Source organism: Apium graveolens, chromosome 3, assembly GCF_009905375.1.
Source record: "Apium graveolens cultivar Ventura chromosome 3, ASM990537v1, whole genome shotgun sequence".
NCBI classification, from domain to species: Eukaryota; Viridiplantae; Streptophyta; class Magnoliopsida; order Apiales; family Apiaceae; genus Apium; species Apium graveolens.
Window position 1 is genome coordinate 291,679,415 of NC_133649.1, and position 70,988 is coordinate 291,750,402.

The window sequence follows — 70,988 nt, forward strand, 5'->3', positions numbered from 1 at the left end:
TAATATATGACGTTTGACTTTCTCGCACGCATATTTAGGAAGTTTGATTATATAGTTAAAATAAATTTTTTCAAAAAATTCTTTTTGTGAATAAAAGTTTTGATCTCATATTTTTATTCAAAAAAAGAATTTCTTAAAAATAATAATTCTAACTATGCGGTCAACCCTCCTAAATATATGTACCAAAAAATCAAACGTCGTATATAAAAAAACAGAGGGAGTATACAAGTACCGTCTTAATTAAAGCAACTTAAGAATAAAGATAGTGTAATTTCATGCACGTTCCATGTTTTGTAAACCATGCTTCGTTTACATTAACATCCTTGCTAATTACACAGGCATAGGGAGCTGTGTACTTTTTAGACAACACGTTTTTTTATACTCCACATTTATTTAGATTATTACAATTCGACTATAAATTTTTCAAAAGTAATCAATTAAATATCTCAGCCTCATCTTTTTTAAAAAAAAATAATTATTTCCAAAAAAGGTAGGAAAATGAATAATTTTTTCCTAAAAACAGATCAGTTAGAAGTAAATTTACAGGAAAAGTTCTGATACTCTCCTTACGAGATCTTGAGATTTCGAAACTTATTAAAAATAAGACGGTGTCTGACTGTGTTAAATACGGAAAAAAATTGTAAATTTATAGGAAAAAATCCGGTAACAATCTTTACTTACGAAATGTTGAAGTTTTGAAACTTATTAAAAATAAGATGGTGTTTGAATGGGTTAAATACGGAAAAAATTGTAGGGAAAGGCAAATAAATTTAATATCATAACAAATAATGCATTCTCTTTATTTACCCTATACTCTCTCGGTCCATTCCATTTTGTACAATTTATTTTGGTATTCTATTCATTTTATACATTACCAAAAATAATAAAATTTTATAATATTAAATTAGTTACTATCCATTTATATTTAATATTTTATTTTACTATAATTTTTTTATATTAAATATTAATTAATCCTGCCACATTAACCACTTTTACTATTTTTTCCCAACAAATTATATTTTTTGCTTAAAGTCCAAATCACATCCCAAGTATATATAAATGGGTTGGGACGAAAGGAGTAAGGATGTGTTTGGTATTATCATCGTAGACCGTTACAGCTTTTCGTGAAAGACAGTTAAAAAACTGTTTTATAAAATTTAAAAGTTACTTTTCGGAAAAGTGCTTTTGGACCTAAAATATGTTACTCCCATGCTTTCAGAAAAAGTTGTTTTTCAGTTTTTGCAGGAAGCAGATGCTAATTTCACCATCAAATCTTACTATAAGCATTATTACTTTTAATTTTTTGTATCAAAATATAAACATATCAAAAAAATTACTAAACAAAAATTTGATTTTTACAACAGCATTTTTTTCAACGTCATAACAATTTTTAACAGTAATGTCAAACGTTGGCTAAATAACTTTATGTCCAAGTTTGGGCAGTTTTCTCTGTACAAAATGACGGCATCCTTTTTTATTGGGCCCAGGCTTTAGGGCCGATGTCCGGACGAGTACAATTTCTCAGTTTCCCTGAAATTTAAATTCATTAATTATTAAATTTAAATCCATTTAACAGAGTTATGACAGTGATAAACAGTAAAGACATGACGGGGATATCACTGTTTCAGTAGCTACATTCTCTCTGGTCAAAACTTTTTCAGGTGGGGGTAATATAGTACACCTTCCGTTCCATTATATTTCCGTCCCATATGATAATATCTTTTTTTAAAAAAAAGAATATTTTCCATCCTTCCTAAAAATATTGTCACACTGATTTTGGAATGTAAATTTTATTATTTACTCCTCAAATGCGTGTTAAGAATGAAATGATCAATATTAGCTAGACGGAGTGAGTATCTCTTTCGTCTTTCGACGTAAATATAATAAGAATTAAAATTATTCAGTTTAAGAAGTGTGACAATTTATGATGACATAAGAATTAAAATTATTCATTTTAAGAAGTGTGAAAATTTATGATGGGCAGTTGGGCCCACCGTATAAGTACACGTGAAAATATATTATTAAAATAATAATTTTTTAATGTAAAAATTTGAAAGAGTTAAATTCGCATGTAAAAGAGTAGTCCAATTGCTCGGTAGTCGGTACGGTTACACTTGGGTTGAGCAGAAAATCGAAAAAATTCGAATCTGAAATCGAAACCGTTAAAAACCGCAAAAATCCGATCCGATCGGAAACCGCAAAATTTAAAATCGAAACCGAAACTGATTTTCCGGGTTCGGTTATAGGTAAAAACCGAATCGAAAAAATCCGATCTGAACCGATAATTAAAAATAAATAAATAAATAAATAAAATATATTTAATACATATGTTTTAAAATAACAGTATGTTGTTTATGATGTCGCAGCCATTCTGCAGGAGTTTAGTAAGAGTATCTCCAACCACGTAGAATTTTTAGCTAAAAATCATTAATACATAATATAAATAAAAAATATAGAGATTATGTAAAAAAAAAATCATCTTCAATGGTGCATTCCCCTTATCTATAAATATAGCCAACCTCTTGATGTTGTCTATATCTGTTGAACCACTACAGACCTGTAAGAAATCTGTAAAAAAAAAAATCACTTATTACCATATTGAAGTAATGTATTATATTTATAACAACATAAAATTTTAATAACATACTATTTTTATAATATAGCTAACCAATATAGCCAATACCATCGAAGCACAATACCTTACAAGTTCAACAAATTTTACATATTATCCTACATGCCCAATTTAGTCAACCAATTATAATTAATACCATTGAAGATGCTCTAATGGACTTATGGCAACTAATGGGTATGTGATCAGTGGTCATGCATTGCTTGTTACTGCTAATTTCTTGTCAAAATTTATGTTAGATTTTTGTTATTCACGAATTAATCTAGATTTTTGTAATAAGTTATGAAAACTTTATAATATTATTTTGGAACAAATTTATTTTGTATTTGTAATTTATATACATAAAAATTTTACTAATCGCTTTTATTTTGTTAATGTTATTGGACGCGGTTTATAACCGAAACCGATCCGCTAAAAACCGAACCGAGGTTTTTAAAACCGAAACCGAACCGATGGTTTCGGTTGCGGTTGTGGCTTTAAATTTTAAAAACCGAGAATATGCGGACTCGGTTTCGGTTTTATGCAAAACCCGCCCCGATCCGCCCGTGCTCTCCCCTGATAACACTTATTACAAACATATTTAAATAAAATTAGACTAATAATAATACAACCAAATTCTTAATTAGAATTAATAGAAAACATCGAGGACCCCTCAAATTGTACTTGTCTTTGAAATGCTGTAACCCAATACAATATCCACCAAAGTAGTATATACGAAACTTTCTGATGCCGGCAGCTTTACATGGGTTTCCAAATATGTATATTTTCAGCCGGTTTTAATTGGTGACGGAGTTTAAAAAAATTAGGTCGTAAACAAAAGTATAGCTCGCCGTTATCTTGATAACATAACAAAATACTTATCCTACCTTTTCTTCAATAATTAGAGATTAAATGTCTTCTCGGGGCGGCGGCAAACAAATAGGAGGTCCTATGTGGAATTTAAAAAATGGTCCTAATTATATTTTAATTTAAGTGTAAAATACGAAAAATTTTGAAAAAAAATAAATTATCAAAATATAGTGTAACTAAAAAATATATTTAAAAAAATTCACTTAAACAGAGAGGAAAAATTGGGACCCTTTTCGAAATTTTAAAAGTGAGTCTTAACTTAATTTCAATAAAAATGTAAAATGAGATAAATTCCGATAAAAAAATGAACTATCAGTATATATTGTAAATAAGAAATATATTTTAAAAAATTCACTTAAAAAGAGATATTGTTCTCGCATATTTTGTAACAATATCATTTAAAACACTTTTGATGTCCATTTCATTCAAAAAATTACTTTCAACTGCCATCGAAACAGATTTATTTAACTTTTTTCACATAGTTGTCCGTAAATACATACACAACGTTAAAATTTAGAGGCTCTGTATTTTCGGGGACCCTGTGCGGTGGCTCACTTCATTCTCCCCAACGCCCCCCGTGTCTTGCAAATAATTAAGTCAGAACTTTGCGTTAGGTTATTGGCGAGTAAACTTAATTCGACTCATTCATTAAACAAGTAGAACGTGGTATTAAATGTGGTATTACTTTAAAATCGTTCAAATTAAACGAGCGGTCTGACCTGACTTATTTGTTAAATAATTCGAACTTATTTATTGAATATCTCGATTTGACTCGACTTAAATTAAAATCTTATAAATAAATATATTTAAAAAAAATAATTTCACCATAAAAATATTGGAATCTAAAAACTGGGAAGACATAGATTTTTTCGTTCATTAACCAGAGTCGAATTTGTTTAAAGGTTTGAAATAGTTAACCTTTATTAGGTAATGAATTACACACCGGGGCTGAATGTGTTTTTATGTTCTACTGTTTTTTTGAAGTGTTTATGGTTGTAAACAAAGTAAATCAAATCTTGTGGTGAAATGTGTTAATGTTGAAATTAAACATGCAACAATGAAGATTACAGATCTTTCAAAACTCACTTAATTTTATATTAAAATTAAGAATGTTTTGCTATAAAATTTTTAGGCTCTTTGTTGATAAAGAGCTTAGTTTCTTACTTGAGAGAATACAAGATTTTCTTCTCTAAAATTTTATTTCTAACAAAGGACCAGTGTTAACTTAATATGATAGTTAACTACTGGTTTATACAGTGTATAATAAGAGATGCTATTCACTTTAGTAAACTGTCACTTATCATTCCATTTTAGGAAAAGTATATCTTCCATTTCCGGCTTAGCATATCTTTGCATACTGTGTTAACTTTGATCTTCCTTTGTCAGTTAATTTTCACCTTTGATCTTGCACACTCTTCAAACTGCTTTTTGTAGACTTGTCAATCCAGCTGGTTGGATTGTTTGTTGATTGTTAATCTTGGATATTGAACTGGTCTGCACTTTGTACTTTGAGATTTACCTCGAGATCTACAGTTTGGTATATAGAGAACTTGACATCTCGATAAGTATAATGGTTTATCGAGATCTCTCATTACTCCATAATTGATTTGACTTGTAGAGGTCTCTGAGTTCTCTATAAGAGAATTTAGCTTGTCGAGATCTCTCCACTTCATGTCTTCACTTTGGCTTATAGACATCTCTGAGTTCTCTAGTGATATTTGACTTATCAATATCTCAGAGTTCTCTAGTGATAATTGACTTATCGATATCTCAGAGTTCTCTAGTGATATTTGACTTGTCGATATCTCAGAGTTCTCTAGTGACATTTGACTTATCGATATCTCAGAGTTCTCTAGTGATATTTGACGTGTCGATAACTCTGAGTTATCTAGTGAAGAAATGACTTGTCGGTATCTCCAATCTTCATGTCTTCAATTTGGCTTGTCGATATCTCTGAGTTCTCTAGTAGCTTTCCTGACTTCTCTATAAGTCATTCTGGAGTTCTCGAATGACTTCTCTATAACATTAAATCTGTGACTTGTAGAGATTTTGACTTAAAATATTTTTCTCAAAACAGATTTATTCAACTCCAAACTTCTTCATAATTCTTCTGAGGCATGATCTTCTTGATCTTCTTCCAGATAGAATTCTTAGGCTTGATACTCTTTACAGAAAAAGACTCCAATCTGCTCTTTTACATTTTTACAGACTTTAAATGTTACAATACAAAATGCAAACTAAGATTACAATAAAACTTACTTAAAGTTGTCAATTTGACTTAGTGTTATAGTACAGGCATGTCTTGCATAACAACCTTAAACGGGCAACTTTACTCGAATTATTTGTCGGATAACTCGAACTTGTTTCGTGAATACGTGACTCAACTTGAATTAAAACCTTACAAATAAATACAATTTTTAAAATATTTTTTTCCCCGTAGGTAACCCGCAGCCGCTACACTTCGGGTGCGCATTAGGTAAATCCCACGGGTTCACGCAATAGCCTGCAAACCACGTGAACCAAGATAATTTTGCAGGCTTGTCAACCCTTGCAGGCTTTTTAAAATAATTTTGAGATTGATTTTTCTAGTTTGTACCCAAGAATACATGTTAAACGCAAAATATTATAAATTTAATTAATTTAAATTGGTGAAACTTTTGTGTATGCAAAGCGCCCACTATTATAATACCTGGAAACCAATTGATATGAGTTAAAATTTTAACATTCGGCGCGTAACATGTACGCTTAGACACATAATACAAAATTCATTTTACGAAACCCATTCACCTTTTTCTAATTTAAAATAATCAAATTATTAAGAGGCCAAACAAATACTCATAATATCCTATATATAACTAGAATAAGGACTTGGTGGTATGGTTTGGTTGTCATGGTTAAAATAATAATTTATTTTAAAAAAAAATAAAGTTGAGAAGGCGCGTAACATGATACATATGTTTATAAATCTAAAACTAATATGAAAAAAGGTACAAATATAATATGTAAATATTCAATACATTTCTAGATAATTAAATAATTCAGGAATAAGTAATAATAATTTTAAGTCTTTTTAAATGTAAATATGTTATATTTTATATATAATTGGTGTAAGAGAGTTAATATGGCACAATTGTGTGGTTTGGTTGTCATGCATAACAATGTCATTTCAAGGGTATTAAAATTATATCAAACTCACCCTTCTGGAAAAGGTAATTTTTACAATAAACTCTAATTGTTTCTAATATATTTATAATATGTAAGTATTGACAATAAATAGAAATTAATTAAAGTTAAACTATTATAATATATTGTTAGATATATTTGTGATGACATGGCTAATATGATTTGTATTTAGTTTTTCAGATCTTACTTAAACAGGACAAATCAGTACTTAACTGGAAATCAGTACTTATACTGAAGTCAGGACTTAAGATATCAGAACTTAAGTTATCAGAACTTAAGATATCAGAAGATATTCATCAGAAGATAATATCAGAACTTAAGAAGACTTTCAGATAAGGAAGGCGGCTGATTAAAGGGAAAGAAGATCGAGACTAAAACAAGAAAGAAATATGCATGGAGAAGAATTCTATGAAGAATAGAATACTTGAAAGAAAATATAACTGATTGATATATTTTAGGAAGCAGAATTATATTCCATATCAATTAGAACTTATCTTGTAACTGTGTACTCACAGACATAGGGTTTACATTATATGTGTTATCATAATCGAGAATATTATTCATTGTAACCCTAGCAGCTCTCGTGATAATTTGTTCATCACCGAGAGAGAACAATTTTATTAATAAGATTATTCTGTGTTTCATACTTGTGTTCTTAATTCAATTTGATTGTACTATACATTGTATTCAACCCCCTTCTACAGTGTATGTGACCTAACAAGTGGTATCAGAGCCGTCTGTTAACACACATACAGTAAAAATCCAAACAATCAATCATGTCTGATCAAACAAAAACACAAGACTCCGAAAAGAAGCTTTCCAGGAAAGGTGGAAGTCCTAAAAAGAAAGGGTTCAGAAAGACTGAAGTAAAAGGAGGGAAGTCTGACAAAGGCCATATCTGTCCTGATTACAAGAAAAATCATGCAGACACTTCAGATTCTGAAAAAGAGGTAAACTATGCCTTAATGGCAAATTCTGATAGCAGTCCTGAGACTGCTGAATTAAAGGTACCTCAATCAACTCTTGCTTTTGATACTGATGATATTACTGATTTGAGATCTTATCTTAAAACCATATTCATTAGTTATAGAGATTAGACTTTAACATGTGATAGGTTAACTTCTGAAAATCTGGCTTTTAAGATAAGGAATGACTATTTAGAAAAGGAGTTAGTTATGTTTCATCAAACTCAGAAAGAAAGAGATGATGTTTTTTATGTTAGAGATGAATTGTTAAAATTGAATAAATCTCTAAAAACTGAGTTAGAAAAAGATAAAGAGATTATCAGAACTTGGACTAACTCTGGCAGAACAACTCAGAATTTGCTAAGTAGTGAAAACTGGAAAGAGGGTTTAGGTTATGGAGATGATAAAAGTGAAACAGATCCTGAACAAGTTAAGCCAATCATTGTTAAACAGACTACCAAGCCAAAGGTAAATCCTGTTAAGTTTGTAGCTAAAACTGTAAAGTCTGATTCTGAAAAGATGAAAGATACTAAGTTAAGGCAGATTTAACTTCTGACAAATTGAAACAGGTTAAGCCAATTGAAGTTAACAAAGGCTTAATGACAAAGAAGCAGCTTAAGCATAAGCTGAAAGATGTTAAGAATGTAAACAAGGTAAAGCCACCTAGGAAAAATAGGAATGGAAAGGAAGGTGTGAATAAAAGCAATGATTATAAGCCTGTTCCTAATGCTCCTAGAAAGAAATGTTATAACTGTGGAAATTCTAACCATCTGGTCTCTTTTTGCAGGAAGAATAAAAACATAAACTCCTTACCTTCAAAAATCAGGAGTTAAGAGTCAGACTGTTAGATATAGGCCACAAAATCCTTGTTTTCATTATGGTAGTTTATGGCATTCCATTTATACTTGTAAGGAATATCATAGTCTGTACTATAATTATTATCAAATAAAACCTTCTTTAAAGAAAGTTAGCATTATTCCTTCTAGTGTAAGTTCTGATGCAAAGTCTGATATTATAAATTCTGATAAGAAAATTGTTAACATAAACTCTGATGTTAAATCCGCTGCAAATGTTAACAAACTTAATAAGGCCAAAAGATCCAAGCAAGTCTGGGTCCTTAAAACTAATCATTAGTGGCCTTTGTGATTGCAGGGCAACAGGAAAAACATCCTAGTTGTTGATAGTGGATGTTCAGGACATATGACTAGAAATAAAGCCCTGCTATCATACTTTGTGGAGAAAGCTGACCCATGTGTTTCTTATGGAGATGGCAACATGGGAAAAACTCTGGGATATGGCAATATCAATCTTGGGAATGTCATCATTGAAAAAGTAGCTCTGGTCTCAAGACTTAAACACAATCTGCTGAGTGTGAGTCAAATTTGTGACAGAGGTTATCATATGGATTTCTTTGAAGAACACTGTGAAGTTGTAAGCAAATCTACAGGCAAAGTTATTCTGAAGGGATACAGGCATGGTAACATTCATGAAGCCAAGCTTTCAACAAGTTCTGATGGCTCTGCAATCTGTCTGTTAAGCAGAACATCAATTAAAGAAAGCTGGAATTCGCACAAGAAACTCTCTCATTTAAATTTCAACAATATAAATGAACTAGTCAATAAAGATCTTGTGAGAGGACTGCCAAAATCAGTGTTTGCTCCTGATGGCCTTTGTGATTCATGTCAAAAGGCAAAACAAAGAAAATCTTCATTCAAGAGCAAGACTGAATCTTCAATTCTTGAGCCTTATCACCTACTACATGTTGATCTATTTGGTCCAGTGAATGTCATGTCTATTGAAAAGAAGAAATATGCTATGGTCATAGTGGATGAGTTCACCAGATACACATGGGTGTATTTCTTGCACACAAAAAGTGAAACTGCATCTATCTTGATTGATTATGTCAAGCAACTGGATAAATTGGTCAAAGATTCTGTGAAGATCATAAGAAGTGATAATGACACTGAATTCAAGAATTTGATCATGAAAGAGTTCTGCAAAAACCAAGGAATAAAGCAGGAAATCTCTGCTCCTGGAACTCCACATCAAAATGGAGCTGTTGAAAGAAAGAATAGAACTCTTATTGAAGCTGCATGACCTATGCTTGATGAAGCAAAGTTACCAACCTACTTTTTGGCTGAAACTGTGCAGACTGCTTGTTTTACTCAGAATGCAACACTTATCAACAAGCATGGAAAGACACCATATGAGATGGTGATGAAAAAGAAGTCAAATCTGAAATATTTTCATGTATTTGGATGCAAGTGTTTTGTTCTTAAAGACTCATCCTGAACAGCCATCCAAATTTGATCTAAAAGCTGATGAAGGAATTTTTGTTGGATATCCACTTTCCACAAAAGCCTTCAGAGTCTACAATTTAAGAACAAGGGTTGTCATGGAATCTATCAATGTCTCTTTTGATGATAAGAAGATTACTGGACTTGAAGATTTCAATAATCATGATCAGCTGAGATTTGAAAATGAAGTCTTAAATTCTGATTCTGTAAATTCTGATAGTCTAAATCCTGATACTGCAAACTCTGATGGGTTAAACTCTGATGTTATAGAAGTTGTGGTAACTACGCCAAAGGAAAATGCACCTATGCAGGGGGGCATATTGAAGATCCAACCACATCTCAAGAACCATCAGAACCTAGAACAGGCTCTTTAAGTTATGATTCATCAAGTTCTGATGGGCCAAGTTCTGATAATTCTGGAAACTCAAATTCTGAAGGATCCAACTCAGAGAGCATAATTTCAGGGGGAGCATTAGAAAATGTTGATGGAGACAGCATGGATCATGGGGGAGCATCCAGTTATAGAGATCACCTTCCATCTGCAAGGAAGTGGACTAAGGCACATACACCTGACTTAATTATTGGAAATCCTGATGCAGGTGTCAGAACTAGAACAACTACATCAAATGAATGTCTCTATCACTCTTTTCTATCTCAGACTGTACCAAAGAAAGTGGAAGAATCTCTTCAAGATGCTGATTGGGTGCAAGCAATGCAGGAAGAGTTGAATGAATTTGAAAGAAATAAAGTCCGGACCCTAGTGCCAAGACCAAGGAACAGATCAGTTGTTGGTACAAAATGGGTGTTCAGAAACAAAACTGACAGTGATGGCATAATTACAAGGAATAAAGCAAGGCTGGTTGCAAAAGTAAATTCTCAATAGGAGGGAATTGATTATGATGAAACATTTGCACCAGTTGCTAGATTGGAAGCCATAAGGATATTTTTGGCTTATGCTGCTCACAGACAGTTTACAGTCTTTCAAATGGATGTAAAAAGTGCTTTTTTTAATGGAGAATTGGAAGAGGAAGTATATGTTGAACAACCTCCAGGTTTTGTAGATTCAAAATTTCCTAATCATGTCTACAGACTTGATAAAGCACTTTATGGCCTTAAGCAAGCTCCAAGAGCATGGTATGAGACTTTAGCTCAGTTTCTTCTGGAAAGTGGATTTAGCAAAGGGACTATTGACAAAACATTGTTTTATCTCAACCATGGCAAAGACTTACTTTTGGTGCAGATATATGTTGATGATATCATTTTTGGTTCTACAAATGACAGACTTTGTAAAAGGTTTGCCAAGCTCATGCAGTCAAGATATCAAATGAGTATGATGGGGGAACTTAGCTATTTTCTGGGCCTTCAAGTCAAGCAGAATGAAGAAGGAACTTTTATTTGTCAATCCAAGTACACCAGAAATTTGCTGAAGAAATTTGGAATGCAAGACTGTTCAAGTGCATCCACTCCCATGGCCACTGCAACAAAATTGGATAAGGATACTGGTACATCAATAGATATTACTGATTACAGAGGGTGCAAAATTGACAGGAAAAGCACAAGTGGAAGCTGCCAATTTCTTGGAGGCAGATTAGTTTCTTGGTTTAGCAAGAAACAAAAGTCAATTTCCACATCAACTGCAGAGGCAAAGTACATTGTTGCAGGAAGTTGTTGTGCACAAATTCTTTGGATGAAGAATCAGTTACTGGATTATGGGTTAGAATTTTCTAAAATCCCTATTTACTGTGATAATCAAAGTGTTATTTATATGACAGGTAATCCAGTTCAGCACTCAATGACAAAGCACATCAGCATTAGGTACCACTTCATAAGGGAACATGTGGATGAAGGTACAGTGGAATTGCATTTTATTTCAACAGATCAACAACTAGCAGATATCTTCACAAAACCACTATGTGAAGCTACTTTTACAAGACTGGTAAATGAACTTGGAATGGTTTCAGGTTCTTTCTCTAAATATGCTTAGTTTATGTTCTGATACATCAGATTTTATGATCATTATTTACAGATATTACTATCTTCATGTATTCTGTGCTTAAATTAAAATTTTCTAAGTGCTGATTGTTGTCTGATGTGAATTTCTAAACTCTGATAGTGATATGAATGTTTCTGTGACTATTCAATCCAATGAGGATAACTGTGTTAGATGCTGACCTAGTAGTCTTTAATATACTAAAGATCCCATGTTTGAAGTAATTATTTATGTGGAAATCTTTTTACACAAGCAAAATCTGATATTGAGCTTGGTTAGGTTTACTTTGTGTATCTTATTACTAAGTTAAAAAATAGAATAATGCTTCTTATCTGTTAAGTTCTGATGTTGGTAAATCTTATGGATGTACTAAGTGCTGATAAACCTCACTTATCAAAAGAAAAAGAAAAGAAAAGAAGTAAATATCAAGTACTCCTTTGAGATCTAGAGAACAATAAATGTGGAAGGGAAGACTCAAGTGCATTGCTGGTATTAAGTAATATGCATTAGAAAAGCAAAATAAAATTTTCTTGGTGACTTTTCACATTCTCTGATTACTGGAGAAATACACTGATAAATAGCATAAATTCTGATAAGCAATCGTGACTCACTTACACTAAGAAGCCACTGTAAAAAGGAATTTCAAAAAGATGAATAAAATGAGCACAAAACAGTTGAGGTGGACTCATGCATGTACTCATTCTATAATAGACTTCAGACTAATGACTAATTTTGAGCAAAGTTCTAAGTTATGCCTTATTTCTAAGATGTACTGAAGTGAATCAGACTTTACTCTTTGTCTGATATTTAGCTTAATGCACACACTTACACTCCATATGAATGATGAAAATTACTGTGGTGATCAATATTATTTTAGATGAACAGTTTAAGTGTCAGATGCATAAATTCTGAGGACAAGTTCTGATGAAAGTTCTGATGATTAAATTCTGAGGAAACCATATCAGTATTTGTATGAAAAATTATAGGAATAAACATTCACTTTTCGAGTATAGAAGCCATATTCTGATGACCTTTAAATTCTGATAAAATTCAAGTTCTGATGCTTACACGACAGTATTTATTTACTTGATTTATTTTTGGTCATTCTTTGAACGGTTATATTTTGTCAGAATATTGGATTACGTGAGTTAAAGACAGTAATAATCATTTGTTTAGTGGGAACAGTTTTTTTTTTAAAAAAACTGCATGTGCATAGTAAATATTACTTATTTACCATGCCCATTAACTATTGTCTTTACTAATGGATGACTGACAGGTGTAAAGGTCTGTTCCACTTCTCAGTATCTGTTGTCACGTGGGTTGTCTAAGTAAAAGAGATAAAAGATTTTCAAATCTTTTATTCACATATCTATTTTATTCACTCTCTCTCTTTTCTTATTCTCTCACATTTTCTGACGGTTTTCTATACAGATATTTCATCAAACACCTTTCAGGCAATCTTATTTCTCACTTATTTCTGATGGCGCCCAAGGATTTAATTGTTGATGGAGCCAAGTTTGTACCAAATAACTATGCTGCAACCTTGAATAAGGTTGAAGCTCCATCAGATCTGCACTTTGTACAAGATCTCTTAGCTAATAGTGAGATTGGGTATGCTTTGACCCAAGCTGAATCTATTTCTGGCGAATAAGTGCTGACATTTTGGCGCACTGGGCTTTTTGATAATGGTGGTGCTACTGGTACTCCAAGCATTATTTTCACATCAGGAGATGTCGAGCATGTTGTTACTCCTGGAGCAGTTCGTAAAGCTCTCCACTTACCTGAAGGTTATACATTCTCAATAGTGGAGGAGCCTGGTTTACAACAACTTATGGCCAATCTGGGCTATGAGCAGAGTTTGGGAAAGCTAGGTCAACTGAAACGACCTTATATCAGAAAAGAATGGAGCTTTTTCTTTGATTGTATCACTAAGGCATTTGCCAATAAATGCTCCAACTTTGATGTTATTCCCATCATGAGTCAGCAAATCGGGTATGCCCTTATCCATCAAACTCATTTTGATTTTGTAAGTGTTGTTCTAGGTTTCATAGGGGATAGGATGACAGAGGATAGGAATGTAGTCTACTTTGCTAGATTCTGTCAGCTTATATATACTTTTTGTTATGCCGATGAACCCCAACCAGTCAGTAATTTCATTTAACCCTTTAAGCTTGTAAAAAGGGCTTTTAATGATTTGTTAAATGCTGACAATAAGAAAAAAGTGCTGAGACCCTTACAGATTCCTCAGTCAGTAAAACAGATCTTGGTAAATGCTGATCCACAAATATATACATCTGTTTATCCTGATGCCCAACCCACCAACTCATCACAACCAACACAACAGCCATCAGAACATACTACAACTACACAAACACCTCAAACTTCTCAACCTCAACCAACTCAACCCTCCATCAGGATATATTTTAAACCAACACAGTCATCTCAACCTCAATCTTCAGCACATCCTGTGAAGCCTTCATCTTCAAAACCCAAGAGGACAAAGACTATACCCCAGACACAACAGAAGAGAAGGAGAATTATTCGAAGAGATGAGTCAGATGATGAGGAACATGTTCCTCTATCAGAACCTGTTGTTGTAGAAGCTGAGAAGATCTCTTCTCAGAAAGAAAATGAAACTGGGAGTTCTAGGCCTCTCAAAAGGCTTAGAAAGATAATTTCTGATGACAAATCTCCCAAAGTCTCTCCACCAGAAAAGAGACTAAAGAAACAAAGAGCAAAAAGGGACATAGCTGAGTCAGTTTCAGAGGATGAGGAAGCAACAACTAAGGAAGGGGATCAGGAATCTCTGATCTCAAAGGAGCCAATTGTGATTGAATCTCTTCCATCTACACAACCAGAATTTTCTGAAGCCACTGCCTCTACACCTTCACTGTCACCAATTCAGGCTGAAGAAACTACTCAAGACAGAGTGCCTACACCTCCTATGTCTCCTGTAATTGATCCAGTACATGCTGAAGAATCATGTACAAGTGATGAAATAGATCTTGACAACTTGGTTGTGCCTGGGGTTCTGTACTTGGAAGCTCCACAAACTCAAATCATTCCACCAACAACACCAATTCCTGATGCTGATTTTAATCCAGAAATGCCTACAACACCTTCTCTGTATCTAGATATTGAAGATCAGATTTTAGGTGAGCATCAGAATATGGATGTTGATCAGAACTTAGCTGCAGATCAGAATTTAGAGGATGATGTTGATGAAAGAGATATGTCCTAAGTCCAATCATGTATGAGGATTTAGGAATAACTTTTATATAATCTGTTTTGATTTCATTGATATTAATAAAAGACCTGTTTTGTTTTTTATTGCGGGCTCTATCTATTTTAAGTGTTTAAATAAGATATACCACGGTTTAGAGTAAAGCTTTTTATGGATTGTGATGAGATCATAATAATGAGACCTAAAAGATGATAACTCTAAACTTAAATAGTTCCTGGTCGTAGGATTACTAACTGGTAATTAATAATCCGCAAAGATCGGTACATACTATGCTTGCTTCATTATGAAGGATGTATGTTCTCATAGACATTTGTGTGGTGACACTATAGCTAGTATGTAGATGCTTATTATATAATAAGTTCACTGAACATGACTCACACAGCTGAACAACTGATGGAGTTCACTCACGTGTCAGCAGTTGTTCACATAGTGAGAGTTGTACAAGTATCCTTAGACTTGAGGTCATCATAGTCATCTTGTGTACACTGAACTATGCTTTGGTTTAGTTCTTAGTCTCCAGGGACAATTATAAGGGCTCTACTGGGTATTGGAATTTGTACACGAAGATAGTGTATGATCAATAAAGGATCTACCCCTTCCAGTGAAGGAAGAGAATGTTCAATGTTGATCCACTTATGCTAGTTAAGGAATCTCTGGCCAGAGTGAATGAAATTAGAAAGGAGTTTCTAATTTACATTAAATAGAACTAAGCATGGTGAATGGGAAAGAAAATGATTAAATAAGATAGGCTTGACACAAGTTCCATGCCTTGTATTTAATCGTGACATTGCAGGGTAGAAGGAATTGATTGTACGGTAACTACTCACTGAATAGGTTCTTGGTATTCCAAGCAGTGAATTCGTATTATCCGGATAGTCGCGATATGCTGAGAAGTATCCCTCACGATGTAGAATAAATATGATTAATTAATTAATCATATTTAATGAATTAGAGAATTTATATAAATAATGATAAAATAGTTTTATTATTATTTATTTCTACTACCAGCTTAATATTGAACCTACATGGTCACACCATAAAAGAGAATGATTTAATGGTAGAGGAATTAATTAATAATGGCTGATAATTATTATTTATAAAATAATTAATTAATTGGCAAATTTAATAATTGGTTAAATGAGATTTAATTGATTATAAATTAATTAAAAAAAAGTTCTTAATATTATTAATTAAGAATTTAATTTTTGGAAATTAAATCAAGTGAGAGAATTATTTCTAAAGTGTTAAGAAATAGGATTAATAATTAAAAGGGGTTTTAATTATTAGTGAGAATAATAAAGGGTTAATAATAATAATATTTTATGGGAAAATTTTCAGCTGAATCAAGTGGTTTTGAAGCAAGGGTTATTAGAGAAAAGGAAGCCAAAGATAAATCTGGATTGGGTAGTTCTTATGAAAGAAGAACACACAACACTACCAATGATCCGACTTCCTTAAGTGAACCAGGAGTAGGTGCAACTCCTGAGAGATTGAACCAACTTGAATCTGTACAAATGGTTTATCACTCTGCATTAAAAGAAGATGTCATGTTATACTTTATGATAGATGGGAGGGTATTCCGGATCAGGAAGAATGCTATTCCATTGAAGTATTTTGAAAAACCGGAACATGTTCTATTTCTACTTCAAGTGAAAAATAGATCAATAAATGGTGCTGCAGGGTATTTAAAATCAAATATTCAAAGACAGAAGAGGCTTTACTCTGTAAAGTCCGATAGCCCATACTTTCCTAAGTACAGAGATCACAGTGGAGAAATTATGGAAATGATGCCTAATACTGCAAAGATCAATACATATCTTGGTATTAAGGGACTTGATTTCAATCTAGAGTCTGACAAAGCATATGTCATCAGACTAGATCAGGGGATAAGAAAAGCAAAGATCAATGATCTCAGATATGCTATCTTCCAAACTGGTGAAGATACTGCAGAGCTTAGAGAAGCAAAAAGAAGGATGATTAATGAACTTGAATATGCTGAGAGAACACTTTTGAAGAACTATCTCAGAACAACTCCTAATATTAAAGAGATCAGAAATTGAAGCCAATTCAAAGACCTATAACTGCTTAAATTCTGAAGTATATACAGACTGAAGCTGATATCAGACTTTAAGGATGGTAAAGCTGTAAGGACTGTAAGTTGTAGTTATCTAGTCAAATTCTCATGCATTCGTACTTAATGTTTTTGACATCATCAAATATATATATTGAACTTGTATATTATGCTAATTTACAAGTTGGGGGAGATTGTTAGATATATTTGTGATGTCATGGTTAATATGATTTGTGTTTAGTTTTTCAGATCTTAATTAAACAGCACAAATCAGTACTTAACTGGAAATCAGTATTTATACTGAAGTTAGGACTTAAGATATCAGAACTTAAGTTATCAGAACTTAAGATATCGGAAGATATTCATCAGAAGATAATATCAGAACTTAAAAAGACTTTCAGATAAGGAAGGCGGCTGATTAAAGGGAAAGAAGATCGAGACTAAAACAAGAAAGAAATATGCATGAAGAAGAATTCTATGAAGAATAGAATACTTGGAAGAAAAGATAACTGATTGATATAACTTAAGAACATATCAATTAGAACTTATCTTGTAACTTTGTACTATATAAACACAGACATAGGATTTACACTATATGTGTTATCATAATCGAGAATATTATTCATTGTAACCTTAAGAGCCCTCGTGATAATTTGTTCATCACTGAGAGAGAACAGTTTTATTAATAAGATTATTCTGTGTTTCATACTTATGTTCTTAATTCGATTTGATTGTACTATACATTGTATTCAACCCGCTTCCACTGTGTGTGTGACCTAATATATATCAATATATTATTATAAATAAAAATATATACTACATAAATAAATATGAATTCCAGATAAATACTAAGATGTAGAGAATCAAATTAATATGGAAATGGAAAAATGTAACATGTTTATACATAAAATATAATAATCATAACATATCCACTACAAAACAAATATAAAAAACTTAAGAATATAATATATATTACTTGTCATGTTTAAAAATGTATTCTATACAATATAATTTAAAAAGATATAAATAAGAGAAAATACTAAAACAAATATGTAAACATAAATTTTACTACACAATTTTTTGATAAAATAATAATCACTACATAGACATGTTATCAATTTTTTTTTTTTTAAGATTGACTTTAAATTTTTAGTTACAAATTTCACTTATACATATGTTTTCAATGTTTATGCTAAAAAATTAAAAATAAATTAACAAATATAATTTAAAATTATATAAAAAGTAGATATTTAGATTTATTAAAATAAATAATTTGTAAAAATATAGTTGTAAATAAGTTAAAAATATAAAAAAAATTGAAAATATATTATATATTACTTGACATGTTTACAAATATATTATCATTAAAAGTAAATAAAATCAAATTATAAGAACAAACTAATAAAAATAGCATTTTAAAAAAAAATATTAAAAAATTATAAAATTATTTATAAATTATCCCGAACATGTATAAAGCTAGTTTTCATAAATTTCCTACACGACATGCTGCCTAAAATTTAGTGAGCACAGCAAACTTCATCAGAATTCAGACATGTCACCAACTGTTCTTGTACTTCCCTAAATACTCGAGGGCAATGTGGTCATTTTTCAAATAAATGTCTCAATTTTAACGTCCCTGGAACACAAAAATAAATCCAATATTTCCTAAAAAAATCAATGCCAAAAATTAAATCCAATGCAGTAACAAGATGATGCCACGTGGAAAATAATGCCGAGGTGGCAAAATCTTGTGAACTTGAAAGAAGGAGAGGTCTAGTGGCCGACCTTTGAGTCATGGAGTTAGCAAATAGACGCAAAGAAGATCCAATAGTGCATAATAGTAAGTAGCGTTAACGAGCTGTCAAAAAAAGAGAGAAAGTTAGTAACGTAAGCGCCAAACCCGTCACTCTTATCTAACGGCTGAGAATGAATTATACAGCCCACCATCTTTTAATCTTAGCCATAAAAATTAAGACAAAAAAATATTAGGATTGTGAGAAGACTTTTTGTCACATAGCCTAAGCGTTGTTATGTTGTTGAATTGTAAGTTGTGGGTTGTTTTTGTACTCTCTCTCTCCATCTCTCTTGTTTTTTACTCTCTCTCTCCATCTCTCTTGTTTTTGTACCCCTCTCTCTCTCTCTCTCCTCTGCAAAAGTTTCTGAAAATTCTCTGTGCAGGAATTATAATTATCTTTGTGCCCCCTTCAGGGCAAGAATCCAAGAATCTACCCATCACATTGTTCCAGCCAGCCACCACTTGAACTGTTAATGGTAAGAAATACACTTATACATATATGTTGTGGATTATTAACATTTGTATGTGTAGAGTTAATAAAATGTAGGTAATAAAATTGGGATGGGGTATGAAGCGCAGGAAACAATGCAGCAACTGGTTCCACCATGGCTAGAACAATTGTTACACACATCTTTCTTTTGGGTGTGTAATACTCATGGAGATGCAGCCAGGAGTGAATGTAACATGTTTTGTTTGGATTGTGGTGGTGATGCATTTTGCTTCTATTGCCGCTCCTCTAACCACAAAGATCATCAAGTCATTCAGGTCTGTGACGTGCTTACATAATTAAACAAAAAATCCGTAATTTTCGATGAAACCCCAAGTCTTGATTTTCTTGATTTATAGTACATTGTGTTGCAGTGTGATGTATGTAGTGAATTATGTGTGTAATTGCACAATGTGGATGATTTAAGTATATGTTTTTGATAAATTAGACTCGAAATTCTCTTCTCGTTCAATAACGGAGGCATAATCGCATCGTAATTGTTTATATAGCCAATGCCTAATCAGTAATAATTTGTTGAGATGGTGGCAGATAAGAAGGTCATCATATCATGATGTGGTACGAGTATCAGAAGTACAAAGAGCAATAGACATAAGTGGAGTACAAACATATGTAATAAACAGTGCAAGAGTGATGTTCTTGAATGAAAGGCCTCAGCCCAAATCTGCAGGATCAAAAGGAGTTTCTCATCTTTGTGAAATCTGTGGCAGGAGCCTTTTGGACCCATTTCGATTCTGTTCACTTGGCTGTAAGGTTAGCATTTACATAACTCTTTCTCTCATTTTTAATGGTCCTAAACTCATCAAGACCCACTCTCATAATCTATCACAATCTTCTTCTTAATTATGAAATTATGGGCCTTGTTAACATCACTTTCAGATAATGGCATTTTGTTAAATCATCATCATTTCAGTCTTTACTACTGTTTTGACAAATGGGGAATGTGTGTAGTATTATTGCTTGTAAAGTTGATGTAATGTACTAATTGTTGAAGCATTTTGTGTAATGAATGACTTAGCTTGTAGGTATAAAGAGAAATGGGAATGCTAGCTTTAGCTTAGAGTCAAAGAATGAGGTAGTAGTAAGAGGTGATCAAGGGATATCAAACAGGAGAGTTGTCATGAATCCATCATCATCATCAACAGACCATCAAATTCAACAAGGATCAGAAGAGTTGCGTGCAGGTTCAGAACAAGCTACATTTCCTCATATGTCTCCCCCTCCTGGTAGGAGAAGAAAAGGCATTCCTCATAGAGCTCCTTTTGCCTCTTGATTAGTAGTACTTACTTACCATTCACATACATGATTCACATTTCACCTTTTGTTACTTTTACCAACTCCAAATTTCATGTCCTCGAAACATTTAAACACCTCCTCCTACACCATATTCAAGTTTATGTCTCATAATTCATTGTCACATTGTAGTTTGATAGCATTTGTATATACTTAAAAATATATGAAACCAACAAGTTTGTCTAAAACCAATGGTTTTAAGACTTCCTATCGGTCCTCAGAGTAGAAGTAAGGTCTGCGTCCTTGTCAAACGGATAGGGCTTGCTCCTTGTCCAATTATTACGTAACGGATAGGTCAGCGTTCTTGTCCAATTATTACATAGGGGGTATGTTTGGTTGGTATGGTTTTAGTGATTTTTCATTGAATCCAACATATACACTACTACCTTTTCCATGTTTTGAGAGATGTTTTTGTCCCCAAAACCATGTAACATGATCAAGTGGAGTTGTTCAATCTTTCTTAGTTCTTGGAGGGTATAGGGGCGGGGAAGTCTAAGAAGGCATAGAGTTGGTAAATTTGCATTGTTTGATACTTGAGAAAATGGGTGAAAAGAGGGGTCCAAGTCCAAAACAAAATTGTTCTAGTTAATTGGAGAGAGAGCAATAATGGAGAGGAGAATTATAGTTGGGTTTACAAGGTGTACATGCAATTAAGAAATACTAAAGCAAGTCTTTGTGGAGTCCGTTTTAGTGTATAAATTTATCATGGCTCCACCAATTCACATGGGCCGTTTACATAAACAAATACATACAGCCTTTTTTTTGTTTGTTTTTATTTAGTTTTCATGTTATGGAACAATTTAACTTTCTATGTTTGTCACCCAATTTGTTCTCACAACTGAATGAATTCAGATTCTTTTTCATTCTTAATTGTTCTTGTGTTCTACTTTTATGTAATTATTATTACATTTTTTGTAATTTATTATTTCCAAAAGTGGGATTAATTTATATAATAAAGTATTTCAGGATTAACTTTTGAATGTCAACTTTGAAACACTTTAAATATCACGAACCCAGTGGTAAACATTTACCCTAGCCTCAAGTTTAGAAATCGGACAATTTTTTAAAAATAGTTGATAAATTTATTAAAAATTGATCAAAAATATTGTTTGATTTGGTAAATTATCAAAAAAAATTCTTAGATAATGGTTTTCTAAAAATCGTTGGATAAATTATTCATCGACAGCTCAATCGATTTAGTTGTGGTTTCCGAAATTTATAATCATAATTGTCGCTAGGTTCGATTATTGTTCAGGCTTATCTCAAAATTTGTTAGAATAAAAATTTATTAAAATAAATTATCCAAAATTTGTTAAAACAAATGTTATACAAGGCCTATCATAAAAGAAAGTGATGAGATCAAAATTGGGAATTGAATTAATGACAAGCAAAGTAAGATAAAAATAAGTGGCAAGAGTAATCTAAACTTTACAAAGAAATCTGGAAATTATAAAAAAATAAAGAGGGTTTGTATAGTGGGTATGAATCAAGAAATGAACTGTACATGTGGTTTTTGAATAATGCTTGCTTACCGCAAAGAAAGAATTGTTGGGAAAGGAGACATAACACATTTTGCACGTCATTTGTAACCAACATATTATTCCGATGACATCTTCTTTGCTGTTACAATCTTGTTTGGATTCTTAAAAATAGCTCATTTGTTGCACTATCTTTTCTTACCCCATTTATTTTAAAGAATTTATCAAAAATACAAATTTTTATAAAATATTGCTGCTTACCAACTCCTAGCAATATTTGTAAAAGATTATTTAATTCTAAAAATATTTGTAAAAATATTTATAAAAATATGATATTACATAATAGGTTGTATTTATTTTGAATTGTGTAACTACTTTAGATTGCATTAAGACTTGCATTTAGAGCCGGCAATTTCGTACACGACACGAAAATAACGGGTTTGATTTGACATTTTTGATACACGAATATGAAAGTACACGAATACGAAAGTACACGGATGAATTTAGTGTCGGTTTTTGGTTTACCCTTAGATACACGACACAAAACGAAAGTACACGAAATAAATAAATAAATATATTTATCATAATTATATAAATACATATATCTTATAATAATATTTTACACATAATTTTTACAAAAAATATATACAAAAAATAGATTCAAATTAAAATTTCACAATACGTGATTGCACTTAACTTTATATGATTTTTGACTTAATACTGGACTAGTAAAAACAAAATATTTAAATATAAATTATTTTTTATTTTTATTTAATTATTACTTTTAAATTACACGAAACACGACATGAAACGTACACGAAATGAAGGTACACGAACACGAAACGAAACGAAACCTTAACAGTTCGAGTTTGGGTTAGATATTTATGACACGAAACACAAAAGTACATGACACGAAATTACACGAAACGAACGAATCGTCGGCTCTACTTGCATTGTATTAGTTACAAATTATATTATAAATATGGTTATAAATTTGCAAAACGTATTTTCGTAAATATTTTTTAAAATTTAAGTTACACACATGGTTGCAAAATCTTTCCAAAATTGTAGGATGACTTTTTATAAATATTTTAAAAAACTAATAGTATTTTTGCAAAAAATTTATAGAACTTGGATATTTATGAAAAACCACCTTTATTTTATCATATGGATCCAATCAATTTTTGAAATGTTGTATATATTAGAGATGTTCAAAAAATTCGATATCCGATTCGATCCGAAAACCCCGATCCGAAAAAAACCCAAGTCCGGTTCGGCCCGGTCCGCAGGCCTTAAACGGGCCTTCTTTTTTTTTTTCTCGAAAATCCGTCCCGACCTGAAACCCGAAAAATCCGGTTAAAAGTTCGGGTTTAACCAAATAAGGATAAAACGCGGATCAAAAAAAGTCCGGATAAAAGTTTGGTTCGGTCCGGATAAAAGCCCGGACTTTTTGAAAAGCCCGATTAAAAAACCAAACTTTTTATATAAATTTTGAAAATATGCAATACTTTTTATAATTTTTAAAAATTATATTATAATATTAGAAGCAATTATATATGATTATTTGCCAACTTATTTTGTTAAAATTTCTGTTTTTCATCAAATTAAAAGTTATTAAAGATAATTACTAAATTAGTTGTAATTGTAATCGAAGTTTATTATTATAAATTGCAAAGAATGTCCTATTTAAATTTTTAATTTTATATTATATAGCCTTGTGACTATACAAAATATATGAATTATGCAGTCTAGTGCATCAAGATTGTATAGTGCGTACAGAGTAATAACAAATAACAAGTTTGTATTTGATAGTAATGACTAGTTGACCATACAAAATTTTGGACCATATAAATTGTTGTACATAATTATATTATTATAATTATTTAAAATATTAAAAAATAATTATTTATTTCGGTATCTAAACTACTCTATCTAATATATCAAGATATTATTTTCTCCGGTATTTAAACTACTCATACTTCGACTTATAAGATATAAAAGTAATAATTTTAATATAAATAAAATACTAGGATAAAAAACTAGGATAAAATCTTGGACACCAATTAATTCTATAACTTAAATATTTTATTACTCAATATGTTCTAAATTAGCTATCTATTTGATCTTTTGGTTGTCAATTTAACAAAAGATAAATTTAATTATTTTCAATTTCTAAAAACTAAAATAATATATTATAAAACAAATTTTATACTGTATAATTTGCATTGACATGCTTTTGTAATTTCCTTAATCCAATAATTTCGTAATTAATTTAATTATTCCGAGTTGACTTTGAAATGGAGGAAGTATAATTCTACTGCGCATTCTTTAATTTCCTAAAAAATTTCATAATTTTCTTGGACCTTTCAGGAAAACAGGTACAAGCTTAGAGTGTAAAGAAAATCTATGAATTTTTACAACTTGGATCCTTAAGAAATTAGGTCCACAAATTTAATGTAACTTGGATCGAGGCCCATTCTACTTTTATGGATCTAATGTAGGCCTGGTGGCCCTAGATGCCTAATTGGATTCGACTTAGGTCAATCAAGAATAGTTTAAATGATCCCGATGCCTTATAATATCATTCCAACAATACCACATGGTTCAAGGTCAACCTTTGTTTTTTATATTAACCTTTGCTTTCGATTAAACTTGCACGTTTGTACTGCCTATTTTTATTATTCATGCTCCCTCCGTCCCTCCCAATTATTATCGTTTCTGGGAGTGTCCGGCACGCATTTTAAGATAAATAAAAAATATAGTTTTATAATTTTTTTTTTAAAATTTTATTTTTCTGAATAAAAGTTTAAACATTTTATTTTTATTCAGAAAAAGAAATTTTTTAAAAAAAGTTATAAAACTATATTTTTTATTCATGCCGAACACTCTCCCAGAAACGATAACAATTGGGAGGGAGGGAGGTAGTATTTAATTTTGTAACACACACATTGAGCATTGACAGTGTTCTAAAAGACGGTAATTGAAGTTATTCGATAAACATATTTTACAATAATTATTTGAATAATTAGTGATTAATCAAAATTATTAATCAAAATATTAATTAGATTTGTTTAATTAAATATGAAATATTAAATTTATTAAATTAAATATAATAATTTTTAAAAATATAACAATTAATCGAATTATAAAAGTGAATCAGTTGGGTACCTTAAAATGTTAATCGAGTGATTAATTCATAAAATTAGTGATTTGTAAAAAGAGATAAAAGTGAGCAGTACCATTGATACCAAATTGGGTATCGAAGTTTGAATTTGATATGTTATTGATAGGTTGATAATTTAAAATATTTTTATTGATAAAGTTTATTTGAATTCATGTGATTCACTATTATTAATTAATCTATGACTCTATGATTAAGTTATTGGCAAATAATTTCCTAATAATGTGCTTGTGCAAGAGATCTGACAGAAGAAAGTCAGCCACTAAACTTTCCTTGTCCCTTCCACTCTCTCTCAAACACTTTCACTAAGATTCCACACAAAGATTGTAGTAACTTGTGATGTGTTTATATATCCTCCACTCAAGAAGTATCCACTTGGCATAAAACTTTAATCTGAATCTTTTTTGTTAAGCCAGCCATGGTGTCAAAATGTTTAAGCCTCCATCTCCATCAACCTCATCCCCACAATGCTATTACTTCTGCAACTTACTTTCATTCAAACCTCTGTTACACATCTCATGTTCCTAACATATTATCAACTCCCAAGCCATCTGTCAACAAAAGACACCATCTTTTATATCAGAGGCCTGAATTATTTGCACCCATGTCATCTAATGTTTCCTCAGCTACTCCCTTGTTTGATGATCTTGAACCTGATCCTACTCTCACAAATGATGATCTTAAGCCAACAACATCAGATCAGAGGACTTTTACAGGGTGGGAAATGGCTAGTTTATGGATTGGACTAGTTGTTGGAGTACCAACTTACTATCTTGCTGGTAGTCTTGTTGATCTTGGCATGGCTTGGTGGCAAGGGATTGCAACAGTTGTAACTGCAAATATAATCTTGTTGATCCCATTAGTCCTTACAGGAGACGTTGGCACGCGGTATGGCATATCTTTTCCTGTGCTGGCAAGATCATCTTTTGGGATCAGGGGTGCCCATATTCCTACTTTGCTTAGAGCTTTGGTTGGTTGTGGTTGGTATGGCATTGAAACATGGATTGGTGGAGAAGCAATTTTCTTGCTTTTGCCAGAAAGTGTCAAGAACTCTGGTTTGTCTCAATCTTTAACCTGGCTTGGAACTTCACCACTTGAATTTGCTTGTTTTATTGCATTTTGGATTGCACAATTGACTATTGTTTGGAAAGGAATGGAAGGAATCAGAGTTCTTGAAAAATACGCGGCTCCAATTCTGATTGTACTTACATCTGCATTGGTCATATGGGCTTATGTTAATGCTGGTGGCTTTGGCCACATGTTGTCCATGTCTTCCAGTCTATCTTCTTCTGAGTTCTGGTCCTTGTTTTTTCCATCTTTAACAGCAAATATAAGTTTTTGGGCCACTCTGGCACTTAATATTCCAGATTTTACGCGATATGCTAAGAGTCAGAAAGATCAAATAATTGGCCAGGTTGGCCTTCCTCTATTCATGGGTGCATTCACATTTGTTGGCCTAGCAGTAACATCATCTACTCAAGTAATCTTTGGACGCGTAATTTCAAGTCCAATTGAGCTTCTTGGACAAATTGGTGGATTCACAACTACAATTCTTGCAATTCTTGGAATCAGTTTGGCTACAATCACAACAAACATAGCAGCAAATGTGGTTGCCCCAGCCAATGCACTAGTCAATCTTAGTCCATCCATTTTTACCTTCAGAAGAGGTGCACTTTTAACAGCATTGCTTGGAATTGTATTTCAACCCTGGAGGCTCCTTAAATCAAGTGAAAGCTTTGTGTACACATGGCTAGTTGGATATTCAGCATTGTTGGGGCCTATTGGGGGGATAATTTTAGCAGATTACTATGTTTTAAAAGGTACAAAGTTGAGTATTAAGGACATGTACACAATGAACACTCAAGGGGAATACTATTATACTGGTGGATATAATATATCAGCACTAGCAGCCTTGATCATCGGCATTTTACCTGTGATTCCTGGATTCTTAGAGAAGGCTGGAATTTTAACCGCGGTTCCTGGTCATTTCATGGTTATTTACAACAATGCTTGGTTCTTTGGCTTTTTTCTCGCAGGAGTTATGCATTGTATTCTTTCAAGTTTGATAGGAAGAAAACTCAAGTCTAGATATGTAGATCCCCTTCTAAGTTAACTCTTCACCTCAAATTTCTATTCTTTTACAGCAATACAAGTTTAAAATGTAAAATTATGTACTTAATTTAATATCAGCAGTTCAATTCTTCAGTCTCATTGTAATTTTATCAATGTAGCACATAAGAGTTTGATAGCAAATCGAGGTCTGAGATTTCCATCAATGCAAGTGTCTTGTTTAACTTGCCTCTGTACATTACCGCAGGTCTTATGACCTTACGGGAAGTAAATACATTTCCTTAATCTTAATGAACACGCGACTTTGTTAGATACTGACATCTATGAAGTTCTTATCAGATTCATATAGGATGCTAAAAGTTAGTAGAATGACGGGTCTTTTTCTCCTTGATGTCCTTCTGCAGAATCCTCTCCTCTTCCGTAAAAAGCCAGACCAGAAGTAGACAATTTTGGAAGAAAGGCCTTCTGCATATAATGATATTGAAGATCCAAAGTTCTTGAAATGCTATGAAAACGAGCCTAATGCAAGTTTATTCACATTCTCCTACATATGTTGCAGGGCTGGTGCACATAGAAAAGTTATAGGCGGCATCGCTGTGAAACGGCAAACACAAGACAGTTATTACAAGAGGAATGATAAAATATTTGTCTGTGTTCATTTTGTTTGTTTATATCGACTATTTTCAATTTCTCAAACTGCATTCCAGGTTGTAAATAAATTTGACGGTACATTTTGGTGTGTTGTATCGAGTATAAACACATAATATATGGATCATTGTTCTAAATATTTGTCGTTTTCTCTCCTCCAAAAGAAAAAAATGTTTAAAAAATGGAGGAAGAAGGAACAATACGACTAGGATGCAAATATCAACAGCTAACAAACAATGATTATATTTCTTTCTTTGTATCCCTCACTTGATCGTCTCTAGTGTTTTCAAAGTTGGTAATGGTGAAGTAAACTAGTAAAGGCCTTCATGCAGCACAAGAAGAAGCTGAAAAAGATTGAAGAATGTTCAAGTTTAAGAGGCAGAACAAGCACATAGCTGCTACTTCTACAACCAAGTCAGGGGAGAGGTTTGATTTCAGCTTCTCCAATTTTCAAGCCCTTCAGGTTCGATTCTTAAATTCTTGATAACGATACTTTAACACTATAGGATTTTCGCAGAGTTGATCTATGTAAAAGTTCTTGGTCTCATGTCATGACTTGCAGAGTTGTGCTAACTATGACAATTTTCATTACGTATTTTTGATTGAAAGTGTAAAGATACAATTCTTTCTAGACGTTCTTCTATTTTCTGTTAACACGTGGTAACAGGTACCAGAAGGATGGGACAAGCTATATGTGTCAATTATATCTGTGGAAACCGGAAAAACAATTGCAAAATCGAACAAAGCACCAGTTCGCAATGGTACCTGTCAATGGATGGAAACTTTATCAGAATCTTTATGGATTCCACAAGATGATTCTTCAAATGAGCTTGAGGAGATGCTCTTGAAGCTTGTCATTTCCATGGTATGTCAATGCTGATTACGACGAATCATAATTTTTATAGATTACGGTTTCAGCATTTACTAAGTGCAAATACATCATTTCTTGGGTGCTTGCGCTAGGGATCTGCTAGGTCTGGCATCCTTGGCGAATCTGTTGTCAACATGGCAAGTTATAAACGTTCAAATGCTATCTCTCCAGTTACATTGCCACTCAAAAAATGCAATTATGGCACCGTTCTACAGGTAACCTGCTATTTCTAATCGTAAATTATATATCAATCTATCATAGTACTTATGAAGAATCAATACCTATTCAGATGACCTGATAAGCTTCAAGCAATTAACATTGATACCTAACATTAGAACTTCATATCGTTCTAGTTAAACTAAATTAAACATCTGAAAGAAATTAAATCAAAATCAATAGGCTTTCGTTAAATGCCTCTGGTATGAAAGTCTGGATTTGATTCAGAAGTCTGCTGTAACTCTGTTTTGACTCTCCATCTGATTACAGGTTCAAATTCAATGCCTAGCACCAGAAGAAGTCAGGTTAGTTTATGATTTCGGTGTAACAAGTAATTTTCTTTTGTTTTCTGTTATACCTACCATTTCAGAGATGTTTTTCACATTTTTTCAGGGATCAAGGATCAAAATACTCAAATTCAGATGCTGCAGCTCGTGAGAAAGATCATCGTGATAGTGCAAACAACTCAAATGAAATTAATGAGTCACTTCCAAGGAGCCTCAGATCTCAGTCAAGTCAAGATTTGGGCTTTACCTCGCATCCAGAAAACTTGGGAAGCACAGTAAGAGAAGATAATTTGTTATTTTTCTTTATCTTCTGTCATTCAACTCTTCCTGTGTTACCAATTACCATGAATTTAGTCAATCAATATGTTCCGCGTCAGATAATAGTAATGCTGAAATCATAATGAGTTCTGCATCAGCTTACAATAGTCTAGAGCTAGCTAGCTTACAATAGTCTAAAACATACGCAATCTCCTATAACACTACTACCATGTTCTATTGACCTTACCTTACTAATGCAGGAAACTAGTTACCAGGCATCTGGTTCACAACATAGCTTTGTGTCTGAAGAGGGTTCCATGAGGAGGGGGAACCTCTCACCCCCAAGTGATTTAAGTGGTGCGCGCTACAATCTGGTTGGAAGACAAGACAAAGCCAGGTCTAGAAATAGATTACGTGACGGCATTAACCCTGCTGATGACTATTTTGGATCATATCAGTCATCCTTCAATTCTCGGCTCACACATTCAGTAGACGAATCTCAGAATTATGAAGAAGAGCACGGGCAAAGTTCTTCGGCTCTTATAGGCACACCATCTCTGACAAATGTCGGCTCCTCCAGAAATCTCCTGGAAGCTGCAGAAGATACTATTGAAGAACTTCGTAATGAGGCTAAGATGTGGGAGAGAAATTGCCAAAAGCTAACGCTCGATCTGGAAATATTAGAAGATCAATTTATTTCTCAGTCTAAAAAACAAACAAATTTGGAGATGGAGCTGTTAGCATCATACAAAGTTCAAGATCGAATGAAGAAAGAAATGGATCAACTGAAGTTACTGCGGGAGGAAGTAGTTTTAAAAGAAACAACCTCCAAGGGTGCAAAATCTCAGTTAGAAGATGTTATTCATGGCCAGAGGGAACTGGAAAAAGAGTTGAAGTTCCAGAAAGAAGCATACACTCATTTGGCTGTTCAACTTGATATGAGCCAAGAGTCAAATATCGAATTGCTTTCCGTTCTATCAGAGTTGGAGGAGACCATAGAGAAACAGAAAGTTGAGATTGAGTATCTGTCAAAGCAACAGTTGAGGTTCAGTGAGTTAGAAGATTCAATTCAAGGACATTTGGAGGCAAACAGGATCTTCTTACTTCAGTCGGAGCAGTTGCAGGAATCAGAGAAAACATTACTTGCTAATGTACTGTTGCTTGAAAAAGAATTGCAAGCCAAGAATAGCGAGTTAGAAAATGAGCAAAGATCGTACGAGCAATCCCTTTTGGATATTGAAAGAGAATATAGACATAAACTGTCTGTTACTGAAGAAGAGGTAATCAAATTAAGTGCAGAGTTGACAGAGATTCTTACAGCGAAAGAAAAGGAGAAATCGGACTGCATTATTGGAAGCAGCAATGAAATTAAAGAGTTGAAAGAGAGAGTGCAGGAGCTAGAGATTGATTGTAGCGAGCTGACCAATGAAAATTTAGAGCTCCTGTGCAAGCTAAAGGAACTGGGTAAAGTAAGCGAAGAAGCTCAACTAGACGATTCTATAACATCCACTGAACTTTTAAAGCAGATTGACTCGACCTTTTACAACATAAAGAGGTCGTGGTATACCATTCCCTTTGAGGTGAATGGCGAGTGTGAATCTCATTATCATAACTTGGTAAACAGCAATAACCTAGTAGCTTCGAAAGGTTGGGCTTTATCTCTTTGCAACTTCTTTGCGGAGGTAAACAAATTACTAGAAGCAAGGATCAGTAAGTGCGAAGAAGTTCTAAAGAGTAGTGAACTTGAAATAAACTCAAGAGATAGAGTTATTGCAGAAGCTAAATGTCAAATGGTGAACTTCATTTTAAAGGTTCAAGAACTTGAGAGTTCAAACATAGAGCTACGAGCTAATATCTCCGAGCTACAAGAGGAATTGGCTGCAAAGGCATCTGAGGTACAGGGGCTGGAATCTGATGTTCTTTCAAAAGAAGAACAGCTGAATCTATTCAAACAAAGTCAGATGGATCTAAAAACTCAGGTCACTTGTATGGAGAAAGAAAGAGACATATTGCAACAAAATGTGGATACTTTAGTAAGTGAAAGCAACATGACCTCTAAATGCTTGGATGATCTACAAACTGATCTGATGGTACTTCGAAGCAGTGTAGATTCACATGTTACTGTCAACATGGATCTTCAGAAGAAACTATCAGAACATGAAGCTGGAAAAGAAGGACTGGAACTTCATCTATTTAATGTAGAGGAAGAAAACGTGAAATTGACAGAATGTATATCTGTTCTGGAAGCACAACTGAGGAATGTAGAAGATACAAATGAATCTATTCAACTGGAGCTAGAGAATTCCAAATCAGTTGCAACTGATCTTCAGGATGAGATAAGAAGATTGACATTTGACTTCGAGAAAGATAAAACTGTTCAGCAAGAGAAACTACAGAATATTGAAGCTCAACTATCAGAAGCTCAAGAGGAGTGTGAATATCGGAAAATGGCTTATCAGAAGTCACAAGCATCAGGGCAAAGTTTATCAGAGACCTGCAGTACTCTTCAGAAAATGAATGAAGAACTGAGGAAGCAAAACTTGGAGTTGCATGAGAATTCTAAATCTGTGACAAGCAGCCTTAATGATGAAATCAGAAAATTGACAGAAGAAATGGAGAGAGAAACCACTTTTCTGAAAGAAAATTTACATGATATGGAAAATCAACTGCAGGAAACTCAAGAGGAGTATGAAAGTCATAAAATAGCTTATCAGAAGTCACAAACATCCGTCGAGAGTTTATCAGAGAACTGTAGTACGCTTCAAAATTTGAATAAAGTCTTGACGGAGCAAAATTTGGAGTTGCATGAGAATTCCAAATTTGTTGTGATTGGCCTTCAAGATGAGGTCACAAGATTGACATTAGAGATGGAAAGAGAAAACAAAATTATGCAAGAAAAGTTACAAGATATGGAAAACAGACAAATGGAGGTTCACGAACAGTTTGGATACCTGAAAATAGCTTATCAGAAGTCACAAGCATCTGGTGAGAGTTTATCGCAGAGGTGCAGTACACTTCACAAATTGAATGAAGATTTAAGGAAGCAAAATATGGAAATGCATGAGAATTCCAAATCTTTCGCAATTAGCATTCAAGATGAAATCAAAAGAACGGCAGCAGAGATGGAGACAGTAAACAATCTTCTGCAAAAGAAATTACTGGATATGGAGAAACGGCTGTCAGAAGCTGAACAAGAGTGTGGGTATCAAAAAATTGCTTATCGGAAGTTACAAACATCTGTTCTGGAGCTCTCTGAGAACTGCAATACTCTTCAGAAAATAGAAGAAGATCTGAAGAAGCAAATCATGGACTTGAATGAGAATTCCAAGTCTGTTGCAATGGGTCTGCAAGATGAGATCAGAAGAATGACAGCGGAGATGGAGGCAGAAAAGGTTGTTCAGCAGGAGACATTACAGGACATGGAAAATAAGCTATCAGAAGCTCAAGAAGAGTGTGAGTACCAGAAAATGATTAGTCAGAAGTCACAAAAATCTTCTACAGATCTCTCTAAGAAATGCAATAAACTTCAAGAATTAAATGAAGAATCGAGGAAGAAAATTAAGGATTTGCATGAGCGTTGTACTTTCTTGGAGACTAATTTGAGGGAATCACAACAAAGTTTGTCTTCCTCCTCCCAAAATACTGAAATGTTGGAAGAAAAACTTTGTTCTATTCTAGAAGAGTTTGCCATAAAAGAGAAAAGCCTAACTTCTGAATTAGATGTACTTCTTCAGGAAAACAGGGAACAAAAGCAGAAACTTATCATGAACGAAACCTTGCTAAATCAGATGTACTTGGAAAAGACAGCTGAAGTTGAGAACCTCCAAAGCGAGGTAGAACTTCTTATCAACCAAATTTCTGCTACCAATGATGAAAGAGATAGAATAGCTTCTGAAGCTGTAAATGAAGTATCAAAGTTGCATTCTGACAATGAAAAGTTAAATTGTGCTCTTCAAGAAGTAATATCTAGAGCCAAAGTGACAGAGGACGAGCTTGATGCTGTCCGAACAGAATATAAAACCAGGGTTCAAGATCTGATATCTGAGCTTGCAGTTTCCAAACAGAACCATGCTGACCATCAAATAATCTTAAAGAGACTGACAAGTTACCGGTCTAGTCAAGAAAAACTCAAGACATCTGTAAATGATCTTGAGCTTAAACTCACTGTATCTGAATATGAACGGCAACAACTAATCAATGAAATTGCCAGTCTGAAGGGACAGATTCGCGATCTTGCACATTATCAGGACAACACAGCATCCTTAAAGCGAAAACTTGAAGAATATCAGCTTGAGAAGGAAAAGTTAGAAGCTTTACTGCATTCCTTATCTATAGATAATGACAACTTAAAGGCTGAAAATAGCTCACTTAATGAAAACTATCTAAGCTTAGAGAAAGTAATGACCGAGTTGGAGGACTGCAAACACAAAAGAATTGTTTTGGAAGAAAAGCTTCGCCTTATGGAGCATGATCCAGTAGCAAAAGAAGCATCAAAGGCAGAGGATGAAGAGCTTAGAAATGAACTCGGGAGAATGAAGAGAGTAAACAAGCAATATAAGAGGACGATACTACAGATCGAGCTGGAGAAGGATGAATTGTTGAAGAGAGTTCAAACATGTGATAAAAATTTGATGCAGATGGAGGCAGAACATCAGGATCGAAGTAGGACAAGCAAGAACAATGTAAGGACCTCATTTTCTACTTACAAGTTCTATTATTAATTACTGAACTAGAAAATGATATTTTGACCACTTCAATTGTCATAGTTCACATTTTGCACTGAAGCAATTATTACAACTTCAGCCTTGCTCATATCGAATTAAGTATTTTGCATCAATTTCATCAGTACCCCTTTACACAATATGTTTTGTCCGAGGGAGATAATGATTATGTTATGTTAAACTCCTCAGACCGTTGGTGAGGATTTTATAGCAAAGGTACCACTACTTGAGGATGAACTTGCTGAGGCTCTGGAGGCAAATAACAGATATAAGCTTCAGCTTCAGAGGTACATAGCAGAACATAACTGCAAATTTTGTTATTTTATAGAGGTGCATGCATAATCTTTTTTCATCACAATTACCTAGTTCGATAAAAATACACAAAAAACAATACTGATTAGATTAAAATTCTTTTCACAATGTTACAATTATAACTTACTTAGTTTAAGTATTTCAAGATAGACTCTAAACCTCCTTTTCACATGAAATAGTTACCAGAGATAGCACATAATACAGTCATATATTGATAACCGCTTGTAATCCGTGCAGTATTTTCTCTGATGGGCTGCACAGTCATTCAGGTGCACTGAGAAAGTCTGTATCTGGTAGTGAGGTGGCTGCAAATGAGAGATATGAGCGGACAAAGTCTTCTTTAGAGACTGAGATAGTAGATCTTCGTGACCGTTACTTTCAGATGAGTCTTCGATATGCTGAAGTGGAGGCCCAGCGTGAGGATCTTGTGATGAAGCTCAAAGCACACAGTAATGGAAAGAGGTTGAGCTGAGACCATGGCCTTTTTTTTTCCAAGTGAGCTTTTATCATTCAAGCTAGCAAATGTATATGTTCAATTCATCAATTCACATAATAAAGGCAAGTAAAAGTGCACAAGTCTCTGGCATCAACATCCTCACAGGAAGGCCGGAAGGTGCATGAGTCCTAATTTCTTTTATTAATAAAGATGGCATTTTTGTTTAGAATAAATATTTTTCTAAATGATTGTGGCATGCCAATTAATAGGCAAGAGTAAGCCTTCTTGTATATATTGCAAGTATAAAGCCCCATGCAAATGGCTTTATTTTTCAATTAAACGTCATAATAAACTACTATTCTGATACAAAAATATAGTCATAGAAATACATCCAAATGAACCTGCAATAGCACTAGTACTTGCAGTACCTCTTGAGATTGCAACCTCGCCGCTTAAGTGTTAGGAGCTGAAATCTAGAAGTACATTACCTGAGAAGATATCTTGGTGTATTAGCTCCTGGTTTGTTACAAAATTTACAGAAAATGGGAGGAAATTTATAAACTTACATACTTATGGAGTCATGGTATATTGGTATCCAAAAAGCTACACAAACGCGGTAAACCAGCTGATTGTGGTATCCATTGCTTCCTCTTATGGGTATCGTAATCATAGAGATAAAAGTTCCTGGAATCAGTTGTTATCAGTTTATCTTTCCAGTTACCTAGAAGAGGAGAAAGTAAACTATTACGGAACTGAATGTAGAGCCATGAATCTTGAACCCTGTAATCTTTCATCTTAAATATGTGTACCTCACCTTTACCCCTATAGTTCCAGTACATCACGCCTAGTGATCCCTCTATCACTGCAACATTCCATTCACTGTCGTCTACAAATCGTTCATCATGATTAAACGGAGTCTTGATCTCTCGGAACAGCTCCTCTTTGGGATTATAAGAAATAATTTTGCTATCAGGACTTTTGACACCCCAATGGAAAGATCCATTCACGAATACAGGAGTCATCTGATGGTTTAAATCACTACGAATACTTATATTACTGCGATGAATTGTCCAAGAATCTGTACTCATCTTGTACACTGCAACACGAACCGTACCACGATACGGAGATCCAATTATCAGAACAATATAATCATTAGTTTCCGGGATAAAACAAAATTCCGTAGAAAATTTGTAGTAAAACTCATCCTTTGGTGGTTCAGGAAGATATTTAGTTTTTCGACTTACAGGATTCCACAATAACAACATATTATCCCACTTACGCTTAGTCCGAGCAGAAAAGCAAACCAAGCCATTGCATGAACCAACGAGAAACAAGCTGCGAATATATGGAATAATTGTAGTTAAAAGTGTGGAGGAGATCACATCATTCGTCGCGGTGTCGATTGATACAATATTGATATTATTGTCAGATTGCACTAACAGTAACTCTGAGGTACATGCAGTACCAGATAGGGCTGAGCAAAGTGGTTTTTCGGTTTCGGTTCGGTCTGGCTCGGCCGTAGCGATGGATATATTCAGAGAACGACGTGCTTGTTCGAAATCAGGGTTTTGAATGATAGTGCGAAACAGTTTACAAACACATTTGCAAATTAATAAAGATCGTACAGCAAGTCGAAAAAATACATCAATCTGGAGTTCTTCTGGTAACTGAATGAACCGCTGAGACGCCATTTGTGAATAGCAGCTAGCCAAAACACCTGCAATTAATACTGTGATTTGATTTTCGATTTCTATTAGGATTGGAATGCTTGGGCCTGGGGATATTTGAATGGAACAACTAATTTGATTGGTGGTTTATTTTTTAGTCAAGATTTCTCATATTAAAATTGAAAGAAAAATATGTGATTAGCTGGAAATTAAATTAGTCTTGACTCAAGTAGATTTATTTTTTTAGTAGCATTTTAAAATTTGATTAGGATTTCAATATTTTCGTGCCAAAAGCTCAAAGTCAAAATACACATGTAATTATACATTGGTAGGTGTGGTAGGATGCACAGATTATTTTTAATATTAAATAATTTTTAAACTAAATTTGAAGTGAAAATTTTAAGATTTGAAATTTATTTATTAGAAATTTTTGATAATATGATTAGATAATTATTTTAAATATGCATGTGTATAATTTAATATGTATATAATTTAGTGAAATTTTAGTTTTAAAGAAATATCACTAATTGCAAAATTTAGTTTCATTGAAATTCAGAGGCGTGTTTACAAAAGATAATTATGTTTTAATTAAAAGATGAATTTTAGCTCAAATGGTAAACGAATTATCTTTATTTTGGTATACCGAACAAATCTAACTAATTACATTCAAATTTATTTTGGTTTGATTTGTTTAAACCCATATCAATGATAAAAATTTTATGTATCAATAATAAAAAAATTATGTTAACCCGATTAAAGTACATATTATTTTATTTTAGCTGATATAGTTATTTTCTTATTTTAATTTTGATTTATCATAAATCAATTGTATAATTTTTTTTAACCCGAATAAATAGCATGTATTGATTTATTTTAGTCCAACGCAATTATATTGACTAAAAAATCATCTCTATTTTCATTTTATTAAAATAATTTTAGATATTACAGAAATTGAAAAAAACCGTGTTTATATAAACCCAAATATTTTATAATTAAATTTTTAATATTTCGGCTATTACAAGTCATGCTCTATTGCAATCCGAAAAACTACACAAAATTTTAAAATCTTACATACTTATGGAGTCATGGTATATTGCTATCCAAAAAGCTACACAAATGCGGTGGTAAACCTGTTTGTGGCAACGTTCCATTCATAGTCATACTTCCTGTCCGAGTCGGAGTTCTTTCCTAAATTTTTTGTTTGAAATTCCTTCAATGCTTTATCACCTGCTTGAGCCATGTCAGCCTTTTTGGAGTAGACTCTCACGATCTTTTCTTGCGATAAAACAAGATTTGAACTCTATTAATAAAATCTGCAAGAAGGTTAATTAAGTGGCATTTGTAACATGTGAAGAGAAATCATTTTGACATTTATTATGCACCTTTTCTGAGACATTGCATGTGTCACATCAATCTTTATATTGCTCACAACAATATCTTCTTCCTTCAATATATCATCCTCAGCTTTCTGTCCAGTGCATCACGAAAGAGGATTTAAAGAAAGACCAATATATAGATCATAATAAGAAGAAGAATCAAATTATGGGTGTGTTTGGTAAGCTTTTCGCTTAAAAAAGTTAAAAAATTGTTTGATAAAATTTAAAAGCTGATTTTGGGAAATTTACTTGGCCTAAAAGTTATTGTTAGAGAAAGCAAATCATCCCATGTTTGCATCAAAATATATACAGTACATATCAAAAAAAATTATCAAACATTCATCTTATTTTTACAACAGCTTTCTTTTTTTTCAATAACACTTTTTCTAATAACACAGCCAACAGAGCCTAAGAAAAAGGTACTTCCTCCGTCCCATATTATTTTTCCCATTTTGACTTTCTCTAGTTCGTGGTAAGTGATTGACTACTAATTTACGTCTAATCTATAAGATTAAACATAATCATGAGTGATTTTGCTGGATTTGTAATTATGAGTATTTTAATATAATGAAATTTTTATATTTAATATTAATACGGTAGTATATATATTAACAATTAAAAGTGTGTATTATTAAACTTATCCAACACAAAGAGGAAACGTTTTTAGGGACAGAGGAAGTATCAGAGAAACCTGTGAGCAGATAATATCTTGTGCGGTAACATCTTTGAAGTATTCCAGCTGATCCTTTGGAACAGTAAATTCATTGCACAACTGCAGCCAAAAAAATATAATTCATTACTGCTGTCAGAAGCAGCTAATTAACCTTATCAAGTTTAACTTGATTTATCTCAAACTAATCTTCTCATTATCTAGTTAATATCTTTATTACCTGATAAAGATCTCTTCTACGAATGCGCAAGATCAGATCTCTCGACTCCTTGAGTTCTTCTTCTTTAAAAGTTTCAATAATATTCATAACTGAATCATTTAACTGCATTTTATTTATATCAATATGCAGCGTGAGGGCAGTGTAAGATCAGAACCAAATTTGTACTGAGAACTCAAAAACTCTACAACCTTCGAGTATTCAGCTGCGTTATTAATGCCAGAAAAGATATCAAGTTTATCTTTGCCTTCACGAGGGCATCAAATAACATGAGTTCTATTGCCTTCACTTTTGCATGTGTATAGACAGTTCTATGCAAATTAAGCATGGGAGGAGAATAGCATCGGCACTGTTCGATCTGGACATATACCAAAAGAAATCTTAAGAATGCAGCTATGGACATCATTAGGAAAACAAAGTTTTAAATGTACTAACATTCTTTGGCATGATAACGTATCTCATCACCTATAACTCGCATGGTGTCCAGAGTTCTGCAAGTTGATGAATTGAAATATTTAAAAACAAGTTAGCAGTTCTAGATACAAAGATAATTAAATACATAATAAGAGAAATTGATTAAAATATAGGTAGTACCAGAAATTAACGCAAAACATATCATTAAGAGTTCTAGGACAATCATCTGGAGAGTACTATAAAAAAATTAAACTAAACATTGTGCCTAGGAGTTATAAGATAAAGGACTGGAGAGTTTGAGTGTTTTAAATGTTCATATAAAGGAATTCGTAACAATTCACAAACCTGTCAAACAGGAAACTGCATTTCAAACCACAAGCCTGAGAGTCTCGAACAATGTAATCGAATCTGTAAATAATAGAGTTATTCAAAATCTTATCAGTACAAGAGTGTGACTAAGTGGATCATCTAGTTGTACGTTGGAGATGATAATTGAATATAAGCTTACTTGTCAACATCCATTCCATTCCGACCATTAGCAACAATGTCATACAGAAAGCGTTTCTCTTTCAAATTCTGCACAAGGAACATCATGAATAAAAGAGTGCTGCACACGATGTTTTTCAGGACATTTGTATTGTACACACTTACAGATGATGAGGTATCCCCATAACCCGCACCAACCATATCCTGAAAGTAGAATAAAAGTTCTCTCAGCACAAAGAGGAAACAAATAACAAAAGTGTCTAATTTTTGTCAGACCATGCTCAACCCTATTTGATTCCTTTTATCAGTTTTGATAGCGGGCTTCCATTGACAACTTATGCTTCTCTTTTTGTGAAAATTATAATAAATATGTTTAAGAACCACAAATACGCAAAGTAAAGGTACAGTTAAGCATAAACGACAATGGCTGCAATAGTTATTTTAAGAATGTTGAAATCATTAAATTAATATCATCGTAGAATCAAGTTTCAATCTGATCAATATCCTCACACATGTGCTGATATCCTCCAATATTTGGTCAAAAAATTCATGTTTGAAAGCTGAGATAACAAGACATGAGTGTTATGAAAAAGGGATCTGGAATCTGGAGTGCATTAAAAGATTCAAGAAAAAACTGTAAATAAATCTTCATCAGACACAGGAAAGTTAACCTTCACTTTCTTCTGAAGATCAGAATCAATTTCGATATTGTGCTCATCAACAATGTGGTCAATCGTATTTCTGTTGGGCTTGCTAAGTAGACCTAACTCCACATTAGTATGATATTGTCCGTTTTGGGCCGAGTCCGCACAAGTTTGGTTTTGGGCACCTCCCAAAAGACCTCATACAAATTGGAGAGTTGTCTGGGCTGCTTATATTCTAGCAAACTGCCCCTCCCACAAATGATGTGAGACAATTCGTAACAATCTCCCCCTTCACACATCGGGCCCGACACCTGTCGATTCTGCCTCCTTCAGTGTGACCAGGCTCCCCCTCGACCCATACTGAAAGTTCATATGACTATCTGCTCCCCCTAAACCCATACTGGAAGGCCCATCTGCCTTTTCCTTGAGCCCTTTCTGGGGCAAGTGCATCTGCCTCTTTCCTAGGTCACTTCTGGAGCCCATCTGAGATTGTTATGGACCGTCTCAACCATAGCTCTGATACCACTTGTTGGGCTTGCTAAGTAGGTCTAACTCCACATTAGTATGATATTGTCCGCTTTGGGCCGAGCCCGCACGAGTTTGATTTTGGACACCTCCCAAAAGACCTCGTACAAATTGGAGTTGTCTGGGTTGCTTATATTCTAGCAAACTGCCCCTCCCAACAAACGATGTGAGACAACTCCTAACAATTTTGAGACATGTCCTCACGAGACCTACAAATATCATTGGGATTGATAGTGTTCTAAATAATAACTATCAAAATGAAAGCTACGTTACTATGGCAGGATTGATACAAAACAAGAGGAGAGATTTGGAATGAACAAAGTTAATTCATACATTAAATAGCAACACTATATTACAAGGCACAACCAGTATAAGCTAAATTGTAGTAACCTAAATGTTATAAGCTACCACAGTAAGACAAGTAAAGCACAACAAGACCAGGCAAACTATTGATATCACAAAAATCAAACACCTCATCCCCCTCATCCATACAAAGATATAATTAATCTAAATCCTTACTTTTTTTAATCCAATTAACTGTCAATGATCCCAAAAAAACCTATATATTAAAAGAAAAACTTGAGCCCGTACATGAGGAGGTAACTGTCATTGTATAGCACTAAACAGTCAAGGGCTACTTTGCTATTGAAGCTGCAGCTAGGCTGACAACCTAAAATCTCCCGTTACCAACAAGTGAATTGAGTCAATTGACCTAGGGCGAAAACATAAGATCAGAGCAGTTCCTTGTACAAAAATTTGTTAATAGTTACACTTAAGATTTGTGCTTATTATATTGCAACAAGTCATATAATTTCACATACTTAAGCGCTACTTTGATGATTATCGAAAGAGCATATGTCTACAAAACAACTTAAGGTACAATCATCTTTTCTCTTACAGGCACAAGTTCAACCTAGAGCTACATCCAACATTTTATTGACTAAATGATGCTGATGCGATTATTAGTAATATGAAAAGCTTTGTTTTGCTGTACCGGAGCATACAAGTTGTAAATTGATCTTATCAATCAACGCTTTGATATAGAGTTGAGTTAACAATGCTTCTGAACAATGAATTTAAATCCATTGATCTATCAAGAGAGGAGTATAGTAAAAACAATTGAATCTCTCGTTCAGGATCAGTCATGTATTATATGTTTTGCCATGATAACTGTGATTTAAAGTTGAGGCACAAAAAAGAACAAATAAACGTGTTTAAAGAAGTTCAGTCATTTAAGAGAAATCTCATTTCTGTCCTGCCCTAACATTTTTATCTTGAAAATTATTTCTAACTTTGTTTCAAGTAAAATGCACTAAAGACAGATAATTACCAGCCAGGTTGGATCACGGGAATAAACTTTTTCTCAAACATGTGGCCAAATGGTCCATGGCCCACAGCCTGTATGTTAACCACATTAATGCCAAGTTCGGAGCCCTGCAAAAGTAGTGTGTACTCATAATGGTTATACCATAAAATAAACTATGCCATAAAGAACGAAAGCGATCACATCAGCTATATAGCTTTGCGTACCTGGTCATTCTTGATCTTGCGAATAGTTTCACCAGCCAGCCAATGCACTCCTAATGAATGCTCAAACCTAGAATGCACTGCTCCTGGATAAACCAGGTATGTGAGACCTGTAACAGAAGCAACATTATTCAGTGACTTCAAAAACTTCAATAATGCAATAGGATAGTGGCACCGAATACATGAGCCTGGTAACTGGTGATATCAACACCAACATTAATACCTTCTGATTTAAATAAGAATATATTTTTTAATTTAAATAACTTTCCGGTGCCAAAATATATTGATTGAAAAGTCCTTGGAACTTAATTGACAACATATTGACAAAATATATTCAAAGATCATCTACGATTGTTATAAAATATATCAAACATAAATTCGTATTACCTAGTTGTTTTATGTCACTAAGTCTGCAAAGTAACCCAACTCATCACAGTTGAAACACCTTATCTTTGATCTGTCCACAGATCCTGTTTTGTAGCCACCTTTGCGAGTTGAATTGTACTGAGCTTTTGGTTTCCAATTATTGTTGTTAAAAGATTGCCCTTTGCTTTTGAAAAATCTTGGCTTCTTGACTCTTATGTTAAAAAAATTTCTAGCCAAGTAAGCCATGTATTGATCTATTTCATCTAGCTCATCTAGGGTGTAACATTCATCTTCCTTCAGCTCCAATACAACTTACTTCTGAGGTCCTTTGTTCATTTGTTCCATAGCTTGAACAACTGGAACTTGATCATCTTCACTTTCTTCTATGTCATTCACAATCAAACCACTTGAACCATCAACAACATGATCATGGTATGCTTTCAATGACTTTCTTTGCATCATTTCAAGTTCATAAGTTTTCAAGATTCCATATAGAACTTCCCAAGTTATTCTGCTTAAATCTCTTTCTTCTCTAATAGGTGATATTTTCTGTTCAAGATGGTCAGGAAGAGCTAGTAGGAAATTTAGGTTAACCTCTTCAGCTTCATAATATTTATCATGTAGCTGCAAGTCATTTATCAATTTATTGAACCTTTCAAAAACTTTAGTAATTCTTTGTCTTGGTTTAGCCATAAACCCTTCATAATGAGAAACCAGAATCCTACTTTGGTTTGACTTAACCTCTTCTGTTCCTTCACATAAAATCTCTATATTTTCTCATATTTGTTTCGTTGTGTCACAATTGACAATGTTGTTGTACATTACATTGTCAAATGACTCTATTAAGATCAGCTGCAAGCCAATATCCAGAGAGACTTTTTCTTTTTCAGTTTCATTATATTCTGAAGGATCTTTAAGATCAAAATGTGCTCGAATGACCATGTCCCCATCTGTAGATTCCTCAACTCTCACCATGGAAGTGAAAGGCCCATTCTTGAGAATCTGAATGTATAAATGGATTGGCCATCCTAATGAACAATAGTATTTTCTTCTTCCATAATGTGTAGTTAGATCTGTCAAAGGTGGGGATTTTGATACTGCTCAGCTTTTGTGTATTCATTCTTCCAAAATCTTTAATCTGTTTGCTTTCAGATTTTGCTCTGATACCACTTTTTGGGTAATGAATACAACAAGGGGGGTGAATATGTTTTGGACAATTTTAATGGCTTTTTGATTATCCTAAACTAGATGAACAAAGCAGATAAGAAATGTAACAATATTATGTCAACTGAACTAAATACAGTGCACATAATATTTTAAAACTCACTTAATTTTATGTAAAAATCAAGCTAGTGTTTTGCTACAAATTTCTGGGTTCTTGGTATGTTAAGAATTCGGCTTCTCTCTTGAGAGTTACAAGATTTCTAGATCTATTTTTGTTACTTCTGAAATAAAGCATCCGACGTTTACTTTATAGAACTGTAAACGCTGGTTTTACACAGCATGCAATAGAATGTATTAAACCCTACTTTAAGTTTACTAAAACTTTCTATTTATTGCTTAGTTTATCTTTGCAAACTGTGCATGTCTGTGAATTCTACGTTGTCAGTTAATCTTGGCCTTTCATCTTGTACTCTTCAAACTGCTTTTTGTAGACTTTTCAAATCAGTGATTGATTTGTTTGTTGATTGATAATCTTGGATATTTAACTGATCTGCATTATGTACTTGAGTTTTACATCAAGATCTCTAGTTTGGTATATAGAGAACTCGACATCTCGATAAGTATAATGGTTTATCGAGATCTTTTATTACTCTATAGTTGTTGTGACTTATCGAAGTCTTTGAGTTCTCGAATGTGAAATTAACTTGTCAAGATCTTTGAGTTCTCGAGTATGATCTTGACTTATCGAGATCTCTGAGTTCTCGAATGAACTTGGCTTGTCGAGGTCTCCATGTCTTTGCATATAGAATTAACTTATCGATATCTCTAATCTTCATGTCTTTATTTTGGCTTATCAATAACTCTGAGTTCTCTAATGTATAAATGCCTTATCGATATCTTCAATCTTCATATCTTCATTTTGGCTTGTCGATATCTCTGAGACTTCTCTAAAAGCTTTTCTTGACTTCTCGATAAGTCATTCTGGAGTTCTCGAATGACTTCTCTATAAGACTTAATCTGTGACTTGTAGATTTCTTGACATGGAATGTTTTTCCCAAAACAGATTTATTCAACTCTAAGCTTCTTCATATTGTCTCTGAGGCATGATCTTCACGATCTTCCAGAGTTTATTCTTAGGCTTGAGACTATTTACAGAAAAATACTTCAGTCTAATCTATTTACACTTTTACAGACTTAAGTGATATAATACAAAATGCAAACTTAGATTATCATACAACTTACTTAGGGCTGCCAATTTTGACTTAGTCTTGTTAAAGTATAGGCATGTCTTGCACAACAAAGGTTGCATGCTACATGAAAGGTCAAGCTAGAGAAGCTCCTCCACAAGGTTCGTGGCATACTTGGGCAAGGTTCGTGGTACGAATTTTAATTCCTGAGTTTACCCATCATATTAATTTGGTACAGGTATGTGAATTTTGTTAGTGTTCGTGCCCTATAGACAACACTATTATGTTTATATTATGAAACATTTGGATTATTAATTATGATTCTAAGGATTATTCTTTAGTAATTTATTATATCTTTATTTTCTGCAATAAAATGTTAGATTAACAAATGTCCTTGGAATATGATATGTAAATCTATATCTCTAAGTACGTGACTTAGAAATGAGATTATGAGAATATTATTGATATTCCTAAAGGTCCCTAGTCAAGTATTATTGTTAAGGGATGATAATAAATACGTTGAGACTAGTGTGTTTATTGACTGATGATCACATCTCATTGATCATAGGTTTGGTGATACTAAAGTCAAAACACAGACACATGTATTAAATACATGGTGCTGGATTGACCCGTTGTGAGATACTAGATGTTTAAAGTGTCATAAGTAATCTCACAGTGATAATGATGTATTGGTCCTTTGACCTGAAATCATTATATTTCTATACGAGAATTAATATACTTTGATACTATTGAAAGTTATCCTTGACCGGGTAATAATAAAAGTAGACATTGGGTATATTATTATCGTATGAGAAATATAAATGATCTAGCTGGGATTTAGCCCTCCTTTATTAAAGTAGTGATATTATTGGCCTCTTGATTGAGTAAGACTATAAAATGCATGGACGTGCTCAAATACTGATTTGTTTAATAGTTTACTCACTGATCAAGGAAAGAAGGATTAAACGTTAACAGAGGATGACACAATGCATGCCTCGAGTTTGATCTATGATATAAGGCTAAATGGATTATATTACATTGTACATTATTCACGAAAGGTTTGACTGAATCACCAATTATTATTATTACTTGGGGAGCAATGATATATTACTAGATGTCACTCATTGTTTATAATTTTATTATTAGAAAATAAAATTATTGTCAACATAATAATAACCTAAAGGGTCACACACAAAGAACATTTAAAACTGAGTGTTATTTAAATTATGAATTTAAATATTTTATTATTATTAATTCGAATTTAATTATTAAATTAATTAAGTCAGACTTGATCAATTGTTTATATTAGAATTCGAATTTAATAATAAAATAAATCCAAAATCAGAATGGGTCCTTTTAGAAGCCCATTATGATTAGGGTTAGGCCCGAATCCCCCTCTCTCCCTACATATACATTAAGATGTATATTTTAAGGGTTTAGTTAAAATATCATGTTTTTGAGAAAACCCTAGCAGCTCTACATCTTAGAGAGGCTAGAGAGAGAGAGAGAGATGAGGCAACCAAATCGGCTGATACCGGCCCCCGTGATCGTTGGACGATCGGACGTTCGTGTGGATACCTTTGGAGAGAAGATCTTTGAAAGGAGGGCTGCTGTGTTGGTTCATCAAGATCAGAACGCCCATTACAGTTATAAGGAAAACTATATTAAGGTAAACATCTATTCTCTGAATTAAATATCTTGTTTCACATGGATCCTGCGTTTGGGGTTTCGTTTTTCATATTTATTTTTGATTTTTCCGCTGCGTTTGTACCACGAATTCCAACAAATTTCTATTCTTCCTTCTATTGCATAAGATAGATTTCCATATAAATGGTAGGATGGATGATTGGTTTAATGGTTTGAGGTTATTGCTTGCTTATATGCTCGATCAGTTGAACGATTTGCATGATTAATGAGATTTAATACGCTTATAATTCCAGATGTAGCTTCACAATGCTAATATGCTTACACCTAATTTGAATTATTTTCTAGTACACTCTACATGGTTTAGGTTAATCATGTGGTTATATGTGTATTTACATATTAGGGTACAACTGCACGCTTGAACCTAGATGTTCACTATAAGTGAAATTATATTAAAGAACTCGGGGGTGGTAGTAGGTGGATATATCCCTTAGTCTTATAACTTAAAAACTGTTAAATATTAAAGGAAATTTAAAATTTAATTGGAATTGGAATGGACATGTATGCTTGGATTTCTTTATGAGTGAACTACACATGAACCTAATGTTTTGATCAGGCTGCAGTTTATTTATGTCGTGTTTTATAGGAATAAGGTCATAATTATTTGCATGATCTGCTTGAAATGTGACATGTTGGTATTTGCTGAGTTATAATGTTTATCTATGTATGAACATGGGTATTTAATAACTTCATATAGGTAAATTTACCTATCATTAAAGAGCATACTTGTTAGAATAAATGAGAAAGGATGTTATGATATTTGCTCTATTGTATACTATCTAACCGATTCTGCAGAAATACCAAAGTGCTTAGAGAAATATGTGCACGGTCAACTGTGTATGTCAATCTATATCATAACGGGTTCATTGAAATCAATATGTGATTCATAGGTTCAGTGGCACTCTCAGTTATTTAACAGGTTTTGGTGAAGCTCACTTGAGCTTAATAGGTTCAATAACATATACTAATGGATGCAGGTTCATACACCTTCATACTTGATGTGCAGAATATATATGTGGCTAACACCTTGCAGATCCCCTAGTCCATGGTTATTAATATGGAGATAATAGCTCATAGTTTCACCTCTATTCATATGTATCTTGCAGTTTCAAGTTTGCAGCATTCAGGAAGAAAGAGGTACGAAATATCCTCTCGGTTCACTACAAGATTGGTGTGGGGGTCACTCATGAACCCATGAAAGGAAGAAGCATGAGCTGCGGAAGGTCAAGGAAATAATGGATCTAATAAAAGGATCTCATTCAGAATGGACTCGAATTTACACATGTAGATTACAAAGAAAATAAATCAGGATGAAGAGTTCACAATATTTTAAAAATAAAGGTTCTTGCAAGGAGTAGCTTCCCTCAAGATGTGATTACTGGAAGTTTCACCTATTGATAATGAAGAAAAAGTCGTACCTGAACGTAGGTCAAGGATGGGGGCAATCGTAATATGACTAGAGGTTCGAGCCAACTTGCAGTTAAAACTGGTTGATGTGAGAAGAGGACTCCAAAGGTTCTTGCTATGAAGCTGTTGTTGGGTGCTTTATTTATAATAATTCCACGAAGACCCTTGACTATGGTATAACTGGTGCAAATTGGAAGAGGTCGTTCCTCAGCAAGTTGGATTTTTGAAAGGATAATGGGCATTCATCCGTGGTAAACAGGTTCATTGATATACAACTAAAGCTGATGTTTCTACCTGAAGATGAGGTTTCCCAATGAAGGAGAAAGTTTACACATTCCATCAAAGAAAGGTCGGATGGTTCGGAGGGCAACTTGGTTTCCTAATATTCTATCATGGAAGAGCGCGAGTCATGGTAAGGAGGTCCTCACCTGAATCTCAATCAAAAGAGAGTTTCGACCTTGGAAGCACAATTGAATAATCTAAACCTTAACTGGAAAGGCAAAAGCATAGATAAGTTATACTTTCATGCTTTTACATATAACTTATTGTGCTTGATTTATGTGTATTCAAGGAAATCGTAGGAATGATAAGAATAGGTTATTACTCGTAGATGTCATGTCGAGATTCAGGAGAAGGTTTACTATTGTTAGTACGGTCGGGGGTAGTATTAGCACCTCTAGTCAGTAGGATAACTAATAAGTAATGTTAAAAGGATAGCCGACTGATATAATGGTAATTCGGTTGCTTGCATATTATATGTTGTCAATTGGCATAACATGTTTGGATATATTGAATTATAACATGTTTAATTTGAGATTATTTGGAAATATCTTAGTTAAAAGGGATATGTGGTGATAAGACTAGTAAGTCGAGTTGAGTAACCTTTGTAAGAAATAGTGAGTAAGCTAACTTAGGTTTAATGGTACAAGGAAAATATATAGTGTAACTTCAGCTTGAGCTGCGAACATGTGTTGGCACCTCAAATAAGAGGTATAGCACATGGATAGTTATCAGGTTAAAATAAAATTGGTTATATGGAATATAGGAGATTTGTGATAAACAAGCGCATGCTTATATATTTTGAATATTTGTTTTATATAGAATGTGTGGTACATGGTAATTGGATCTTAGTTCTTCACCATAAATGATTATACGTTAAGGAATTGGGGCGTATCGGGTATACACACCTTCTATGACAATGTTGTTAAAATGTTAAAATTTTAAAACAATGGATTAAACATAATACATGGCTTGTATTGGATGGTTGTTATTACTTACAATGATTACACATATGTATCCAATGATATTTGCAAGTAGAATCTACTATATTTGACAAGTGTATGTGCATATTGGTATCTCGGACATATAAAACGCTGGTGATCACGTTTTACATTGGATTGGAAGCAAATGTCAGCTTGGACTTGCTTGACACCCAAAGGGATTAAACGAATGTTCATAGCTTGGAGTTAAAGATAGCTATGAGTGTGGCTTGGAAAATAGCTACGAGTGTAGCTAGGACTATAGCTACTGGCGTAGCTTATAATTGAGTACAACTACCTATGTAGTTTAGGCTTGGAAAATAGCTACGGATGTAGCCAGAAATATATCTACTGGCATAGCTTGGAATTGGTTACAACTTGTTTGCAGCCCGAAATTGAAATCATGTAATGTAGTTTGGTTTATAGATGGATTACATCATGTATGGACTATACATGAGGATATACACAAAGGCTTGCGTACCCGGAATTAAATCCACATACGATACGTGGAGAATAGGCAGGAACGTACCTCTTGGATGTACGCAAAAGATTGTGTACTTGGATTTATAATAATATATGAAGTATATGTGAAGAGTACGTGGGAACGTACCTCATGGATGTATAAATTGGTTATGGAAATCTTATTTATGGAATATATGGTTTAGGCTATGAAAATCTGGTAGATTTTTTGATTTTTGGTAATTATTCTTGGATATATGACTTGTATAATTGCATGTTATAAAGGATAAAGGTTTTATACCTGGGATATGGATAATGTATGAACGTGTGTCTAGTTATATGTACCTTATAATAATTCTGGCTTGTCAAATAAATGACATAGAAGTACAATGGAAATTTGAAAAGAATATAATTCTTAGATTAGGAAGGATGTTTGCAAGAAATTGCGTACCTGGATGGGAAGGTATATGGTTGATATACCAAAAAGTGTATGGTATATACATATGATGTACAGTTTATACATAGGAAGACCCAAAATATTTTAGCCTACGTGATTCCCTTTGGGTAGTAAGAAATTACTTATGCAAAAATATGTCTATTGATATGTGGGAAAATGATGAATCTAAATAAATACTTGATTCATGGATTAGGTTTGCTTGGATGTGTGAACCTTGATGGATAGGTTCATATGAAAAATACGAGTCTATAGGATTTCCACAGGTGCATGTCGATCTCAGGGAAGCTGAGCTAGTGTAAGATCCAGTGAGGTTGTGCATAGGTATGGTCGGAGTGCGAGGTACTTGCATAGGGAATAGTGTCTTGCAGGGACGCTATTAAATTCAAGGGCTTACGAGAATGTAAGTTCATGTTCAAATATGAACCATGGAATAGGAATTGGAATTGGAATGGAAATTAGAGGTAATCATAGGACTATAGAAGATAACAGAAACTAGATGAGGTAATGCTGATCTTTTCTAATGTTTGAATTGTTTTGTTGAATATTGTATGTTTACATGCGTATAACATATTTAATAAGGTGATTAATTATTGTATAACCTTAATATTGATTTAAAAATATATCAGAAGGATCTTTTAATTAATTTTTAAATAGTCTTTACGAGCAATGGTGAGCAAGCAAGCATAGATGTAGTGTTACATGATATGTTCATAGCATAGCTTCAGGTAGGGGTACAAGCCCGTGGTGGTACCTCTAGCAAGAAGCTTCATGCGTGAAATATTGATTAACTTAGTATCTTTTTAATTAGGCTAATATGAAATTGGTTTGTATTAAAAGAGGAATTTGAATTCATTTATCTAATTTCTAAGTTCCATTCGAAATTTTAATAATACAAACAGGCTAAGTTAAGGGTCATTGCTAAAATGGTAGGTTGAGGTTTGCATGTCAATAAGCTAATTTGAGGTATAACTATGCATATGAACCTTAGCATGTTAAAATAGAAAACTGATGTAAGTAGCAAATATCTGGTATGCTATTAAGAAACAAATTGTGATATTCTTACTAGGAAATTTTAGTGGATAAAGCTGTTTTAAGTTAACAAGGTACAAGCTTGGAAACTGCTTATAAAATTTCCACCCAAGTTCGATTAAGGTGCGTAGGTTATGTTTAAAAATAAAAATAAAATGTTAAGAAAAGGTGTGCATGTTGATAAAGTGTGCATGATAGCCATATGTTGGTTAGGATTTTGAGTTCATTATTTGTCGTTTATTCTTAAGCTATTTTTCCAATAAAAGTTCACTTTATAATTTAAGGGTTAGGCCTAGGAAAATTTCTTTTAGGGTTAGGGAAGGTACGTGTAAGGACCTAAACCCGGATACATAATTAAGTTATTATTGATTATAAAGGATATGTAACGTAGGCTCAAAACCCAGAACTCTAGGCTTTGGTCATGTTGAAGGAGCTTCAATTATTTGGCCAAGGTTAATAAGAATTAGATTAATTGTAACATGGTAAATGTCTAAGTCACTGTGAAGGTAGGTACAAGTGTCTCCCAGGTAAAAATTTAGGAGCATTACTTGTATAGATTCAGAAGGCCAGTATGAGTGGCTTTTCTTGTTTGCACTTTAGATGATGCATCACCAATGATCAGTTCAAAGGGATGATTCTTGGTCCATTTCCTTTGTGGTGGAAGATGTGCTCTAGATGAGGTGGCCTCAGTATTGTCATGATGTGAGACAGAGTGTTGACTAGTTGAAACTCCCCCTGAGTTGTTGGTCTTTTGCAGGGAACTTGGAGTTCTATCAACTGATGATGTAAATCGATTATCCGTTGATGAACTATGATCAACGGATGCTTCATTTTGTACTTCAACGGATGATGCACTATGTCTTTCAACGGATACTGCATTGCCTCTATCAACGGATGCAGTATTTTGTGCATTATCCAAGGGCATGTTTTGAATCCCTTTTGAAGTGTCATCTCCATCAGTCTCCTCTTCACTATCATCACAATATATCTCAATGTTGTCAAATTTGAGTCTCTCATTATGTCCCTCATCTGTTAGTCCATCAATCTTTTTATCATCAAACACAACATGCACAGATTCCATAACAATGTTGGTTCTTAGATTGTAGACCCTATAAGATTTTCCAGCTGAGTAACCAACAAATATCCCTTCATCAGCCTTTGCATCAAACTTCCCTTTATGGTCAGATTGATTCCTCAGTATAAAGCATTTACATCCAAAGACATGAAGAAAGTTTAGAGTTGGTTTTCTTCTCTTGAACAACTGATAAGGAGTCATGCCTTTAGCTTGATTGATCAAAGAAATATTCTGAGTGAAGCAGGCACAATTAACAGCTTCAGCCCAGAAATATGTTGGTAACTTTGATTCTTCAAGCATTGTTCTGGCAGCTTCAATTAAAGATCTGTTCTTTCTTTCAACAACCCCATTTTGCTGAGGTGTTCTTGGAGCTGAGAACTCATGCATGATTCCATTTTCTTCACAGAACAGCCTTAATGTCAAATTCTTGAATTCAGTTCCATTGTCACTCCTGATATTTCTAACCTTCAAGTCAGGATGATTGTTGACTTGCCTGATGTGATTGATAATGATTTCACTTGCTTCATCCTTTGATCCAAGAAAATAGACCCATGAGAACTTTGAGAAATCATCTACAATCACTAAGCAATATCTTTTTCTTGCAATAGACAATACATTGACTGGTCCAAACAAATCCATATGTAGCAGCTGTAATGGTTCATCAATTGTTGTTTCAAGCTTCTTTTTGAATGATGCTTTCCTTTGTTTGCCTTTCTGACAAGCATCACACAAACCATCCCTTGAGAATTCAACTAGAGGGATTCCTCTAACTAAGTCCTTTTTGACTAGATCATTCATTGTCTTGAAATTCAAGTGAGATAGCTTCTTGTGCCATAGCCAACTTTCAACTGTGCTTGCTTTGCTGAAGAGACAAGTAATGGATTCTGCATCTGTAGAGTTGAAGTCAGCTATGTACACATTTCCTTTTCTAACTCCAGTTAGAACCACTTTGTTGTCTTTCTTACTAGTGACAACACAGGCTTCAGAATTGAAGGAAACTGTATTCCCTCTATCACATAGTTGACTGATGCTCAGTAAATTGTGCTTGAGACCATCAACTAATGCAACTTCATTAATGATGACATTCCTTGTTGAAATCAAGCCATATCCCATAGTAAACCCTTTGCTGTCATCTCCAAAGGTTATGCTAGGGCCAGCTCTCTCCTTGAACTCTGTGAGCAGGGAGAAATCTCCTGTCATGTGTCTTGAACAACCACTGTCCAAGTACCATAGATTTCTTCCATTTCCCTGCACACCATAAAATCAATCAATTTGATTTTGGTACCCAAGTTTCCTTGGGTCCATTCTTGTTAGCCTTTCTCCTAGACTTCATTCCTCCTGCATCTTTAGACTTAGGTAAGTTTGAGTCAACCTTGGTCTTAGATGTAGTTGGTTGAGGTGTAGGGTTAGTCACAGAATCATTTAGCACATTTGTAAAATTATTAGGCATTGATTGTGCAAACATGTTATTCCATATGGGCATATTGTATGGCATTTGAGGCATACTAAATGCAGCAAGATAAGGATTGTTAAAATATGGCATGTTTACAAAATGTGCATAAGGATTTTGTTGAGACATAACAGGCATAGCATGCAGAGGTGATGCAGACATATTAGGCATAGAAGAGGGTACATTTATGGGAGTCTTCTTAATGGATTTACAACTAGCAGATATATGATTAACACTACTACAATACACACAGCTTTTTCTAGGAGCATACCTATCAGGTGTGTAATTGTTGTGTTTATTAACTCCTACCTTCCCATTTCTGTTGGATTTTCTTTTAGATTCCTTTTTATCCTCAACCATCTTGAGCCTATTATTTAACTGTTCTAAGGTCATGTGCCCTACATTCACCTTACTGACATCTTTGGATGTGCTTGCTTCTTCTTTGACAAAGTTCTTTGAAGTTGAACCAAACTTTTTGTTGAGTTTCTTTAGATTCTCTCTTTTAGAAACATCTGCCTGTTTTGATTGAGGAACCTTCAACGGATGCTCCTTTTCTTCCTTCAACGGATAACTTTCATCATCCGTTGATTCCACATCCGTTGACAGCCCATCAATTAATTCCAGTTTCTTTTTATTTTTATCCCAGGCAGTTTCACAGAATGATTCAATTCCTTGGACCTTAGCAATTTGAGCACTTACATCCCTAGATGTCTTCCAGGCTTTAATCACCTCTTGCTCTTTCTCTAACTGATTGGAAAGTATTTCTACTTTCTTAACAGATTCAGCTAGTTCATTTTCAACAGATATACAATACAACTTTGTTTTCTCTAGGTCAATCATCTTATCTTCTAACAAAGCATTTCTATTACTTAAAAACAGATTGTTCTCTCTAATCCTACTATTTTCTTTAGCAAGAGATTTAAGAGACACACGCAAATGATACAATTCGGTAGACATGTCATTAAAAGCATCATTGCACTCTTCTTTAGTAAGCTGTGTTAAGTCAGTAGTGATTACCTGATTGCTTGATGAACTAACTTCATTTTCTTCAGAATCAGCCATGAGAGCAAGGTTGACATACTCCACATCTTCATCCTCTTCATCTCCATTAGCTGCCCAGTCCCTTTCTTGAGTAATGAAAGCCCTCTCCTTTTGCTTGAGTAGATCAAAATATTTCTTTTTGTAATCTACTTGTTCAAATTTCTTCTTTTCAGAAGTTGGCTTTCTGCACTCACCTGCAAAGTGTCCACTTATACCACAATTGAAACACTTGAACTTGGATTTGTCCACAGTGTTTTTGTGAGGTTTAGTGGCTCTAGTGTTTTTCTTGAATTTCATCTTTGCAAATCTTCTGGACAGAAATGCAAGATGCTCATCAATACCATCTGAGTCATCTTGGCTGGAGTTGTCTTCATTTTCAGCAACTTGCTCTTTCCCCTTGCTTGATTCCTGATTTCTTATACCATCTTTGGAGTTTGATGTAGATCTCGCAGTTTCTTGTCTGCATTTCCTCTCATCTTCAGCTACCAATGCAACTGAACTTCCTTTCTTTCTCCCCTTCTCCAATACCTCATCCTGTTCCAGCTCTAGTTCATAAGTCTTCAAGATTCCATACAATCTTTCAAGATGTGAAGTCCTTATAATCTTGAGAGTTTCTTAAGGAGACAGTCATGGGTTTCCATTCCTTTGGCAAGGATCTTAAAAATTTAAGATTTGAATCCTTCACCTGGTACACTCTTCCATACAGCTTCAGTCCATTCAACAGCTTTTGGAACCTATTGAATGTTTCATTTAAAGATTCATTTTCTTCAAAATGAAAGTATTCATACTGTTGAATGAGAAGCTGCATTTTGTTTTCTTTCACTTGTTCTGTACCTTCACACAGTAGTTGAACTGTGTCCCAAACCTCTTTGGCAGTTGTGCAATTTATCACATTATCAAACATATCCATGTTAAGACCATTAAACAAAATGTTCATAGCCTTCTTATCCTTGTGGACTTCTTCTGTGTCTTCCATTGTCCATTCTGCTCTAGGTTTTGGAATGGATTGACCAACAGCAACTGTGGCTGTAGCAACTGTTGCTACTTTGTGGGGAATGTGAGGACCATTCTCAATGCAGTTTACATAACCTTCATCTTGGGAGAGTAGATGAAGGTGCATTTTCACCTTCCAATGGTGATAACTGTCTTTGTCAAGAACTGGGATCTTTACTCCAATATCCTTCTTACTCATCTTTGTTAGATTCCAAGATCTTTAAACTCTTTGTATGTCAAGAGCCTGCTCTGATACCAATTGTTATTCCTAGTGGACTAACAATGAGATTTACAGAAGGGGGGTTGAATGTAAATCTCAAAACTTTTTCAAGTTTTGAGCAGTTTATGAAAGTTGTGTGTTCAAGAAGAACAAGTGTGTGAATTGCTTTAAGCTAATACAGACAGATATATATTCAAGCACAAATGTAAAGAACACAACAGACCTTAAAAACTTTTCTGGTGGATTTGTTGTTCCACCAGAGATGGTATTTTAGAAAATCTGTGATTAAACAATGTTGATCACAGCTGCATCCTAGTACAAACTAGATGAATTTTCTCTCAATATTTTTCTAAACAGCTCTGGAAAATCTCACATCTAATTACTAGCTTCTACTTGGTTTATATATTACCAAGTGTACAAGTGAAGAACAATATAAAATACAGTAATAAAATAAGATCTTCACTTGCTTCTTTTCCTGTTCACTCCAGTACTTTGTTGACTATTGCATCTGTGTACTAGAGAAGAACGGCTGCTTTTTCTGTTGTTCCTGAAATTCGGCTACCACATCTCAGTTGTCTCTATCAACCCATGTGCCTCTGTTTGTAGGTACAACTACCCCTTATCAACGGCTAATCATCAGAACATCCGTTGAAGCTTTCATCCGTTGATGCACTCATCCGTTGAAGGATGTTATCCGTTGAAGCTTTCATCCGTTGATGCACTCATCCGTTGAAGGATGTTATCCGTTGATGACTTTATCCGTTGAAGCTTTAGAGACATCCGTTGAAGCTTAGCTTCTCATCCGTTGAAGGTCTTTAAGTCATCCGTTGATACCACTTCACTTATACAAAATTACAAGGCATGAAGTATTTACAATTGGCCTTCCTATCTGCATATCATCTAGTAGTCAACATGACTCATAGTTTCTCTCAACTTCCAAGAATTACATTTTAAATACAGAGACTGAAATATGCTACAACACTAGACTTATTTCTAAGTAAAGCTACACCATCAACGGATAGCCAAAGTGGTCTTATCCGTTGAGGCTACAGACACTAAATTTCTACTTAAGTATTTTGTTAAACATATCATCAAACTAATACACATACATTCCTAACAATCTCCCCCTATTTATGTCTATAAGAATTGTAGGCATAAATTCAGGGTTAACTTGATGATAACAAAACACTTAACAGATATATGAATTGAGACTAAGTAGAAATTTAAAAATGCTGCAAAAGTGTATGTACTAGGAGATAATTGAAGATTTACAGTGTTTCCAAGGACACTCCTTTAGTCTGAGCAAATCATCTTTTTCTTCTTTGTTCCCTGGTTTTCTTTCCTAGCCTTTTGTCATTTTCCTCAATTTTGGAGTTGGAGTTGTCTGAAGAATTCAGTTTCATCTTCAACACTGACATCCAACTTAGATTGCATTTCTTTGAGAGTTTCATTGCTGGCAATCTTGAGTTGGTCTTCAAGTCTGAAAAATCTTCTGACTCCTTTATCATCTCTAAATTCCATCAACCAATGAGGTGATTTGAGAATTTTCATTTCCCTTTCTTGAATGAGTAAAGTCCTGGGTAAAGCATTGGGCTCCCTCCAAGTTTTCCTTATATTGGCTATCTTGTTGAGAATTTCAGTCTTGGCAGTTCTGGTAAAGCCAGAATCCTTTTGTATAGCTGAATAGACTCTAATCAAGGTAGAGTAGCCTTCATCCAGAATCCTGTGGAGAGGCCATGTTCTTTCCCCAGCTCCTTTATATCTGAACACTAATCTCTCTGGTAACTGTCTGTAGGCAGCTATTCCCCTTACATCCTCCAGCTCATCCAGATAGAGTTCAATGTCTGAAATTTCTTTTATGTCACAGATGTGAACATAATCATCTTTAGAAATGGGTGACTTAGGCTTAGGTTTTTGTTTTTGAGTGAATTTCTTAGAGGTTATGAGAGGTGTAGATTTTGGTTTTCTTTTCTGTTTCTTTGGTAGTGGAAGAGTGGTTAGAAAGGTAGGCAATTTGATAGTGTCCCAATCAATAGGTTCCTCTTTTGGAATGATTGGTTCACCATGGATGTTTATTGTGGGATCAGCAACAAGGGGTTCAGGTATGGAAGGTAGTGGTTTAGATATAGATTTGGTTACTTCAGTGTTATCTCCACTCCTTCTATGTGCCTTGGCCTTTCTTCTGTTTCCCTTCTGCCATTCCTCTCTTTCTTCCACACTCTCACCAAATATACTCCCTAAAACCTCATCTAGGTTTGTAGTCTTGTCTTCACCCCTGACTTCAATCCCTTTTTCTTTTTCAACTAGACTTGACTTTAGCTGTTGTTCAAGCTTTGCTTGTGCTCTTTTGTCAGCCTTTAATTGCTTGTCTTCTTCCTTCTTGGCTATTGAGAATTTGGGATGTCCTTGCATCACACATATGCTCTTTCCCTCTCTAATGATAATAGCTCTATTTCTCCTTACAGCCTCATCCATGGTCTTTTTGAGATAAGCAATACTTCCTGCCTAAAATCTTGTTCTCATCAGCTTTTGGAGGAGGAAAGTCCACTTCTTTTAAAGGATTCTTTGTTGAGTCCTTATTGGATCTTTCATTGGGCTTGAGAATTATAGCTTGTAGTTCTTTGGAAGAAGCTTCTCCATCCTTATGACTCCCTACTGGCATGAGCTCCATGTTGATTGGTTCAATTTTTGTGCTGTATTTCACAGATGTTGATTTGTCTTGTGTAGAACCAAACAACAGTTGCAACCTTTCATCAATTCTCCTCCTTTGCTCTTTCACTTGAATTTCAGCTGCTGCTAGCTGAATCAAATCAATTCCATCAGGCTTGCCCTTGATTTGAATGATTGGAGAAGTAGTGATGGCAGGAACTAGCACTTTAGATATGTTGACTTTTGTAGATGGCTCTCCTTCCCCTTCCCTTTTACTCTCCCCCTTTTTGTTATCATCAAGGAGAGGGGTCAAGCCTTGTGCTTTTGCCAGCTGCATTAGGAGACTGGTTTGAGATTGTTGATTGTGAAGAATGGTGGCCACAGAATTTTCAATAACTTGAACTCTGTCTTCTAACTTGGCCAACCGTTTTTCAGTAACAGATTCTTTCTTCAATCTCAAAACCAAGTCCTGCAATGTACCATAGGGCATGACTGAATCCAATTTTTCTGAAGTATAGGTTTTCAAGTCAGCAATATCCTTCCTGAGATCATCCATACTCAGATTCTGCTTCACTTGCTGCAGCTTCATGAGATGCAGTGAGTCCAGGTGAGCTTGAAGGATAGCCTTGATACTTGCATGTGAAGTATTCTGAATGGCCTGTTGAATAGTGTTGATTTGTTTGACTAAAGAGACATTGAATTCCCCTGATCTGTACTCCTTAGTCAAGGCCCATTCAGGTAGATTTGGAATTGAACTAGGGCCTTCATCTCCCCCTAAGTTCATGCTTCCATCAAAAGAAATAGAGTCATCATCATCAGAATTTGCTCCAAATTCCTCAGATGGCTCACCAGCTGTAGAAGGCATTTTGTTAATGGCAGCTTTATCCCTTTGAAGAGATTCTGTTGTGTGCACTAGATGTAGTGACCTTTCTGCTTCCTCATTGCCCTGAGCAGCCAACAGTTGATAGGCTGTCACAGGATGAGTAAAAGTGTCAGCATCCAAGGAAATGTTATCAATTACAGCTTTGTAATGTTGCTGAAATTGTCTTTCCTTTTCAGCATCATCCACAATCATTGACTCATTAGCAATGGCTGGTTCCACCCTTGTATCTACTGTACCTGCTTTTCTCTCTTTTTCTCTATGTTCTTGCATCAGGGGCTCCCCCTGGCTCACACAACTCACTCCCTCACCTTCACCTACTAAGGTGGTACTCCACTCACTTACTTTTGCCATGCTGGAAGAAATAGCATGCATTTTTGAGCTCTCAATCTCTCCTTTTGCCTGGGAGCAACCCAGCCTCTCACTCAAATTGTCACTCCCTTCCCTCAATCCTAAGAGTGATTGCACAGTATTCATGTCTTCTACACTTGGGATTAATTCAGTTATTTGTGTAGAGACTGTCAACGGATGTGGAATATCCGTTGAAGGTGAAACTGATGTTATCAACGGATAACTGCTGTTAAGCTTATCCGTTGAAGAACAACCACTTGTCAACGGATGAGTGATATCCGTTGAAGAAGGAAAAGAAGTTGAAATTGAAAGTGATATAACTGTTGAATCTGTGTAGATTGATTTGAGATGTGGTGACACAGATCCTTCAATTATATCTGAAAGAATTTGCGGGTGATCCAACAAATCATCCAAGAGATGATGATCACCTGTATTTGAGTGGGGCTTCTCCCTGAGTTGTAAAGAGGGAGAATCAGGAATTGATGGGAATAACATATCCACATCCAGAGATGGTGATGAAGTGTTTGGTGATTGATGTGTGATTATTGTGAGAGAATGGGGCTGTGACTCCACATTTATTGGAGTCACATCAAACTGAGTTTGAGAAGGCATAGATACAGATGGATGTATCTGTGCAGTGTGTGCACCCTGTGTAGAAGATTGGGTTCTAGCCTTCTTTCTTCTAATAAAGGCTTTTGTTGGTGAGTGTTTGGCTTTAGTGTCCCTCCCTCGTTTGTTCTGTGTTCCTGGTTTGGAACTATTTTCAATAGTAACATCCTTTTGGGAGGATGCTACTAGGGATGTGCTAGATACCTTTTCAACCACCACAGCTTTTTGAGAAACTGTGGCTTGGCTAGCTTGGGAAGCACTCAACTTTCCTTCCTTATCCTGGGGGTTTCTTTGATGTTCACCCCTCCCCTCACCACTCACACCCTGTTCACTCACCTCAGGGTTAATAGTTGGTGTTACAACTGTTGTCTTTTGAGAAACAACAGAGGTGGATTTCTTTGTCTTTGATTTTGAAAGTTTAGTTTTGGTGACCTTGGTAGAAATCTGTTGGGGCATCACAGATTTCATGGCCACACTAGAAGATAAAGAAATAGAGGGGTTGGAAGAAGTAGGAGTTGTAGAAGCAATTACCTCACCTACCTGAGGTGCATTCATGATTGGTAAATATACCAATGACACACTGCTGTTAAGATCCATTCTCATCAAGTCTGCAAGAACTCTTTTCTCTTGTGCCCAGCACTTGAGTTTATTATTCTCATTGATTATGACTAAACCTTCAGCAACATGGTTAGCCAATAACATAAAGAATCTAGCATAATAGATGTTATTAGGTCTATTAGCTTTGTTACCTAATCTAGTACCTAATTCTAGCATCACATAGTTGCTAAAGTTAAAATACCTATCAGAAACAAGCATATAGAGCATATTAACCAGAGATGAAGTTATGGCATCAAAATTACTAATTTTCCCAGAGAAAACCTTTATAAAGGCATCCCCAAGGAAACTCCATTCTTTCCTAAGGCCTTTTCTTCTAATACTCCCTAAATTAGCAGAGTTAAGAGAATAACCTATGGAATCTAACATGCTGGATACATCACTATCAGTGTGTGGTGTCATGGCATTGTTCTCAGGCAATTTAAAACATGCTTGTAAATCATCACAGTTAATACAGTGAGTTTTACCTTTGAGAGTGAAGGAGATAGTCATATCCATGGAGTTGAACTCAGCAGTTGTCCAAATCTCCTCAACTACTTCACAGAAAATTGTTGGGGCTTCCAGCATTGCATAGCTAAGTTTACAGTTTTTGATGAAGTCCATCATTTTGTGATAGTCTGAGTGGGCTTCATTCTTTTCTACCAAAGCTATGAAATTGTTCTTTTCATAGATGAACCCAGATTGAGACATAATCTTCACGACTGGTGCCATTGTTGTGAGTAGAAATTGCAGAGAATAACTTGAAGTTTTTGCAGAGAGAAAATGGTAAATGCTTGAAATTTTAAGAAAGCGTAAAGTAAAAATGAACAATCAGAAGGACTTATATGCTTTCTCAAATTAATAAACAAAAATATAAAATAAAGATTTATCAATAAATATGCGTTAGTGAATTTCAGCCGTTTTAAGAATAAACTGTAAGTATTCTAAAAACTACCTTTAAAACCAATACATACAGATGTATGTATGAGTATCAACGGTTAAGAGAATAGAATCAACGGCTGTTAAACACCTGAATCGATTGATGTGACATTTCAACGGATAAGGCAAATTGTCATCCGTTGAAAGGTACTTCAGTTTTATCCGTTGACGGATAAAAATTCCAGAAATGTATTTGTCTTTCAACGGATAATGATTATCCGTTGATAGAGCAATTTTGACTTTCAACGGATAGGGAACATCCGTTGATGGAATAAACTATGTTAAAAGTCAAATTTGTTCTTAGCAACTAATATATTTCAGGCTTCAATTCAAATTGCAATAAAGACATGAATTTTAAGAGTAATTAAGCATACCTAGCTCACTTACCAATCTTGTGAATGTTGATTCATCAAGTGGCTTGGTAAATATGTCAGCAATTTGTTGTTCACTTGGAACAAAATGTAGTTCCACTGTACCATTCATGACATGCTCCCTAATGAAGTGGTACTTGATATCAATGTGCTTGGTCCTTGAGTGCTGCACAGGATTCTCTGTTATGGCTATGGCACTTGTGTTGTCACAAAAGATAGGAATTCTATCAACATGAAGTCCATAGTCAAGGAGTTGGTTCCTCATCCATAACACTTGAGAACAGCAACTTCCAGCAGCAATGTATTCAGCCTCAGCTGTAGAAGTAGAGACTGAATTTTGCTTTTTGCTAAACCATGATACAAGCTTGTTTCCCAGGAATTGGCAGGAGCCTGTTGTACTTTTCCTATCTATTTTGCAACCTGCATAGTCTGCATCTGAATAACCAATTAGATCAAAGCCAGATTCTCTAGGATACCAAATACCTAAATTTGGTGTACCCTTGAGATATCTGAAAATCCTTTTGATAGCAATTAAGTGAGACTCCCTAGGATCAGCTTGGAATCTAGCACATAGACATGTAGCAAACATTATATCTGGTCTGCTAGCAGTTAAATATAAAAGTGAACCAACCATGCCTCTATAACTTGTAATATCCACAGACCTTTCAGTCTTATTTAATTCAAGTTTGGTGGCAGTGGCCATGGGAGTTTTTGCAGATGAACATTCCATTAAGTCAAACTTCTTTAAAAGATCATAAATATATTTAGTTTGACTAATGAAAATTCCATCACTAACTTGTTTAACTTGTAAACCAAGAAAATAGGTTAGTTCTCCCATTAGGCTCATTTCATAATTACTTTGCATTAGCTTAGCAAACTTTTTGCAAAGTTTATCATCTATAGAGCCAAATATTATGTCATCTACATAAATTTGAACAAGTATACTAGAGCCATTAACATCCCTAAAGAAGAGAGTTTTATCAACAGTACCTCTAGTGAAGTGATTCTCCAAAAGAAATTTTGATAAGGTTTCATACCAGGCTCTAGGTGCTTGCTTCAGTCCATAGAGTGCTTTCAACAGATAATACACATAGTCTGGAAAATTTGGATCTTCAAATCCTGGAGGTTGACTTACATAGACTTCTTCCTCTAATTTCCCATTTAGAAATGCACTCTTGACATCCATTTGATAGACTTTGAAATTGGCATGGGCTGCATGGGCTAGAAATATTCTGATGGCTTCAAGTCTTGCAACAGGAGCATATGTTTCATCAAAATCTATTCCCTCTTGCTGAGAATAGCCTTTAGCAACCAGTCTGGCTTTATTCCTTATGATAATGCCATTTTCATCCATCTTGTTTCTGAATACCCACTTTGTGTCAATAGGACTCTTGTTCTTTGGTTTGGGTACCAGCTTCCATACTTGGTTTCTCTCAAATTGGTTCAGCTCTTCCTGCATAGCTAATATCCAATCTGGATCCAATAGAGCTTCTTCCACTTTCTTAGGTTCCTCCTGAGACAGAAAACTACTATACAGACATTCATCTTGAGTGGCTTTTCTTGTTTGCACTTTAGATGATGCATCACCAATGATCAGTTCAAAGGGATGATTCTTGGTCCATTTCCTTTGTGGTGGAAGATGTGCTCTAGATGAGGTGGCCTCAGTATTGTCATGATGTGAGACAGAGTGTTGACTAGTTGAAACTCCCCCTGAGTTGTTGGTCCTTTGCAGGGAACTTGGAGTTCTATCAACTGATGATGTAAATCGATTATCCGTTGATGAACTATGATCAACGGATGCTTCATTTTGTACTTCAACGGATGATGCACTATGTCTTTCAACGGATACTGCATTGCCTCTATCAACGGATGCAGTATTTTGTGCATTATCCAAGGGCATGTTTTGAATCCCTTTTGAAGTGTCATCTCCATCAGTCTCCTCTTCACTATCATCACAATATATCTCAATGTTGTCAAATTTGAGTCTCTCATTATGTCCCTCATCTGTTAGTCCATCAATCTTTTTATCATCAAACACAACATGCACAGATTCCATAACAATGTTGGTTCTTAGATTGTAGACCCTATAAGATTTTCCAGCTGAGTAACCAACAAATATCCCTTCATCAGCCTTTGCATCAAACTTCCCTTTATGGTCAGATTGATTCCTCAGTATAAAGCATTTACATCCAAAGACATGAAGAAAGTTTAGAGTTGGTTTTCTTCTCTTGAACAACTGATAAGGAGTCATGCCTTTAGCTTGATTGATCAAAGAAATATTCTGAGTGAAGCAGGCACAATTAACAGCTTCAGCCCAGAAATATGTTGGTAACTTTGATTCTTCAAGCATTGTTCTGGCAGCTTCAATTAAAGATCTGTTCTTTCTTTCAACAACCCCATTTTGCTGAGGTGTTCTTGGAGCTGAGAACTCATGCATGATTCCATTTTCTTCACAGAACAGCCTTAATGTCAAATTCTTGAATTCAGTTCCATTGTCACTCCTGATATTTCTAACCTTCAAGTCAGGATGATTGTTGACTTGCCTGATGTGATTGATAATGATTTCACTTGCTTCATCCTTTGATCCAAGAAAATAGACCCATGAGAACTTTGAGAAATCATCTACAATCACTAAGCAATATCTTTTTCTTGCAATAGACAATACATTGACTGGTCCAAACAAATCCATATGTAGCAGCTGTAATGGTTCATCAATTGTTGTTTCAAGCTTCTTTTTGAATGATGCTTTCCTTTGTTTGCCTTTCTGACAAGCATCACACAAACCATCCCTTGAGAATTCAACTAGAGGGATTCCTCTAACTAAGTCCTTTTTGACTAGATCATTCATTGTCTTGAAATTCAAGTGAGATAGCTTCTTGTGCCATAGCCAACTTTCAACTGTGCTTGCTTTGCTGAAGAGACAAGTAATGGATTCTGCATCTGTAGAGTTGAAGTCAGCTATGTACACATTTCCTTTTCTAACTCCAGTTAGAACCACTTTGTTGTCTTTCTTACTAGTGACAACACAGGCTTCAGAATTGAAGGAAACTGTATTCCCTCTATCACATAGTTGACTGATGCTCAGTAAATTGTGCTTGAGACCATCAACTAATGCAACTTCATTAATGATGACATTCCTTGTTGAAATCAAGCCATATCCCATAGTAAACCCTTTGCTGTCATCTCCAAAGGTTATGCTAGGGCCAGCTCTCTCCTTGAACTCTGTGAGCAGGGAGAAATCTCCTGTCATGTGTCTTGAACAACCACTGTCCAAGTACCATAGATTTCTTCCATTTCCCTGCACACCATAAAATCAATCAATTTGATTTTGGTACCCAAGTTTCCTTGGGTCCATTCTTGTTAGCCTTTCTCCTAGACTTCATTCCTCCTGCATCTTTAGACTTAGGTAAGTTTGAGTCAACCTTGGTCTTAGATGTAGTTGGTTGAGGTGTAGGGTTAGTCACAGAATCATTTAGCACATTTGTAAAATTATTAGGCATTGATTGTGCAAACATGTTATTCCATATGGGCATATTGTATGGCATTTGAGGCATACTAAATGCAGCAAGATAAGGATTGTTAAAATATGGCATGTTTACAAAATGTGCATAAGGATTTTGTTGAGACATAACAGGCATAGCATGCAGAGGTGATGCAGACATATTAGGCATAGAAGAGGGTACATTTATGGGAGTCTTCTTAATGGATTTACAACTAGCAGATAGATGATTAACACTACTACAATGCACACAGCTTTTTCTAGGAGCATACCTATCAGGTGTGTAATTGTTGTGTTTATTAACTCCTACCTTCCCATTTCTGTTGGATTTTCTTTTAGATTCCTTTTTATCCTCAACCATCTTGAGCCTATTATTTAACTGTTCTAAGGTCATGTGCCCTACATTCACCTTACTGACATCTTTGGATGTGCTTGCTTCTTCTTTGACAAAGTTCTTTGAAGTTGAACCAAACTTTTTGTTGAGTTTCTTTAGATTCTCTCTTTTAGAAACATCTGCCTGTTTTGATTGAGGAACCTTCAACGGATGCTCCTTTTCTTCCTTCAACGGATAACTTTCATCATCCGTTGATTCCACATCCGTTGACAGCCCATCAATTAATTCCAGTTTCTTTTTATTTTTATCCCAGGCAGTTTCACAGAATGATTCAATTCCTTGGACCTTAGCAATTTGAGCACTTACATCCCTAGATGTCTTCCAGGCTTTAATCACCTCTTGCTCTTTCTCTAATTGATTGGAAAGTATTTCTACTTTCTTAACAGATTCAGCTAGTTCATTTTCAACAGATATACAATGCAACTTTGTTTTCTCTAGGTCAATCATCTTATCTTCTAACAAAGCATTTCTATTACTTAAAAACAGATTGTTCTCTCTAATCCTACTATTTTCTTTAGCAAGAGATTTAAGAGACACACGCAAATGATACAATTCGGTAGACATGTCATTAAAAGCATCATTGCACTCTTCTTTAGTAAGCTGTGTTAAGTCAGTAGTGATTACCTGATTGCTTGATGAACTAACTTCATTTTCTTCAGAATCAGCCATGAGAGCAAGGTTGACATACTCCACATCTTCATCCTCTTCATCTCCATTAGCTGCCCAGTCCCTTTCTTGAGTAATGAAAGCCCTCTCCTTTTGCTTGAGTAGATCAAAATATTTCTTTTTGTAATCTACTTGTTCAAATTTCTTCTTTTCAGAAGTTGGCTTTCTGCACTCACCTGCAAAGTGTCCACTTATACCACAATTGAAACACTTGAACTTGGATTTGTCCACAGTGTTTTTGTGAGGTTTAGTGGCTCTAGTGTTTTTCTTGAATTTCATCTTTGCAAATCTTCTGGACAGAAATGCAAGATGCTCATCAATACCATCTGAGTCATCTTGGCTGGAGTTGTCTTCATTTTCAGCAACTTGCTCTTTCCCCTTGCTTGATTCCTGATTTCTTATACCATCTTTGGAGTTTGATGTAGATCTCGCAGTTTCTTGTCTGCATTTCCTCTCATCTTCAGCTACCAATGCAACTGAACTTCCTTTCTTTCTCCCCTTCTCCAATACCTCATCCTGTTCCAGCTCTAGTTCATAAGTCTTCAAGATTCCATACAATCTTTCAAGAGTGAAGTCCTTATAATCTTGAGAGTTTCTTAAGGAGACAGTCATGGGTTTCCATTCCTTTGGCAAGGATCTTAAAAATTTAAGATTTGAATCCTTCACCTGGTACACTCTTCCATACAGCTTCAGTCCATTCAACAGCTTTTGGAACCTATTGAATGTTTCATTTAAAGATTCATTTTCTTCAAAATGAAAGTATTCATACTGTTGAATGAGAAGCTGCATTTTGTTTTCTTTCACTTGTTCTGTACCTTCACACAGTAGTTGAACTGTGTCCCAAACCTCTTTGGCAGTTGTGCAATTTATCACATTATCAAACATATCCATGTTAAGACCATTAAACAAAATGTTCATAGCCTTCTTATCCTTGTGGACTTCTTCTGTGTCTTCCATTGTCCATTCTGCTCTAGGTTTTGGAATGGATTGACCAACAGCAACTGTGGCTGTAGCAACTGTTGCTACTTTGTGGGGAATGTGAGGACCATTCTCAATGCAGTTTACATAACCTTCATCTTGGGAGAGTAGATGAAGGTGCATTTTCACCTTCCAATGGTGATAACTGTCTTTGTCAAGAACTGGGATCTTTACTCCAATATCCTTCTTACTCATCTTTGTTAGATTCCAAGATCTTTAAACTCTTTGTATGTCAAGAGCCTGCTCTGATACCAATTGTTATTCCTAGTGGACTAACAATGAGATTTACAGAAGGGGGGTTGAATGTAAATCTCAAAACTTTTTCAAGTTTTGAGCAGTTTATGAAAGTTGTGTGTTCAAGAAGAACAAGTGTGTGAATTGCTTTAAGCTAATACAGACAGATATATATTCAAGCACAAATGTAAAGAACACAACAGACCTTAAAAACTTTTCTGGTGGATTTGTTGTTCCACCAGAGATGGTATTTTAGAAAATCTGTGATTAAACAATGTTGATCACAGCTGCATCCTAGTACAAACTAGATGAATTTTCTCTCAATATTTTTCTAAACAGCTCTGGAAAATCTCACATCTAATTACTAGCTTCTACTTGGTTTATATATTACCAAGTGTACAAGTGAAGAACAATATAAAATACAGTAATAAAATAAGATCTTCACTTGCTTCTTTTCCTGTTCACTCCAGTACTTTGTTGACTATTGCATCTTTGTACTAGAGAAGAACGGCTGCTTTTTCTGTTGTTCCTGAAATTCGGCTACCACATCTCAGTTGTCTCTATCAACCCATGTGCCTCTGTTTGTAGGTACAACTACCCCTTATCAACGGCTAATCATCAGAACATCCGTTGAAGCTTTCATCCGTTGATGCACTCATCCGTTGAAGGATGTTATCCGTTGAAGCTTTCATCCGTTGATGCACTCATCCGTTGAAGGATGTTATCCGTTGATGACTTTATCCGTTGAAGCTTTAGAGACATCCGTTGAAGCTTAGCTTCTCATCCGTTGAAGGTCTTTAAGTCATCCGTTGATACCACTTCACTTATACAAAATTACAAGGCATGAAGTATTTACAATTGGCCTTCCTATCTGCATATCATCTAGTAGTCAACATGACTCATAGTTTCTCTCAACTTCCAAGAATTACATTTTAAATACAGAGACTGAAATATGCTACAACACTAGACTTATTTCTAAGTAAAGCTACACCATCAACGGATAGCCAAAGTGGTCTTATCCGTTGAGGCTACAGACACTAAATTTCTACTTAAGTATTTTGTTAAACATATCATCAAACTAATGCACATACATTCTAACACCAATTTTAATAAATTAACCGTTACGAACTCTAAGGCGACTCTTTCGCGAATACTCTACCAACTTCATAACCCACAAAGGTTCGTTCACAAAACGCCGTTACTTAAAACAGTCATTTCTCCTAAACCGTACATCGGATTCAAGCGAACCACATATCAAAACGAAGCTTATGAAAAAATATAGCTAAACATGGCAAAGTTACAGATTCAAAAGTTAGATCTATGTCCAGAATACTAAGAACAAACAGTTGTATGAAAACGGGCATTACGACGGCTATGTTTACATGCTTTTCCACTTCTAGACTATACCAAAATAACAACCAAGCCAATCAAGACCTTGTACTATAATACTTAACCAAGTCAAAACTCTTTCATAACCAAACCATTTCAAACCACTCCTCCAATGTTTTCAACCAACAACAATAACCACTAAAAACCAACCAATAACTAACTATACATACATAATCAAACTACTCATCACTTTTTAACCATAAATCTTAAACAAAACTCAAAGTTATGATCATGATTCTAGAGTTTATACCTTCCTTGGAGAGTGGGTAATTCTTAACAAACCTTAGATGATCCTTAACTAGCCTTATAATGATCAAAACCTCAAAACAAAATCAAGAACACAACATTAGTTCTTGAGTTAACTATTCATCTGAACTATAAAACATTAAAAATGAAATTGAGAATAAAGGAGGTGAGGAGAGTGGTTGCCTTTAATGTGTAGAGCTTCTCGAGGGCTTCGATTTGATAGGTAGAACGCAAAAAACGGCCAAGGGAAACTCAAGATACAAGCATTTCATCTTCCTCCATTTTCATCTCTCTTTCCTCTCGGGGTTTTTGATAAAAATGGGGTAGAGAAAGTGTTTGACTTGGTTGCTTCTCTTTTTGCGTTAGCAAATGATTTCTCTTTTTACCATGGTTAATTTTGTATGGCCCAAAATCAACCAACAAAACAAAATCCCTATGTCATGCTTATGTCATCAAGCTTATGTCATCTTCTTACACTTGTCTTCCCTTTGTGGTATGATGACATCATCATCCACTAATCCTCTTTGATTAACCCTTAATTACTTGGCTAATG

The 70,988-nt window shown here is 34.5% G+C and overlaps 4 protein-coding genes and 1 pseudogene across 6 annotated transcripts; 3 read left to right on the forward strand and 2 right to left on the reverse strand.

Annotated features, from left to right (window-relative positions):
• The first annotated feature begins 19,258 nt into the window (after positions 1–19,258).
• On the forward strand, positions 19,259–21,684 carry LOC141713560 (protein RGF1 INDUCIBLE TRANSCRIPTION FACTOR 1-like). 3 transcript variants are annotated; one of them, XM_074517030.1, is made up of 4 exons: positions 19,259–19,499; positions 19,598–19,788; positions 20,060–20,281; positions 20,547–21,684. In XM_074517030.1, the coding sequence occupies exons 2-4, from the start codon at positions 19,609–19,611 to the stop codon at positions 20,799–20,801; spliced, it is 657 nt and encodes a 218-aa protein (XP_074373131.1). In that variant the 5' UTR covers positions 19,259–19,499; positions 19,598–19,608; the 3' UTR covers positions 20,802–21,684. The 3 variants fall into 3 exon arrangements, with proteins under 3 accessions (XP_074373131.1, XP_074373129.1, XP_074373130.1); XM_074517029.1 differs by having other exon boundaries at positions 19,260–19,499; positions 19,603–19,788; XM_074517028.1 differs by having other exon boundaries at positions 19,259–19,788.
• Positions 21,685–25,739: 4,055 nt separating this feature from the next.
• LOC141713561 (purine-uracil permease NCS1) lies at positions 25,740–27,845 on the forward strand. The gene has a single exon (XM_074517032.1). The coding sequence runs from the start codon at positions 25,899–25,901 to the stop codon at positions 27,591–27,593; it is 1,695 nt and encodes a 564-aa protein (XP_074373133.1). The 5' UTR covers positions 25,740–25,898; the 3' UTR covers positions 27,594–27,845.
• A 1,751-nt stretch (positions 27,846–29,596) lies between these two features.
• Positions 29,597–35,996, forward strand: LOC141713562 (uncharacterized). Its single transcript, XM_074517033.1, has 4 exons — positions 29,597–29,847; positions 30,091–34,512; positions 34,741–34,838; positions 35,101–35,996. The coding sequence occupies exons 2-4, from the start codon at positions 30,148–30,150 to the stop codon at positions 35,333–35,335; spliced, it is 4,698 nt and encodes a 1,565-aa protein (XP_074373134.1). The 5' UTR covers positions 29,597–29,847; positions 30,091–30,147; the 3' UTR covers positions 35,336–35,996.
• Positions 35,878–36,990, reverse strand: LOC141715160 (F-box/kelch-repeat protein At3g06240-like). Its single transcript, XM_074518641.1, has one exon. It carries the CDS (start codon positions 36,988–36,990, stop codon positions 35,878–35,880), a length of 1,113 nt encoding a protein of 370 aa, XP_074374742.1.
• A 1,084-nt stretch (positions 36,991–38,074) lies between these two features.
• LOC141715162 (uncharacterized) lies at positions 38,075–43,527 on the reverse strand (annotated as a pseudogene).
• Positions 43,528–70,988: the final 27,461 nt, after the last annotated feature.

What these genes read in the sequence shown, in the direction of transcription:
- LOC141713560 (XM_074517028.1), top strand. Translation starts at nt 19,585, where the DNA reads ATGGGGTATGAAGCGCAGGAAACAATGCAGCAACTGGTTCCACCATGG. An exon ending in AAGATCATCAAGTCATTCAG is followed by an intron (nt 19,789 to 20,059) that starts GTCTGTGACGTG and finishes AGATGGTGGCAG; the next exon opens with ATAAGAAGGTCATCATATCA. An exon ending in TCTGTTCACTTGGCTGTAAG is followed by an intron (nt 20,282 to 20,546) that starts GTTAGCATTTAC and finishes TGAATGACTTAG; the next exon opens with CTTGTAGGTATAAAGAGAAA.
- LOC141713561 (XM_074517032.1), top strand. Translation starts at nt 25,899, where the DNA reads ATGGTGTCAAAATGTTTAAGCCTCCATCTCCATCAACCTCATCCCCAC.
- LOC141713562 (XM_074517033.1), top strand. Translation starts at nt 30,148, where the DNA reads ATGAGGAGGGGGAACCTCTCACCCCCAAGTGATTTAAGTGGTGCGCGC. An exon ending in GTAGGACAAGCAAGAACAAT is followed by an intron (nt 34,513 to 34,740) that starts GTAAGGACCTCA and finishes TAAACTCCTCAG; the next exon opens with ACCGTTGGTGAGGATTTTAT. An exon ending in TATAAGCTTCAGCTTCAGAG is followed by an intron (nt 34,839 to 35,100) that starts GTACATAGCAGA and finishes TAATCCGTGCAG; the next exon opens with TATTTTCTCTGATGGGCTGC.
- LOC141715160 (XM_074518641.1), bottom strand. Translation starts at nt 36,990, where the DNA reads ATGGCGTCTCAGCGGTTCATTCAGTTACCAGAAGAACTCCAGATTGAT.